The 60948-nt window shown below is 44.4% G+C and overlaps 2 protein-coding genes across 3 annotated transcripts; both read left to right on the top strand.

Moving 5' to 3' along the window:
• Positions 1-29413: 29413 nt before the first annotated feature.
• On the top strand, positions 29414-32434 carry LOC136504274 (F-box/LRR-repeat protein 3-like). 2 transcript variants are annotated; one of them, XM_066499140.1, is made up of 7 exons: positions 29414-30292; positions 30715-30843; positions 31097-31201; positions 31290-31683; positions 31766-31859; positions 31972-32207; positions 32298-32434. In XM_066499140.1, the coding sequence occupies exons 1-6, from the start codon at positions 29543-29545 to the stop codon at positions 32159-32161; spliced, it is 1662 nt and encodes a 553-aa protein (XP_066355237.1). In that variant the 5' UTR covers positions 29414-29542; the 3' UTR covers positions 32162-32207; positions 32298-32434. The 2 variants fall into 2 exon arrangements, with proteins under 2 accessions (XP_066355237.1, XP_066355236.1); XM_066499139.1 differs by having other exon boundaries at positions 29416-30292; positions 31766-31895.
• A 1530-nt stretch (positions 32435-33964) lies between these two features.
• Positions 33965-37939, top strand: LOC136504277 (probable protein phosphatase 2C 73). Its single transcript, XM_066499142.1, has 5 exons — positions 33965-34870; positions 35470-36012; positions 36255-36372; positions 36468-36691; positions 37199-37939. Exons 1-5 carry the CDS (start codon positions 34694-34696, stop codon positions 37643-37645), a joined length of 1509 nt encoding a protein of 502 aa, XP_066355239.1. The 5' UTR covers positions 33965-34693; the 3' UTR covers positions 37646-37939.
• The last annotated feature ends 23009 nt before the right edge of the window (positions 37940-60948 follow it).

Raw genomic sequence — 60948 nt, forward strand, 5'->3', positions numbered from 1 at the left:
ATATAAGTATCATCTCTCCTGGAGAACTATTTGCAGAAAGAATTGTCTTTTGGGCCTTGTCGTTGGAGAAGACCAAGAATATGTATTGAACCCTTTGCCTATAGCGCTACCCAAAGAACGAATGTGTCTTATATTTTGGGTCGTGGTTGTGGAAGACAGTCTCACACTCTCACCAGCGGCAGGCGTGTGTGTGTCTATATATAAGTGCAGCCGGCAACCTGCAGGCAGCCATTCCATGTACACACATTGCATTGGTAAGTCGTAGCCACCAGATCCATATGCATGGCAATGGCATGCGTCCTGTTTGTTTGGGTTTATAAACCGTATTTTTTTAGCTAACGAACTTTCATACCAAATCAGCCACCAGTACTTTCAGCCATGATTTATCAGCCAAACAGACCCAAGCGAACAGAGTCATGGTCCCTGCTGCAGCATTTGCATGTCTAGCTCCTACGGTAAGATGGAGACTGCAATCACCTGAGGTACAGCAACAGGTTTGCATTGGGCAGGATATAAAGCAAATATACTGTTCTTCTATATATTTGTCATGCATCATCTTTACTAGTTTTGCTGGGTAATGTATTGGATTACACTAATGAGCTGAATAAACAAATAAATACCCGTTCAATTTGATTTTTTTTACTAACACATGGTTTCCTTGTATTTAGAATTGAACAGGGTATTTAATTTTTGTGCTGCTCCAAAGTGTAATCAGACACATCACCCACTTAAACTAAAGATAGATGATGCTTGACAAATATTGAACATTATATTTGCTTTATCCTGCCCAATAACCATAGTGGTGTTTCCATCTGACAAGCTTGGTTGATATGATGTTACCTTCAGGTGATCATAGTCTGCATCTTAATGTAACATGGTTCTATTGTAGCGACCATATTTATGAGCTATTGGTACGTGTGATGCTGGCAAAAAAAAAAAAATCATGTTCATTGGCACCACACTGCTGCTACAGTGCTGCGTATAGAAGAATTGGAAAAAATAACGAGCAAAATACTGAAATTGGGTTGTGAATTTGTGACCCGGGCAGTTATCTAAATTAGGTAAGGGGTTTTACATGGTGTCAGGTGGAGTATACATTGTGTTCCTAATCTGATCAGCTATTGGAAGATAAATATTTATACCGAATCATGAATGACTGATGTGGCTTTCAAATTATGTTGGAGTCGTTTTATAAATGATACAACTTCTGACAACAATTAAGCATTGGTGTCATGGACATTTGTCAGGTGGAAGTGGAACACAACATGGAAGATGAAAATATCAAGATACCCAAGATGAGGGTTGAATTGCGCTAAGTAAAACTTCTCGCAGAAAATGAACCTATCGCTTAGCCTATTTCGTAGAAATTAACGCTGTGGATGATCAAGCTAATCCGGCGGAAGTCCCCCATGTTGGAATATGATCCGAATTATAACGTGAGTCTTACGGGAACGCCTGGAGGGCCCGCGGTTTGGGTTATGTTTATTAGCAGATTTGTTTCCGTATTTGACTGCAGTCAGTCCATCCTATAAATACATCTTGTAAGCCACATGGGAAGAGTAGAGACGACTCATTGTATTCCCTGCATTCTGTAAACTCTCCTCATATAGTGAAGATCGTCGGTTGGCGCCCGTGGTTTTTTTCCCGCAAGGGTTTTCCACGTAAAATCTGTGTCTCGTGTTCGATCTTTATTTATATTATTTCATAACAAGTGGTATCAGAGCCAGACACGAGATTGAAAAAAACTAGGGTTTTAATTCCCTGTTCATCCTGCGGCCGTCGTCGCGTCGTCTCGGAATCCATCCGCGATTTGCTTCCCTCCCATCAGTCGGCGACTCACGCGTCCAAGCCGGAGTTCTGGGTTCTGGATCAGAGTCCGACTCCTCGTGAAATTTCCATCCAAAAGGCTACTGCTGTCCGCTGCGTACAAGAACAAAAGGCAGTCCTGATCTGATCTGTTGGTGTGTGGACGTGTCGCCGAGTTGCCGAGGAGGTGCCGATCTGTAGGTCTGCTACTTCTATTCGCGAGCGTGTGCGCTGTTGTTCCCAGGTATAGAGGATTGGTGCTGTTCCGAAGATCAAATCAGAGCACGAGGATCAAGGTAATCAAAATCAGATTTGGTTGCTGTTGGCCGGTTGTTTCTCTTGAAGTGAAAAAGTTGGTGTTTTCTGCTACGTGCACAAGTGAATCGAACCAGGAGTTTTTCTTTGGCAGTTCTTTGCTATTTGTACACAGCTAGTGTACCAGGCTGCAGGTTATTGCTAGGGTTACACCTAAATTTCTACAGATTATTATTCTTCTGGTTATTCTTTTTTTTCCACCATGTCTTCAATCAAGTATGATATTCCTCAACTGGATCGCGACACAAGGTTCGCTCTATGGCAAGTCAAAATGCGGGCTTGTTCTTACGCAGGCTGAAGTTGATGATGCTCTTGATAAATTCGGTAACAAAGATTCAAAGTCTTGGACCGATGAGGAAAAAAGAAAAGATCAGTAAGGCCTTGACTCAAATTCAGCTTCATCTTTCAAATAATATTTTGCAAGATTGTTTGCAGGAGAACACTGCAGCTGCTTTATGGCTCAAATTAGAGTCAGTTTGCATGTCTAAGGATTTGACAAGCAAGATGCATTTGAAGATGAAGTTATATACGCACAAGTTGCAAGAGGGTGGTTCAGTGATTAACCATCTTTCGGTCTTCAAGGAGATCGTTTCTGATCTACAGTCTATGGAGGTAGATTATGATGATGAGGATTTGGCTCTCATTCTTTTGTGCTCTTTGCCTAGTTCATTTTCAAACTTCAGAGATACTTTATTATATAGTCATGATACACTAACTCTTGATGAGGTTTCTGAGGCGTTGCTATGCCAAAGAAAAGATGAAATTGATGGTTTCTTCTGAAGGTTCTGCTTCTAAAGGAGAAGCGTTGTCTGTTCGTGGGAGGACAGATAATAAATCAAACAATGGCAATAGAGGCAAAAGTTCTCATCGTTACAAAGGCCGATCTAAATCTCGAAGCAAGCAGGGAGATAAATTCTGCAAGTATTGCAAGAAGGATAATCACTTTATAGATGAGTGTTATAAATTGAAGAATAAAGAGAAGAGAACTGGCACATATAGAGAGAAAAATAAACCCAGTGATGAAGGTAATGCTTCTGTTGCTGCTTCTAGGGCTGATTATTCTGATGGTGATTCGCTTGTTGCTTTTGCTGGATGTGCAAATAGTGATGATGAATGGATTCTTGATTCCGCTGCTTCTTTTCATATATGCATTAATAGAGATTGGTTTGTCACCTATGATTCTCTCCAAGGTGGAGGTTCTGTTAGATTAGGGTGATGACACTCCACTTGATATTGTTGGCATTGGAATCTATTCAAATTAAGATGCATGATGGCATTGTCAGAACTTTGGCTGACGTTAGGCATATTCCAAGCATGAGCAAGAATCTTATTTCTCTCAGTACTCTTGATGCTAAAGGGTACAAGTACTCTGGTGGAGATGGAGTTTTAAAGGTGTCCAAAGGTTCTCTTATTGTTATGAAAGGTGAATTGAAATCTCCAAATTTGTACCAGTCTTCGTGGTACTACAATTACAGGTGATGCAGCTGTAATTTCTAATTCATCATCTAATTTTGATGCTACTAATCTTTGGCATATGCGTCTTGGACATATGAGTGAGCAAGGCTTGCATGAATTGTGCAAGAGAGGACTTCTTGATGAACATAGCATCAGTAAGTTGAAGTTTTGTGAGCATTGTGTGTTTGGCAAACACAAGAGGGTGTCGTTTAATACCTCTACTCATAGAAGTAAAGGTATTCTTGATTATGTGCATTCTGATTTATAGGGGACCATCTCGCCAGCCTTCTATTGGTGGTTCACGTTATATGTTGACAATCATTGATGATTATTCTCGTAAGGTATGGCCTTATTTCTTGAAGCATAAATCAGAAGCATTTTCAGCATTTAAAGAGTGGAAGGTTATGATTGAAAATCAAACTGAAAAGAAGGTTAAAAAAGCTTCGCACTGATAATGGGATGGAATTCTGTTCTAATGAATTTAATGCATATTGCAAGTCTCATGGCATTGTTAGGCACTACACTATTCCTTATACGCCTCAACAGAATGGTGTAGCTGAGCGTATGAATAGAACTATCATCTCCAAGGCCCGTTGCATGTTGTCTAATTCGGGCTTGAATAGGCTGTTTTTGGGCTGAAGCTGCCTCCACTGCTTGTTATCTTATTAATCGTTCACCCTGCATTCCACTTGATAAGAAAACTCCAATTGAGGTATGGTCTGGTTTTCCAGCTAATTATTCGCAATTGAGAGTTTTTGGTTGTACTGCTTATGCTCACGTTGATAATGGTAAATTGGAGCCTAGAACTGTTAAATGCATTTTTCTTGGTTATCAATCTGGTGTTAAAGGTTATAAATTGTGGAATCCCCAGACTCAGAAGGTTGTGCTTAGCAGGAATGTTATCTTTAATGAAACTGTTATGTTTGTTGACAATCCTTCTGTTGATGCTCCTATTGAGGGAGAAAAAATAAGTGTGTAGGTGGAGCACTTAATTAATTCACCAGATATTGATAATGTTGCTATCCAAGATGCACCTATTGCTGAAATTTCTCCAATTGTTGATGATTCTTCTATTGTTGAGCATTCTTCTCCAGTTGTGCAGTCTCCACAACGTTCTATTGCTGCTAGTAGAGCAAGAAGGCAGCCTAAACCAATTAAAAGGTATATTGAAGAATGCAATGTTGCTTATGCTATGAGTGTTGCAGAAGAGATTGAAGGTAATTTAGAACCTTCTAATTATTCTGAGGCTATTACTTCATGCTGATTACAACAATTGGATGACCGCTATGCAAGATGAGATGGAGTCACTTGAAAAGAATGGTACTTGGGATTTAGTGAAATTGCCCAAAAATAAAAGGCATGTCCGTTGCAAATGGATTTTCAAAGAAAGGAGGGTATTTCTCCAAGTGAGCCAGCAAGGTATAAAGCAAGGTTGGTTGCTAAAGGCTACAGCCAGATTCCAGGTATTGATTATAATGATGTCTTTTCCCCAGTTGTTAAGCATAGTTCTATTCGTACTTTGCTTAGTATTGTTGCCATGCATGATTATGAACTTGAGCAACTAGATGTTAAAACTGCATTCTTACATGGGGAGTTGGAAGAAGACATTTATATGAACCAACCTGAAGGTTTTGTTATTCCTGGAAAAGAAAACCTTGTTTGTAGACTAAAGAAGTCTCTTTATGGTTTGAAGCAATCTCCTAGGCAATGGTACAAGAGGTTTGACTCATTTATGCTCTCTCATGGTTTTAAGCGGTCTGATTATGATAGCCTGTGTTTATTTGAAGATTGTTAATGGCTCAGCTATTTATTTGCTTCTTTATGTTGATGATATGTTGATTGCTGCAAAAGATAAATCAGAAATAGCTAAATTGAAGGCACAATTGAGTAAAGAATTTGAGATGAAGGACTTAGGTGCAGCTAAGAAAATTCTTGGTATGGAAATTATTAGAGATAGAAAATCTAATAAATTATACCTCAGTCAGCGAGGTTATATTGAAAAGGTTCTTCGTCAGTTTCAACATGTATAATGCAAAACCAGTGAGTACTCCATTAGCTGCACATTTCAGGTTATCATCAGATCTATGTCACAGTCAGATGATGAAATTGAGTACATGTCTAGAGTTCCATATTCCAGTGCAGTTGGTTCTCTTATGTATGCCATGGTTTGTTCTCGTCCTGATTTATCTCATGCATTGAGTGTTGTTAGTAGATTCATGGTTAATCCTGGTAAGGAGCATTGGAGGGTTGTTCAGTGGATCTTTAGATATTTGCGAGGTACTTCTAATGCTTGTTTGCAATTTGGGAAATCTAGAGATGGACTTGTTGGTTATGTTGATTCTGATTATGCTGGTGATTTGGATAAGAGGAGGTCTCTCACGGGTTATGTTTTCACCATTGGTGGTTGTGCTGTTAGTTGGAAAGCAAGTTTGCAGTCTACTGTTGCTCTATCTACGACAGAAGCTGAATATATGGCTATTTCTGAAGCTTGTAAAGAAGCTATTTGGTTGAGAGGTTTATACTCTGAACTTTGCGGGGTTACTTCTTGCACTACTATACATTGTGATAGCCAGAGTGCTATTTGTCTGTCTAAAGATCAGATGTTTCATGAAAGGACCAAGCACATTAATGTGAGGTATCATTTTATTCGAGGTGTCATTGCTGAAGGTGACATTAAGGTATGCAAGATAAGTACTCATAATAATCCCGCTGATATGTTGACAAAGCCAGTTCCTGGAGCTAAGTTTGAGCTGTGCTCAGGCTTAGTTGGTATTACAGTTTAAGTCCTAGTGATTTTTGGCGTCGGTGATTATTTATTATTGAAGTGAGTTGATTGATGATACTTCATTCGCTACAAGATGGAATTCGTCTCAAGGTGGAGTTTGTTGGAATATGATCCGAATTATAACGTGAGTCTTACAGGGGACGCCTGGAGGGCCCGCGGTTTGGGTTATGTTTATTAGCAGATTTGTTTCCGTATTTGACTGCAGTCAGTCCATCCTATAAATACATCTTGTAAGCCGCATGGGAAGAGTAGAGACGACTCATTGTATTCCCTGCGTTCTGTAAACTCTCCTCATATAGTGAAGATCGTCGGTTGACGCCCGTGGTTTTTTTCCCGCAAGGGTTTTCCACGTAAAATCTGTGTCTCGTGTTCGATCTTTATTTACATTATTTCCTAACACCCCATGTGCTTGGCATCAAGTTTCTTTGGCGCAAGGATGATGTTGGCCCTAGTGTTCTGCGCAAACAAATTTTTTTTGCCCTAGTGTAGAATGGGACTCCATTGATGAATCGAATAGCCCTGTGATGGTTATTTGACTCTGTATGTTGAGTTGCTCTTTTGATTTCAGCTATTCACTAAATTAAAGCAGCTTGTCAAGATCACGAGTTGGCTAGAACGAACTTACAACCTACTGAACAGTGCGATAAAATTCAGGATAAATGGAAACACGGATGAATAATCCATTCATCAGTTTTTGGCCTGACACAACAGTGCTGCTAGCTGCTTGTGTTTGGGACCAATCGATCACAAAACTGTGAATGACCATCTATACCAAGTAAACATATATACATTGGGATAATTATTTATTTTAATAGCTTATAAGCATGGCAAAATGTTTAATTAACAAACCACATAGCAATAACATAACACCGACAATTCACTTTAAATTATATTAATACTCCATAATAATCAATTTCATAAGTTGTTATTTTAAATAACTTTATATATTTTAATTGAAACGTTATGTCATATCCATATTGGTAATTTATTTTTAGCACTCTATGATATATAAAACAATACTATACACATATAATTCTATGATATAACAATTCAACAAGTTTGGTGCTAAGGTGCAATCTGAGTTTCAACTTAATTAACATGCGAAAACAATACTACTAGGACATAAACTATTTTTAATAAAAATTAAATTTTGAATAAAAGATAAAAAAAAACTAGAGTTTCTACTTAACACGTGGAAAAAATTGTACAACTTGATTAAAGGTTGAAAGCTAAACTCTAATTCATGGAGTCACAGAAAGGGATTCAACAAGATTTTATATATCTTAAGATTAGATTTCAACTAAATACATATCACGCTAAAAAAATAAATACCAAAGATGCTAACTGGAGGTCCTTAATGAAGCTTCCACTTTAATCCTCGCGAGACACAATAGGAAAACAAAAATCCTAGAAATTCTCATAAAAATCTAAAACATTTCACCATCAACTCAGTATAATCTAATCACCATTGATAATAATAGGTAGTGGATCTATTATATTTTCTAAATAATTACCCACCTCCACTATTGCGTGAAACAACATATTATAACTCATGAATCTATATTTAAACTACCCACATATACCATTAAGAAACATGATCTAACGCAGATCTCAATTTACGTCTAATTGCCCACGTACTCCTAATATAATAGATAATTTATGTAACCCAATTTTCATCTTATTGTTAAAAATTAATTTTTTCTCTCAAATCTACATATAAAATATAATCCCCATATTAGTTCTTTTTAAATAACCATAGAGCACGTATTTTTGTGAATTACCCACTTCTGTCCGTGTTACTATATTAATATTTGACTAAGTAATTAAGCATACACGTTGTGTCGGCATACATGAGCAATGAATATATATGTTATGTTTCATAAAAAATATTGTTTCCTTAACAACTCATATACTAATGATACTAACAAATTTTGTAAAACCATATTGTTAATGGAAAAAGTCTACTTAACCCCCCCCACCTATCATACTTGGTCTACTTCACCCCCTAACTATGAAACCGTCTGTTTTACCCTCTGAACTATCTAAAACCGTCTGTTTTACTCCCTGGGCGGCTTTTCAGCGGCGGGTTTGCTACAGTAACAGCGGGGTTGCTACAGTAACATTGTTTTGCTATGCTTTTCCAATTAATCTAAAGCTACAAAAAAAATTTGTACTAAAGCATACCGTATTATATATTCACTGTGTAGATCTACTCATGTGGAGTCCAATAAAATTAGATTTTTTATTTTATGATTTTTCTATGATTTACTATGATTTTTCAAAAATTCACCGAAAATAAAAAAAGGGAAATCAAAACCACGGATACTGTAGCGACCATCGTTACTGTAGCAACCCGCTGTTACTGTACCAAAACTGCCGCTGAAAAACCGCCCAGGGGGTAAAACAAACGGTTTCATAGTTGGGGGGTGAAGTAGACCAAGTATGATAGGTGGGGGGTTAAGTAGACTTTTTCCTATTATTAATCATCACATAATTTATATAGGTTGTTACTTTAGATATATTTATATATTTTAAATTAACGTTTGACATGTTTATATTGATATTATAATTATAACAACACATATAATTTCTTGATAGGAAATTTGAATCATCTTCAGAATTGTGCGAGACTACTGGTGGCTATACTTTTTTGAACCTTTAACATTGCTTTAGAGTAAAAATTCGATCATTATAAGGCTTAAGATTTAAAATCCTCTTGATGTTAGCACTGCTACCCCCATCCAAGATCTCATTTCAAGCTCTAACACTTATCTTAAGTGATATGATGCAAGTTTTGAATAATTGCGTATGCTATTGTAGTATTTAAGAATGTACTCTACGACTTAAAATCCTTATTTTAAAACAGTGCAAAACGAGGGTCAGTAAAAGATACAATAAGCACAAGAGTTTTAACTTGAGGAAAAAATCTGTAGGAGTCAATAAAAATAAAATTTGAAAAAAAAATAGATTCATGACTTCATAAAATATGTGACGCAACAATGGCCACCAGAGTTAATGGCAAGGTTTCAAACTAGCTTGTTATTAAAATACACAGAGGCGCCGTGCAAAATAAAAATATGAATATGGATGAAAATATATAAGTCAGTCCCTTGCAAAAAAGTAATAAGTTTTTTATAGTCTACCAAGTATGTATTGTGTCTATTTTGTAGGAAATAAACTAAAAAAATATGCAATTTAATATAAGTAACTTTTTATTTGTCAAATGTATTAAATAGTATATCTTTTATAATTCTATCTCGTGCGAGAGCACGGGTTGATGGACTAGTACCTAATAATCCAAAGCAACAGGAAGCTCTTCAGTCACAAGTAACCGTGTTGCCATCTTAGCTAAGTCAAGAGAGTTTTAGCCTTAACAGAACAATAATCAGGGAATAATTTTTCCCTCAACAAAAGAGTTGAGCCTTGGTGTCATGTTGATTTGTCAGGTGGAGCGCTACAAGGAAGGGAGGGTGTGGTTGGGTGACTACGGGGTTGAAGTTGATTGGCAGGAGATGCTACTGCTCAGCAATTGTTCTCTGACTGTAACTGCCTACAACTAGGGATGAAAACGGTATGGATATTTTCCGACCGTATTCGAAACCGAATCCGTTTAGAGGGGTTGAGATCTGTCCGTATCCGAGTCCGGATATCAACCATCCGATACCGTATCCGTATCCGAATACTCAAATCGCATATTTATGATGTCGATATCCAATCGTATCCTATCCGACATAGTTGACACTATCCGTATTCGAATCTGAATCCGGACAAAAATATAAAAACAAATGTAATATTGGTGATATCCGTCTATATCATGGCGAGATATTGTTACTTCTGACAACCAAGTGAGTAGGAAACTGATGTTAGGCAAAAACATAGTACATAGAAGGCTCTTGCGTAGCCTGAACTGACAGCAGTAGACATGATGGAGGTCTTCGTCCTCTTGGTTTGTGAATCTCGGAGAACTGTAAAACATTGAGCTGTTTGTGTTGACTGGGTCGATGATGCAGCAACACCGGATGTGACAGAGTTGGTACTGAACTGGTGTAGAACGGCACTCGATTGATGAATATCCAGTAGCACTGTGATGGTTATTTGACTCTGCGTGTTGTGATTAAGTGCTTTGCTCTTTTGATGCCAGGCTTCCAGCTATTTACTAAAGCAGCTTGTCATGATTCCTACTAGATAATGTAGGGTAAGTGGAAATACACATAAATCATGGACGCTACATATCGAATACCCATCCACACTCTGAAAACACACCTTCTTCAGTAAGCTGATGAAATTGCAAAGGCGTCTTCGGTTTCAGACTGACCCAACCACGCACCAAACGTGTCTCGATCAGTCCGATCTTTGTCACCTGTCAGCCGATCTTCACGTACGCTGCCCGGCAGTTACAATGCAAGAACACGTCTCGTGCGTGTGCATCTGCTGCTTACATTGCGGATGGAAGAAGCCGTTTGCCGGCCCCGTAAGGCCATCACCCACTCCCACTCCCACTCTCACCTGCAGCAGCCGGCAGGCATGCATCTGTGTGTGTATATATATGCAGTGCAATCGGCAACCTGCAGGCAGCCATTCCATGGACACATTGCATTGGTAACTCGTAGCCACCAGATCGATATACATGGCATGGTCTGGTACCTGCTGCAGCATTTGCGTGCCTAGCTCCTATGGTAAGATGGAGACTTCAATCACTTGAAGGTAACCTCAATTCATCAACCCAAGCTTGTCAATAGAAACATCACTACAGTTAGGCAACAGGTTCGCATCGGGCAGGATGATATAAAGCAAATATACACAGTTCTTCTATATATTTGTCAGGCATCATCTTTATTAGTTTTACTGGCGGGCAAACTATTTGTTTACACCTATCGGCTGAATAACCAAATAAATATGCTGTTCAATTCGAAAAACAATGTAAACATATGTTAGTGACCGAAAGGGAATGACACGAATAAATGCCTAGAAAAGTTATGTGAGGTAACTTGCTTCAAAGGGCACAACTTTACCTAAAAATAATTAGGCAAAACATCAAAGCATCAGCAAGTAGTTAAATTTCTAACTTATTAATATTACAAGTTCTTATTAATATTACAAGTTCTAAAATAAGTGGGCAGGGAAACTAACTCTAGAACTGAATCTATAGTAGTATGGTGCTATTGTAGATATATTATAACAATTCGCGCCAAGAGGACAATCTTTGCTCGCCGCCACCGGTAGTGTCCCAAGTTCCTAGGGTCATGTACATTCCTCGTGTACCTGGTTGAGAAGAACATAACCAAGAAAACTAGCTGATTGACTGTTTGCTGAGGCCAACTATACAAAGGAATGAAAATATTGTCTTGGTAATGCTCTTCTTCACTATGTATATGAGGAATGTACATGGCTGTAGAAACTTAGGGCACTCACCACCGGAAACAACAGATTTGTCGAGTGATGGCCGGCAGATATTGTCCTCTTGGCGGACTTTGTTATAATATCAACAATGGCATCATCCTACTAGATCCAACTATAGGGCCAGTTCCCTGCCGACCTATCTTAAAACTTGTAATAATAATAATTAGAAATTCCATCACTTGCTGATGCTCTCATATGTTTTTGTCTAAATTATTTTCACATAAAGTTGCACCCATTGGAGCATATTACCTCACATAACTTTTTCAGACATTTATTCTTGTCCTTCTCTTTCAATTACTAACACATGGTTTCCTTGTATTTCGACTTGAACAGGGTATTTAAACTAAAGATGATGCTTGACACATATTGAACAATATATTTGCTTTTATCCTGCCCATTGCAACATGTTGTCTAACCATAGTGATGTTTCCATCTGACAAACTTGGTTGACATGAAGTTACCTTCAGTTGATCATAGTCTGCATCTTAATGTACTGTGGTTCTATTGTAGCAACCATATTTATGAGTTTCTGGTACGTGTGCTGCTGGAAAAAAAAACATGTTCATTGGCATGCACCACACTGCTGCTGGTACCTCATTCCACTAATATCACTAATGCCCAAGGTAATTGCATAGAAGAATTAGAAAAAGTAACAAGCGAAATACTAAAATTGGGTTGTGAATTTGTGACCCGGGCAGTTATCTAAATTAGGCAAGGGGTTTTACATGGTGACAAGACTAACTGGAGTATACATTGTGTTCCTAATCTGATCAGCTATTGGAATTTATACCGAATCATGCATGACGACTGATGTGTCTGCAAATTATATTGAGTCGTTTTATAAATGACACAACTTCTGACAACAGTTAAGCATTGGCGTCATGGAGATTTGTTAGGTGGAATGTAACAAGGAAGGTGAAAGGATAAGATGCTAACTACAAATTATTGTGGAAAATAAACCTATCGCTTAGCCCATTTCGTGGAAATTAACGCTGTGGGATGAAGCTAATCTGGCGGCGGAAGTCCCCCATGTGCTTGGCAAAGTTTCTTAGGCACGAGCGAGGATGATGTCGTTAGCCCTAGTGTAGAGTGGACTCCATTGATGAATCCAGTAGCCCTGTGATGGTTATCTGACTCTGTATGTTGAGTTTTGCTCTTTTGTTGGTTTGAGCTATTTACCAAAGCAGCTTGTCAAGATCACGAGTTCGCTAGAGCGAACTCACAACCTACTAAACAGTGCGATAAAATTCAGGATAAAACGGTAACACGGATGAATAATCCATTCAGTTTTCAGCCTGACACAGCAGTACTGCTGGCTGCTTTGTGTTTGGGACCAGTCACAACTCCATTCAATAATGATCACACCACCAAGTCAAGCAACAGGTTGCACGCACGTACACGGTACACCAGACCATCTTTGTCAGCCAACCTTAACGTACGCTCGGAGCAGTTATTACAACTCATCACTAGAGCACGTCTGGTGTGTGTATGCATCTGCCGCCTTGGAGGAGCCGTTTGCATTGCTTCCCCCCCCCCCCCCCCCCCCCCCCCCCACCCCCCACACACCCACCCACTCCCACCTGCGCATACTATGGCCTTATTTAAATTCAAGGTGTAAAATTTTGGAGTGTCACATGGGGTATTCGAATATAGATAAAAAAACAAATTACATAATCCGTGAGACGAATTTATTAAGAATAATTAATCCGTCATTAGCACATGTGTTACTGTAGCACCACATTGCCAAATCGTGGACTAATTAGGTTTAAAATATTCGTCTCACAAATTAGTCACAAACTGTGTAATTAGTTATTTTTTAGTCTATAATAATCCATGCATGTGTCCAAATATTTGATGGGACAGAGAGTAAGCTTTTATATATATATATATATATATATATATATATATATATATATATATATATATATATATATATATATATATATATATATATATATATATATATACACACACACACACATCAGAGTACCGTATCAATGCAAACCCATTTGATTCTTCATCCTCCTCACACGTACATACATTACATGCATGCACGAGAGGAAAGGGATGGTGGCCGGTGGGGCAATGGATGCAGTGAGGACTCATTCTTCGGTAATTAAGCACGCCCAACCGGCCCTATGGTACTATGCTACATCTACACGGTTCTCTTCTTTCTACTAATATCCTCGCATGGTGGTATGTGAAAAGCAAGGCAACATTTTTCAAGAGATCGACAACTAACACCTTAGTAGGGCAACTGCGTTTGTGTTGCAGCAACTGAGGTGTTGTCGCTCAAACAATGTACATTGCTTTCACGTAACACTGCACCCATGCTAGGTTGTTAGCGAGAAGGAAGAGCACCCATTGATGTAGCCTATTACCTCTGGGCTTCGGTGCTATCTATTATTGTAGCTGTTAAATAACGTACGACTTGGACCGCCAGTCTCTTGGTGAATAATTATGATATCCATATAGCTCTATGCATTATTTATCCTATTAAACTAATAGATTCCATGAGTTTTTGGTGTGCTAACTTGTTTCGCATGGAAATTCTCAAGATGTACATGAAGTTATATTAAAGCACTACTGGATTCAGGTTCTTTGCCGAGTGCCTGAGGCACTCGGTAAAGGCCAAATTGCACTCGGCAAATAATTGATTGGCAAAGCCCTCTTTGCCGAGAGCCCCGGGGGCACTCGGCAAAGAAAAGCGACCGTCACGGCGCCGGCCCCGTTGACGGTCGCTTTGCCGAGTGCCAACCCTGCAGGCACTCGGCAAAGATTTTTTATTTTTTTTAAAAAAATCTTTGCCGAGTGCCCTCTATCCGGCCCTCGACAAAGATGTTTTATTTTTTTTCTAAAAATTCTTTGCCGAGTGCCTCCTTACCGGCGCTCGGCAAAGTTTGAATTTTTTTTTAAAAAAAAATCTTTGCCGAGTGCCCTCTGGTCGACACTCGGCAAAGTTTGATTTTTTTAAAAAAAAAATTCTTTGCCGAGTGCCATGGTCATGGCACTCGGCAAAGCTAGAAAAATGATTTTCCGAGTGCCCATTTTTCCCGCTTTGCCGAGTGCTGTGACCATGGCACTCGACAACGGGGTCCCTTTTTTCCCACAGGTTTTTTTTCAAATGGAGTTCTTAGTGAGGCGCGCACGTGTAGGTTGCGAAGGGTGATCCTCATGACTAGGTTTTGAATTGTATTTATGCCTCTTCTATTATGAGCATCTACCAGGTCATGTAGTACCAGCCATAACCTAGTAGCTGAGGGGCTACAATTGGGAGTTCATATGGTATATGGACCAAGTCTACCATAGAAGAAGCTCAACTAGTGCTAGTGTAATGGCATGTAAAGCCCACCATACCAAGGGGCCACTTGTAAGCATCCATTGCCTATATATAGTGCCCAACTGCATAAGGACAAGGGACTTTCACCTTATCACTATTCATTTGCTTGTCTCAAAACCCTAATGTGTCCCCTCACCACCACCGAATCTCTCCTCTCTCCTCTCTCCCTTAGTCTGTTTCGAACCCTAGTTCCAACAATGTCTTTTCTAGAAATTCATGTCACTTCGCTACATTCTTCCTTGCATGCATGTAAACTAATACCCCTCGCTTCATTTTTATTTGACTAGATTTGTTGTGCTCCACCATATGCATGTTAATTGCAATTTTAGTTCATGCTAAAATAATGTTTTGGTACAACTATAGAAAATATTTATGTCATCGTTTGTTTGAATCATTGATAGCGATGCTAGAATCTTGATAAGCAAGTTCGAGAGATGATTATAGAGTATCTCATTTAATATCATTCTCCAGATATAGAAAAACACACCAGCAAACTATTAAAAATTTTGAAGTTCTTAGAAAATCTCATTTTACAAGGAATATTTGTAGTCCTGCGTCAGCTATAAAATATTAAAATATGCTCTCATGATATCATGTTCAAATATCTATACAAATGTAGAAAGAGCTTTTTTAGTTGAAAAGCCAGCAATGCAAATATCCTTATCTCCTGAATGACAACTCGATCTGTTTGAAAAATAGTTTAGTGATATTACAAAAAATATTATCTTGTTAGTGCAGGTTATGTTATTCATGAGTTGAAGACTTTGCCTGTAACAAATGATAAGGTATTGAAAGATATGAAGGATAGACTATATGAAATATAATTGGTAATGCTTTATTACATCAAGTGAAAAATGTTCTTAAAAGGAATATGGCAATCTCAAAAAAGGCGGCTACTCTATCTTCAAACTAAGATTAGTTTGGTTGATTGAACATTGAGATGTCATGGCTTAATGGGGTTGTAAAAACAGGTAGATGTTTGTGAACTTCTATTGGGATATGCTCCTGTGTTCGCAGAATTGGAAAGACAAATCTCCGACCAGAACAAAAGAGTTGCGGTTCTTTCAAAAGAACATCCTGCACTGAATACATTGGTCAAGATCTAGAAAGACATTGGGTTACTGTGTCTTGTATCCAAGAATCTAAGGACTCTTCTGAGAGAGAAGGTCACATATGCAACCAGGTTTTGTCTTACCGAAGAACGCTTAAAAGGACAAAGTTCAAAGTAGGTAGTTTTTATTGTAAAATATAATTCTCTATAGTAAAATGCATGATGCAAATTGTTAGAAGTTTCAGCTCCGGCAATCAAGATCAACATATATATCACAGTGTTATCCTAATGCTAAGCGGTAAACAGTAGGTCATCTGCCATTTAGCCATTATTCGGGCAAAACAGGTGTTTAAATGGGCAAAACGACCGTTTAAACGGTCAAAACAACCAATTAAACAAAAATGGTGTACCACTGTGTAGCATTTTAAACAGTATTTAAACGGGCTAAATAGCCTTTTAGATGAATAGTGCGCATAAGGAATCAAAAGGGTAGCACACTGGACACAAATTTATACTAGTTCAAGTACGTGGTTGTCTAGTTTGGAGTAGATCTCTTATCTCGTATGTTCGAGTTTAGAATGGGCTGCTGATGACTAGTTGCCTAGGATTGCTATGCAACGTAGGAGATATCTATCAGGGGCTCCACGCCACTCATTATATAGAATAGGGAGTGGTGTTATAAATAGAGTCCCGATTGGTTTATTTATGGGTTTCCTAGTTCGTTACAAGAAAATCTACAAGATATCGTTGGTTTCTAAGTACACCTTGCCATGCCTTGTCCACCAAGTAGATGAGGTACTCTACCCGAGTTAGTCTTCTTGTGTAGCCTGCTTGGTGTACCCTGTCCCATTTGGGTTGTTGTCCATGCGGTGAGGTACCCTGGATACATATCACTGATAGTAGCCCCTGAGCCTTCATGCAATTCGTAGAATCAGGCAGAGGGGTTAGTCTCGATTGATGTTTGAATATGAGAACACTTTGCATTGGAATGCTCTCTTGTTGTTGTAGTTGACTAGGGCCACATAGTGGACCCGGTGGGTCTAGCCCCCAAGCCTCCAAGCGATTTGATGAATTGGTCGGAGGATGATCTTGAAGTTGCTATCTTTTTCTAACCCTAAGCATGCATCGAGCATACCTAGTGACAATTCAAGTGAAGCCTGATCATGGCATGTTCGAATAGTCATGGTCGAGGACATTGTCGATGGCGATGCGATTGGCTCGAGGGAGTTCACCAGTGGCATGCTCGAGCGGTCACAGTCGACGACATAGTTGAAAATAGTGTGACCATTGTGGGAGCCTGATGGCGGCGTGCTTGAGTGCTCATAGTCGATGACAATGTGATTGGCTCGAGATAGCCTATCGAAGGTGTACTCTAGTGGTCGAGGTCAACAACAAGGTGGATGATGGCATGGTTAGCTCGAGATATCTTGTCGAAGGCATACTCGAGTGGTCATTGCCAACGACGTAGTTGGAGGCAGCGTGACCGACTTGAGGTAGCCCATCGAGGGTGTACTCAAACGGTCGTTGCTGAAGACATAGTCAAAGGCTGCGTGGCCGACCTAAGGTAGCCCATCGAGGGCATACTCGAACGGTCATTGTCAATGATGTAGTCGGAGGTAGCATGACCGACTTGAAGTAGCCCATCGAGGGCATAATAAAATGGCTATTCCCAACAACATAGTCGGAGGTGATGTGACCGACATTAGGTAGCCCATCAAGGGTGTACTCGAATGGTTGTTGTCGATGACGTAGTCAGAGGCGATGTGTTCGGCTTGAGGTAGCCCGTCAAGGGCGTATTCAAACAGTCATCGTTGATGACATAATTAGAGGTGGTGTGATCAGCTTGAGGTAGCCTATCAAGGGCGAACTCGAATGGTCATTACTAATGACATTGTCGAGGGTGGCATGACCAGCTTGAGGTAGATTGTGGAGGGCATACTCGAATGGTCGTTGCTGATGATGTATGCAAAGGCAGTGTGACCAACTTGAAAGGGCATACTCGAATGGTTGTTGTTATTGTACACCTTTCGAATATAACGAAAGTTATCAATAAATAATTTATTTTAATGGAATACTTACTTGTAGTGTATTCGACTCGATTCGAGTATCGAGTCTATTCTCTACTTAATCCAAGCGTTTTTTGCGCATTTTTTTAGTACCCAGACCAGGTGGGTCTCTTATCAGATGGGTGTAGCCATAAGAAGACAGATGGACTGCCCTGTGCATTCAAACCTTCCACTTGTATCTTTTAGACTGCCAAATGCTTCGGTTGAAGAGTTAGACCATTTAGGCCTTTGTTCGAGTGGTTCTCCACATGGGATCCCACCAAGTGAGTAGTCGACATCTTGCCTCATGGAGTAACGTCTTCTACTCTTTGAGCTATGAACGGGATGAATGAGTGGCGCTCCAAAATCCAAGCTTGGGTACGACATAAACCCCTAGTCAATTGCCGAGCACCGTACTTGTGCAAATCAATCGACTGCTTTCTGAGTTCCCTGGAGAGCATGCTCACAGGATCGACTTAGAAGCCCGCTCTCCTGTAGAGGTCTTTTCTGGGTATGTCGAGTACCGCAGTTTTAGAGTTGATGTCAACCACCTCAGTATACTCCCCTCGCTCTATATGTCGATCAGGCCAGTTGAAGTAGTCCAATCATTTGAACCGACCGAAAGCATCTAATCGGTGATGATGCGGGAAGGTGGTGAACCATCGAGGTCCACACCAAGCGCTCGATATAGGTGGTGTCAAAGAACTCAAGTGGTCGAGGTCGACGACGGTGTGACCGGCTCGAGATAGCCTATTGAAGGCGAACTCGAGTAGGCGAACTCGAGCGGTTGAAGTTGATGATGTAACTTGTTGAAGGCGGCATAACCGACTTAAGGTAGTAGGCGGCGTGATCAGCTTGAGGTAGCCCATCGAGGGAATACTCGAATGGTCATTGCCGATGTGACATTGTCGAGGGCAGCGTGACCAGCTTGAGGTAGCCCGTTCATAGCCGATGATGTTGTCGAGGATGGCGTGATCAACTTGAGGTAGCCCATTGAGGGCGTACTCGAATGGTCTTAGCCGGTTCAACTTGTCGATGTACATCCTAAAACATGAGGGCGAGATCGGTGAGTACTTATTCGGTAGTCCAAATAAAATTAGCATGAAATAAGGCATGTGCTAATTTTTTTTCTTTATGAGTTGTTCGTTGTATTATGCACTTTGCCGTCTAGACTATAGTTGTCGTTCATAGGGAGTTAGCCATTGATGGCGTTAGCCTATAGCATTGGGTTCGCCGCGTAGGTCGTTGTTGTGAACAAAGCTCATTATGCAGAACATGTGTCACAAAAGTATTTAAAGCAGCTCTTAAGGGTGTACAAAAAGAACTATTCCATCTCTCAAATCAAACATGAAGATAAAACCATCATATTTCTAGAATTGTTCATAGATACACGTCATATCCGACCTTAGAGCATAGAGTACCCAATATTTTCTTTCCTTTCCAAAAATAAAATGTTTTCCAACTCTTAAAAAAGTATTGAAAGAAATAAATAAGATCATCTCTAAGAGTTTCTAATAATTTACTCCCAAAACATAAAAATGTGGGTCCCGCACGCAATTTTTCACCGAATTTCTTTTGTTTCCGCGCGAAATCGGTTTCCGCGCGTCCGAGTCGCACATCCGTCGCCGCCACCTTTCCCAGTCCCAGGCCGCCGCTGCCGGCACCCCTAGTCGCTGCTGCCTCTCCCAGGCCAGCACCCCTGGTCGCTGCTGCTCGTGCTCGCCGCGCCGACCGCCGGGATGCTGCTCGCGCAGGCCGGGGTGATGTACGTGTAGGGCGCCGACGCCGGATGCCGTGGGACGCGGCCGCTAGGGACGTCGCGGACGCGGCTGCCTCCATGTGGTGCCGATGCCGGGGACGCTGATGCAGTGGGGCACGACGCCGGAGACGCCGCAGCCGCCGTCGCCGCCGAGCCAGGCGCGGGAGCCATTTGAGCCATCGAAACGCGAGAGCCATTCGAGGATAGGAGGCAGCGACAAGGAACGAGAGGTCGTCAAAGAAACTGCGGCTAGCGGTGCCGGGGTCTGCGTCAACGCCGCAGCTGCTGCAGCAGGGCTCCTACACGCGGTCCATGTCGCACGCGTGCGACGAGCTCAGCAGCTTCCGCTCCGGCGGCCTGCCGTGGATGTGCGTCGACCACTCGGACGCCGCTAGCCCCGCGGTCTCCTGGCTCGTCTTCGTCGCGCTCGGCGTGGTCGTCCCTGCCGCCGCGAGGGGCGCGGTTGGCCGAGCAGCCGGGAGGGGCACCGCCGGGGCGTGGGGTGCTGGTAGGGCGCCGCCGCTAGGGGTGAAAGCCGCTGGAAGGACGTCGAGCTTTGGCACGAATGAATCCGATCGCGGCAAACTCACGGGCGAAGGAGGAAACCGCGCAGGAAACCACGATACACGCCACTTTGGAGTCCGCGCAACTTTATGCCCAAGAGGAGGTTTTTTCTCCGAGTGATAAAAGATTGGAAGGTGGATTTAGAAGTTGTTTGAGATGAATTTTGTTTATTCTTTCAAAAAAATCTTAAATTAGAAAGGAATACTAGGTACTCTTGAAAATGCTCTTAGTCTCCCACTAAAATGACCCTAAGTACATAGATGCTGAAATTAAAACCTATGGTCGGTGATATTCGGGAGGAGCACATGAGAGCCCTTTTTCTGTAGAAAGGTAAGAGCGTCTCCCGTAGCTCCTCTATAGCATTGCTCATCCCATAAATCTATCATATTGGGGGAGATAACTCCTTTCTCTTGCTCCAGCAGTTTCCAAATAGCTCTCTTCTTTTAGTGTGATCACAAAAAAAACTCTCCATCTCCCCTCAAATAAAGGAATTGCTGGTCATCATCGTTGTCACGAGCGTGCGATAGTAGGTAGGCGGCGCTTGGACGCCATGGCCAGGATCAGAGGAGCAGCTTTTAGGTAGTGGCCATGGCAGAATTGGATCTGAGCTTGCACTCGCTCAAGCTCGGTGGAGGTGGTTGGTGGCTGATGAAAGGAAGGTGGCCGTGCAAGAGGAGAGAAGGAGACGAAGAAGGGAAGGGGGGGCATGGATGAGGGCAGAGGAGACGAGAAGAGGCACCATGGCCGAGCGCCCGCTCGATATGTCCCACGCGGGAGGGGGGGGGGGGGGGGGGGGAGGAAGGGGGAGGAGACGATGGTAGAGAGAAGAAAGAAAAAATTATGATCCGACATATGGGATCTGCTGCAGCATCTCCTTCCATAATCTCAAAAGATGGTATAGGTGACCACCAATGCCATCTTATTAAAGATATTTTTGGTGAGCTAATTCATTCACTTGTGACGAGAGGGGAGAGAACAAATGGGCAATATGTATATGCAAGGAGACAAAAGGACAGGGCCGGTCTGGGTGGTGCGGCGCCGGACAGTGAGTACACCAGACTGGTGCCGGTGCGGTGGAGCCTCCCCGGGATGCCCATGCACGACGACGGGCCGACGAGACGAGAAGACGCCTTCCTGAGGAAGGACTCTCTCTTGTCTTGTTGAAATCGATCGATGGATTCAGTTCATTCGTTGGGGTCACTGTCCGTCCGCCTCGACTGTTAGCTCCTTCCTCCATTTTAAATTAAAAGTCGGTTTAATTTTTTTCATCTATTTTATTATATATTTAGATATATTATTTATCTGAATTCATAACAAAATAAATATATTAAAAAAATTAAAACAACTTATAATTTGGAACGGACGAAGCAGTTAGCTGATGTCGATGGCCATGACGTTGACGAGGACTAGTAGGAGCGAGGTTCGATCGGCAAGGGAACGAAACAACACCGCACATGAAGTGAACAAGTTGCCTGCTTGCTTGTCATCGTCGTTATCTGATGATAAGTCACACCGGTAGAGAACATATCTTTGATCCTCGGTTAAAATGAACTCTAGTCTCGGTATTTTTTACGCCCGAGACTAGAGAGACCTTTAGTCTCGGTTGGTGACTCCAACCGAGACTAAAGGTCCCTGCCCAACGGCTACTGCGCCAGACAGAGGTGGCAGGGACCTTTAGTCCCGGTTGAAACCATCAACCGGGACTAAAGGTAGACTTTTACTTCTGGTGGTGTCTCCAACCGGGAGTAAAGGTCTACTCCCGAGCCGTGGCTGCGCCGGGGGTTGGAAAGTTACCTTTAGTCCCGGTTGAAGCCACCAACCGGGACTAAAGGTCCCCCTTTATATCTCGGCCGTCTCCTTCTTCCTCCCCGAGCCCGAGCTCAGCACATTTTCAAGCTCACTGCACTAGTGTTCTTGCTTCCTCCCTCCATTGTTCCTCCATCCATTCTTCGATTTCTTCGATTCCTCCGTCGATTCTTCAGTTATAAAGGTTATCAATCTCATACTCTCATTTTTCATCATTGGCTTATCTCATATTGTTCACTATATATATATATATATTCTTTTTATGGTGTTTTTTTTATTTGTAAACAATTTGAGCTCAAAATAACTTATAGTTTGCATATTTGGATGAAGAAAGGTTAAAGTAGGTATTTAAAATTAGTATTCACTTTTTATTTCTAGCATACATAGCACACTTCATTGTTTAGAGATATAGATAATTTTATAGTTTTTTAATTTTATTTGTGTATAAAATGAGAAATTTATAGTGTATTAAAAAATGAGTATAGAGAGTATATGGCAACTGCTTCCGGGTCCTCGGCCTCTCATGGGTTTTCAAAGCGACTTAGGCCGGGCCTCCCTCTCATTCCATGCGGCAAGTGTCGTGATGAGACGAAGATTGTGATGGAGTACCGAGTGAAGAAGTAGGGTTCCAACAATGATCGTATCTTCTACAAATGTCCGGATCGCAATATGAGTTATTTTATCGTATTTTATGATTATGGTTAGTTTATACCTATTTTCATGATGGTTGTGATTAAAGTTCTAAATTTTTATTTTAATTTCAGTGGAATGGCAGTGGACGATGTTCAGGCTTCTACTGGGAGGAAGAGAATGTTGAACTCATGTAAAAATATCTTTCACAACAGGTAGATACGGCGGCTAATGAGGCAGTGATCCGACCGAAGAAGCCCAAAGATGTTGCACAATCAGGGGATCTGTCTATTTTAGTTGAGATTGGTCGCGAAATCCTTGTGCTCTTGAAATGTATTTTAGCTTTAGTTCTTTTAGTGGTAGTTGGGATTGTCTACGTTGTAGCGATGCTTTCATAAATTTGTACCTTTTGTGGTGGCACGCATGTTGTATAAATAATTAATTATGATCTAGGTTTTAATATGGTATTTATGTCATGTAATGCAGATGAGTCGGCATTGGATGTACAATGCTGATCGCCGCTCCCAAGAGTTCATTGACGGCGTGCATTCTTTGTTACGTGCGGCCGAGGCAAACAAACGCGACGGTTTCATGTGCTGCCCATATGCCATATGTAAGAATACGGTGGAATATCCTTGCTCAAGGACTCTTTATTCATACTTGTTCAAGTCGGGTTTCATGCCAAACTATATTTGTTGGACGAAGCACGGAGAAACCGGCGTTGTAATGGAAGAAGGTGAAGAAGAACAATGGGACGGCAATGATATTATTCCCGATGGTGCGTGCTTCAATGATACTGCAATGGGAGAAGCTGAAGAAGAGGTAGTCGCAGAAGATGAGCCTGCTGATGATCTTTGTCAGGTCATTTGTGATGCACAAAGAGAATGTGAAAGTGAAAAGGAGAAGATCAAGTTCGAGCGGATGCTAGAAGATCACAAAAAATTGTTGTACCCAACTTGTGATGCATGACAGAAAAAGTTGGGAACCACACTAGAATTGCTGCAATGGAAGGCAAAGAATGGTGTATCTAACAAGGGATTTGGAGAGTTACTAAAAATTCAAAAGAAGATGCTTCCGAAGGACAATGAATTGTCCGCCACTATCTACGAAGCAAAACAAGTTGTCTGTCCTATAGGGCTAGAAATCGAGAAGATACATGCATGTCCTAATGACTGCATCCTGTACCGTGGCAAAGAGTACGAGAAATTGGATGCATGTCCGGTATACCATGCATCGTGGTATAAGATCAGGCGAGATGACCCTGGTGATGTTGAGGGCGAATGTCCACGGAAGAAAATCCCTGCCAAGGTTATGTGGTATGCTCCTATAATATCACGCTTGAAACGTCTGTTCAGAAACAAAGAACATGCAAAATTATTGCGATGGCACAAAGAAGACCGTAAGGTAGACAATATGTTGAGACACCTTGCTGATGGGTCCTAGTGGAGAGCAATCGACAGAGAATTCCCGGAGTTTGCAAATGACGCAAGAAACTTAAGGTTTGCTTTAAGTACAGATGGTATCAATCCTTTTGGAGAACAGAACAGTAGTCATAGCACTTGGCCTGTTACTCTAAGTATCTACAACCTTCCTCCTTGGTTATGCATAAAGCGGAAGTTCATTATGATGCCTGTGCTCATCCAAGATCCAAAGCAACTTGGCAATGACATCGATGTGTACCTGAGACCATTTATTGACGAACTTCTCATTTTGTGGAATAAAGAAGGTGTACGTGTGTGGGATGAGTACAAACAGGAACACTTTGATCTGCGAGCATTGTTATTCGTAACAATCAATGATTGGCCTGCTCTAAATAATCTTTCAGGACAGTCAAACAAGAGATATAATGCATGCACACACTGCTTCGGTGATATTAGAGGTGTATTCTTGAAAAAATGTTGAAAGGTCATGTACCTTGGCCACCGTCGATTTCTTCCTGCAAATCACCTCGTAAGAAAGAAAGGCAAGCATTTTAAAGGGAAGGCAGACCACCTGACCAAGCCTCGCAACCGAACCGGTGAGGATGTACTCGATATGGTCAATGATGTGAAAGTTGTCTTTGGAAAATGACATGGCAGCCAACCTGTTCCGAACGACGCTAACGGTCATGCACCCATGTGGAAGAAGAAGTCCATATTTTGGGACCTACCCTATTGGCAAGTTCTAAAGGTCCATAGCTCGATCTACGTGATGCACCTGACGAAGAATCTTTGTGTGAACCTGCTAAGCTTCATGGGTGTGTATGGAAAGCCTAAGGACACATTTGAAGCACGACAGGACCTGCGTTGTTTGAGAGAAAGAGACAACCTACATCTAGAGAAGACAGATGATGGACGCCATTACTTACATCTTGTCAGTTATACTCTAAGCAAAGAGGAGAAGAAAATCATGTATGAATGCATAAACAACATCAAGGTACCATCTGGATTCTCCTCGAATATAAATGATATTATAAATATGCCAGAGAAGAAATTTTGTAACTTAAAGTCCCATGTCTATCACGTTCTCATGACGCAATTACTTCCAGTTGCATTAAGAGGAATTCTACCTCCAAATGTACGTCTAGCCACCGTGAAGCTATGTGCATTCCTCAATGCAATTTCTCATAAGGCAATTGATCCAATTAATCTAGGTAAACTACAGAATGATGTGGTAAGAGAAAACTGATCCAGCATGTGCACTGTTCGCTTAGCTGACGTGTTGACTGATTTATTGTAATAGAAAAATATTATTAATTAACTTAAAAAAAATACGTCGTATAAGTCAAGCCAACAGGACGATGGACTGCGGTGGGCGAGGTGGGCACGCACCAGACACCAGGTCCAAACATGGAAGGGATGGATGGATGGCGGAGGATGCTCGTCCTCGTGCACCAAGTATGATAGCCTGACGACGAAGGGGGTGTTTGGTTCCAGGGATTAATTTTCAGTTCCTATCACATCAAATGTTTGGACACTAATTTGGAGTATTAAATATATTCTAATTACAAAACTAATTATACAGATGAAGACTAATTTGCGAGACGAATCTATCAAGCCTAATTAATCCATCATTAGCGCATATTTACTGTAGCACCACATTGTCAAATTATGCACTAATTAGGCTTAATAGATTCGTCTCGTAAATTAGTCTCTACCTGTGTAATTAGTTTTATAATTAAAATATATTTAATACTCCAAATTAGTGTCAAACATCCGATATGACAGGGAACTAAAAATTAGTCCCTAAAACTAAACAACAACAACAACAACCCCCCCCCCCCCGAAGAAGAGGTGAGTACTGGACAGGACAGCTTTATTTTTATTTGGACAGTGGAACGGAACTGGTCCAGGTCCACCCCGTGCGTCCCTCCGTCCTTTTTATGTACGGCAGTACGGCACCCACAACGACGAAGAGGTGATCAGGCTGATGCGGTTCTGAAATGATTACTTCTAGGTTTATTTGTTTGCGGATCTGAATCAATGATCCTCCAATACTTAAATAATTTTTTCCATTCCAAATTATGAGTCATCTTGGCTTTTATAGATACATACATAATTTTTATCATGTGTCTAGGTATAATGTATCTAGTTGTATAACAAAAACTACGTATCTTGAAAAGCCAAAACACCATAACAATTTGGAATTAAAGGAGTACAAAAAAGTAAAATTGTTATTTTTTATTTGCTTCTTTCGCCCACCATCTTTTTTATGAGTATCAATACTTGTGTTAGGTTCATATATATACACCATACATCTCCTTATCATTCTTTTAGTTCATGATATTAAGTCTAATATGAAAAAGAGTGAAATAGACAGCCTAAATTGATAAGGTGAAAAGAAGGATAAATCGCCATGATTTAGGTAATTAGGTATGTGCATGAGAAAGTTTTTTTGGTAGACGCTCAACCCAATAGAATAGCTCAGAGGTCACATAGGTGTTGTCCATCTTTATGGAAGTGGAATCATCTCTAGTTAGGTCTCCAATTGACAAATACCTAACATTCTCTTCATGTGTCCACATCTTCAGCAATTAAGTGTCCCAACTCTAAATATACCGGTATGACTTGTTACACACTGAGATACCGATATTTTTGTTCCTCATGTATGAACAACTTTTTTTTGAAATCAAGTGCAACATATCACCAATAATATTTACTTCACACAATTCATTGGGGCTTATTTTTATAGTATACAACAAAATGATCATTAAAGATAGGGCTACATCAAAACTTAGTTGTATTGGATTTATAGTCCATTTATGTTTTTTGGAGTCTATTAGAATTGTTGAAAATAGTCGTAAAAGTACAGAATGGACAACATATCATTTTGTTTTTTCAAGAAGAAAGTATATTATGGCCCAAGTACCATAAGAAAGCTCAATAGCCCATGTATCAATTAATAAAAGAAAGAAAATGAACTATCTATGCACGCGTCCCCTCCACCACCCCTCTTACATAAAACATCGGCTTTGTCCAGCAAGATGCAGGTGATGCAAGAAGCGAATACCGATCCAAGGTCACCACTCGTTACCGACTGCCGGACATCATCGGTCGCCAACATTACAAGGCGTTTTTACTTTTTAATACATTTTTTACTATGTATTTACACATAGTATTTATCTAAGTGTATATTAAAAGTTATATACCAAAAAAACTAAAAAAACGTCTTATAATTTTAAACGGAGGAAGTACTTGCTAACCTAATTGTCAGGCAATTTTTTTAACCAGTTTGTAAATGAAATTTAACGAATTGCATGTGAATTTTTCGATGCCGCATTATATCCTATATACAAAAACAAGAAAAAAAATCTTAGGTTCCCAACTGAACATGACGGCAATATTTATTATATCCGCAACTCTGCCACATGTTTTATAGTACCACTCGGGTTATTTTTCTCTTTTCTTGGCATGTTTTGTGAGAACGGTTCAAAGTGATGGCTGTTTGCAACTGTCGTCCATGTGCTTTTCAATACCCTCCTGGTGTTAGTTAATCGTGGGCGCTAATGGTATCCGTACAGTGCATAGAAATGGGGCCCACACAAAGACGACGCAAGGGAATGCGTTGTCGCTGACAGAACGGAACAGGACGGAAAAGAAAAGAAAAGCCGTCCCCAGGGAGCACGGGACCAGTCAGCAACTACTCGTCCGTCGCGAGAGGCCAAAGTGGGGGAGCGGGGCCACACGTCTGTGTCACGGGCCGGCGAAGCGTCCGGTACGCTTCGCTTCGACATGACGTACCCGTCCGTACCACCAGGCTGTACGATCTGCAGTCCTTGGCGTCCTCGCCTCCCTCCCCACCCAACCTTCCCTTTTCCCCGTTCTGCCTCCGCCGAGTACGGCCACAGATTTTACCGTCGTATTCCCCAGTACGACACGCTCCAGGGGTAGCCTCGTCATTTTTCTCCTACACGTCTCACCGCGTCTGGATATGTACTCCTTGCTATTAGAGGCTTTTTAATCGCGCGTTATTATAAAAGCTTGTAATTATTTATACACATCTCCCAGATTTCAGTCGCCTGAAATCATGCAGGCATTTCAGGCAAAGTTTGGGGAGAGGATTGCCGTTGCCGTTTTCCATTGCCGGCAACCTTAGAGGAAAGTCACTGGGTAGCAGGCTGGCCAGGCAGAGGAGGCCGGCGTGGGCGGAGGTTGGCCGGCGGTAGGTGGGGGCGAGCACAAGCAGTTGATCTGCTAAGCGAGTCAAGCGATGTTGTTGCTGAAGACGGGAAGAAGAAGAAAGGGTGAAGACCACAGGATCGCGATCAAACGAACAGAAAACGTCGCCTGACTTTTGGAATTAAATCAGGCACCTGTTTATTAGCAACTCCCTTATTTATAAGTCATTAAAAAAGTTGAATTTTTGCCACTACTCTGAATTCTTTTGCCTTTCACGTCACTTCTGTCAGATTTAGTTCTAACGGTGTCAAACTACGGGTGTGAAAAATAAAAAATACCCTCAGATTTAAATATGTAATTAATTTTTTAACATCTTAATGATCTCAAATGAAAAAACTAAAAACTAGAAAGTTGTAGATTTCGTTGAGATCTGCAATATTTTTATAAAAATTATCTTCATTTGATTCCGTAAAAAAAATATGATTTTTAAGACATTAATAATATCAAATTATTTTTTTACAGAGTTAAATGAAGATAATTTTTATACAAAAATTGTACTTATTGTTGAGATCTACAGCTTTCTAGTTTTGAGTTTTTTCATTTGAGGTCATTAAAATGTCTAAAAAATTAATTACATATTCAGACATGAGAATATTTTAGACTTTTCACGACCACGGTTTCCCACTGTTAGAGCCAAATCTAATGAAAGTGGCGCAGAGGATAAAAAAAAAGTTCACGGCCATGACGCCCGTGACAACTAACTTTTTTTTAATGATTTATTGATAATTACTCACTTTTATAATGACACCGGTAAAAGCCTCTCGTTATTATTCTTGACTTCTTGTTGCCCACATCCATCGCCGTCCGCTTGCCCATTTGCTTGACTCCCTGCAACCACCGCCGGATCAAGAAGCCACCGAGACCGCCGCCGCCGTCCGCCGTCCGTGTCAAGAAGCCACCAAGACCATCCCACCCCTCCCTCCTTCCCCATGGCCGCGGCGGCATCCCACCAGCAGCAGCACCGGCACCCCAAGCGCCGCCGCCTCGCCCTCTCCCTCTCCCTCTCCCTCTCCCTCTCCCTCTCCTTCTCCCCATCCCCCGCCCCCGCCGCCGCGCCGCCGCTCGACACGCTAGCCGACGAGCTGCTCTTCCTGGTCCTGGACCGCGTGGCCCAGGCCGACCCGCGGGCGCTCAAGTCCTTCGCTTTGGCCTCCCGCGCCTGCCACGCCGCGGAGTCCCGGCACCGCCGGACGCTCCGCCCGCTCCGCGCGGACCTCCTGCCCGCCGCGCTGGCGCGGTACCCGTGCGCCACCCACCTCGATCTCTCCCTCTGCGCGCGCGTCCCCGACGCCGCCCTCGCCTCCGCCCTCGTCTCCGGACCCTCCTCCTGCCCGTCCGCGCTCCGCGCCGTCGACCTCTCCCGCTCCCGCGGGTTCGGCGCCGCGGGCGTGGCCGCGCTCGCCCCGTCGTGCCCGGGCCTCGCCGACCTCGACCTCTCCAATGGGGTCGACCTCGGGGACGCCGCCGCGGCCGAGGTCGCGCGGGCGAAGGGCCTACGGAGGCTCTCGCTGGCAAGGTGGAAACCGCTCACCGACATGGGCGTCGGGTGCGTCGCCGTCGGGTGCGCGGAGCTGAGGGAGCTATCGCTCAAGTGGTGCCTTGGGGTCTCGGATCTGGGGATCCAGCTCCTAGCCCTCAAGTGCCGGAAGCTCACCAGACTGGATCTCTCCTACACCATGGTGAGCGCTGAGAGTTTCTCTGTTTGTTTCTTGACAAAAGGCGACGGATGATTCTGTCTTTTGTTTCCGTCTTGTATGTTTCTTGATTTGATTTCTTTAATTCACCGGAGAGAAATGGGTTTCAGTTATTTCCTTTGCTAGAAATCTACCTTCATCAGTTACTAGTACATCATTTGCTCAATCTAATTTATTCAGTTAGTGCTTAGGGCATTGGACCACTTCAGTGTATAGGTAGTATAGTATTCTCGATCTGCAGGCGTTCTTATCTATAAACATGGCAAATCATCTTTGCAACAATGGATCAGCAGAGCGGTACTAGTAGCCGACTAGTTTCTCTTGCAGCTTTGTGCCTAGTGCCTACCGGCCCACTTATCATATTGTGCTGGAGTAATAATAAAATGGAAACGTATCTTGTGTTGCAGATCACAAAGGATAGTTTTCCTGCCATCACGAAGCTACCCAATCTTCAACAGTTGACACTGGTGGGGTGTATTGGAATTGATGATGATGCTCTTGGTAGTCTTGACAAAGAATGCAGTAAATCACTACAGGTGAGGTGCTCATGGTAATTTGCCATTTTTATTGACTTGCTTGTTACTAGCAATCACACATCAGCTTCGTTTCAAACACTATAGTGGTATTATTTCGCTTGATCTTACACTGTTAGGTTCTGAACTCTGCAGATGCCTTGTCTGAACTAGTCACTGGTACTAAAATATGTATTTTTGATAATTAAAAAAAACAGTGTTCATAGTAGCACAAAGCTCTGCTTATTACTGAACTCACATGCTTGCACCATTGCAGGTGCTTGATATGTCTCAGTGTCAGAATATCACTGACGTGGGAGTTTCATCCATGCTGAAGTCGGTACCCAATCTATTGGAACTGGATCTTTCATACTGCTGTCCTGTAAGTAGCTAATCATCTACTCGTATTATTGTATCACCTGGGCGTAACTTGAGCCCTCACAGCTTAATTTACATTCTTCATGTATCAGGTTACACCTTCTATGGTGAGAAGCTTACAAAAGATTCCTAAACTGCGGACCCTGAAGCTGGAAGGCTGCAAATTCATGACTGATGGACTAAAAGCTATTGGAACCTCTTGTGTTTCTTTAAGGGAGTTAAGCTTGAGCAAGTGCTCTGGAGTGACGGATACAGAACTGTCTTTTGCCGTGTCAAGGCTAAAGAACCTGCTGAAGCTGGACATTACTTGTTGTCGCAATATCACTGATGTTTCACTAGCGGCCCTAACTAGTTCATTCACTTCCCTCATCTCTCTGAGGATGGAGTCTTGTAGCCGTGTTTCCAGTGGAGCACTCCAACTGATCGGGAAGCACTGTTCTCACTTGGAAGAGTTGGACCTTACTGACAGTGATTTGGATGACGAAGGTACTTAATACTGAAATGGGTACTGAATTATCCTTTGCCAAATGGGACATAGAGTTGACTGAATGTTTTTGTTTTTGTGCAGGATTGAAAGCTCTTGCTAGATGCAGCGAACTTTTGGGTCTAAAAATTGGCATTTGCTTGAAGATAAGCGATGAAGGTCTTACTCACATTGGAAGGTCTTGCCCAAAACTCCGCGACATTGATCTGTACAGGTCATTATTAGAAATGCCTTGTGGTTTTCCTTGTTTGGTTCTTTGCCAGTAAACTAACTTATATTTTCTGTTTCAGGTGTGGAGGCCTTAGCGATGATGGAATTATTCAAATTGCGCAGGGTTGTCCGATGCTAGAGTCTATCAATCTATCCTACTGTACAGAAATAACAGATCGTTCACTGATTTCACTCTCAAAATGCGCAAAGCTGAATACTCTGGAGATTCGTGGCTGCCCCAGGGTTTCATCCATTGGGCTCTCAAAATGATGTTGGAATGCTTTACCTTTCCCAGTTCTCTCATAGCCTCCGTCAGGTATTATCCTTTTATCCTGAACTGTAGCTGGAATCTGATGGTACCAGTATGTTCCACAATTGTACTAATACCATCTACGTCTCATCGCAGATAAACTTGTCGTATTGTTCAGTCACCGATATTGGGCTTCTTTCCCTTTCTAGCATATCCGGTTTGCAGAACATGACCATCGTCCATTTAGCGGGTATAACGCCCAATGGCTTGACGGCTACTCTTATGGTTTGTGGTTGTTTGACAAAAGTGAAGCTTCATGAAGCATTGAAATCCATGATGCCTGCTCATATGATAAAAAATGTTGAGGCACGCGGCTGTGTTTTCCAGTGGATCGATAAACCATTCAAGGTATTCTACTACCCTGGTGGCTTTACACAGCGTTAAACCCTTGTGCTCACCAACTCATTTAGGTGTCTTGCCTGATTTGCTACTTGAAAACACTACATACTATTTGCTTCAGAACAGTTGTGGTTCTATTAAGTATGTTTGTGCTGTGCAATGATTTTTTTTAAAAAAAAATTCAATATTTTGTCTATGCTTCAAAACGCACAAATCATGATCTTATGGATGGTGTTTAAAAAAAATGCCTAAGAGCATAGCACAGTTGTCTTATATCTGTTGACTGTTGAGTGGATTTGTTCTTACTAGAATTACAACCCTGCAAAAGTCAAAAGTGTCTAATAACAGGTGTGGCCTTGTGCAGGTTGAGATGGAACCTTGTGATGTATGGAAGCAACAGTAACAGGATGTGCTTGTACGGTGAGAAGACCTCAAGTGTAGCAATCGCCGGAGGCAGGGCATGCTTCTTGTGGATGGATGGGTTTGTTGACTGGCATCCAGAAGTGATGTTTGAAGAACGAGCTCAAAATTTTGTACTATAATCGGTGCGGTACCGCTGAGGTGTATATGGCCCAGTTTAGATCCGAATTTTTTTACAAAATGCAACTGTAGCGCTTTTCGTTGTTATTTGGCAATTAGTGTCCGATCATAGTCTAATTAGGTTTAAAAGATTTGTCTCGTGGATTTCGTCTAAACTGTGTAATTAGTTTTATTTTTTATTTATATTTAATGCTTCATGCATGCGTCCAAAGATTCGATGTGACGGGGAATCTTGAAAAATTTAGCGTTTTGGAGGGGAACTAAACAGGCCCTATCTTATGTTGTATACTAGATGTCTAGATGAGTAGATCCAGTCCCAGTTTCAGTCCCAATCCCACCTTTGTTTGGTGAGGTGAACATGCTTGGGGAGTACATTACTACATTTCTGTGGAGCAGAGTCAGGAAGTTGCTGTATAGAATATTAACATGGAAGAGATGGTTTTGGTTGATATGAAAATGGATTTTAGAATTTAGCGCCATAGATATGGGATATCTCTATTCGTTTGACCTTATTCAGAACTACTTTTTAGTTATAGAACTGTTTTTCTCTCATAACATTTCAACATAAGTATCAGCATAAGCCAAATTTCAGCATCAGCCAACAGGATGGTCTGTGTTTGTTTGGCTGTTGCATTTATGTTTGTGACTAGCTGGAATGAAGTGGCTTGCATTGCATCTGTGTCCTGTTTGGGATGCAAGAACAGAACGAAGGATACTGGTGATATCTGCCTGTTTATAGTGCTTGAATGAAGTGGCTTGCCAGTTGCGTACGCCATATCACGATCTGGTGCAGGTATCGTATCCTCTCTCAAACAAAGGAGGAGACGATAGTAGACGAAAGTTTGAGGGTGCTGGAGTTTGGTCAAGTCCGATGTGAGTCAGTGTTGGACGGGCGTCGGACGGGACCATTGAAGAGAGCGAGGCAGCTAGCGTTGAGGCAGGTGGCCATGGCCACGGGCAGCTAGCTAGTAGCATTGAAGCCGCTGGCAGGAGCGAGAGCGAGGCGACATGGGCGGCGGCGCGGCGCAGGCATCACGTTGGCGCCGGACACATAGGTAGTTGCCATTGCTGTTGCCAACCACGGGCAGCTGGCCGATGCTCCCGTCCGTGATCCCTTGCTTCACCCCTTGTCCCTTGATGAGTAAAAAATGCATGGCATCTCCATCTCCATCTCCATCTGCTGCTGCCGGGTTGCGTCGCCCCTCCGCCATGGCTCGCCGTTGCGTCCAGGGCAGAGCGCAGCTGCTGCTACCTGCTGCTGCATTGCTCGAGCCCTTTTCCTTCTCCTGAAGGCTGAAGCTGGAACAGGCTGAAGCTTCAATTCTTCACATGCGTGACGGATTCCTGTATACAGAAATTAATAGAATGGTCCGTCCTCATACGCTGCCCTACCCTACCCTACCGCTAGCGGTGCTGTCATTAATGCCCCTCACCACACCTACGAACCAACCAATGAACCTAGGGACATAAATTTAACCCACCGTTCCTGCTGCTCCTGCTCCAGTGCTCCTCCTGCTCCTGCTCCTGCTTGGCAATCCAAGAAGAGGAGAGGAGAGGGGAGGGCAGGGCAGGACGGAGCTCACGCGGCGCAAGCAAGCAAAGCATAAGCAGCAATGGGGATCTGCTGCAGCAAGGCGGCAGCAGGGGAGCTGGACGACGACGAGGGCTTGGGCTTCCCATGGATGCACGACGACCTGTTCCACAGCCACCTGTGGGCCAGCGCCGGCGTCTCCGTGCACACCAAGCAGGGATGGAAGGGCGCCAACCAGGACGCCATGACCGTCTCCCAGGTGCATGACCTCACACTCCCTCCACTCTGTCTCTTCTCTGCTTTCACCTTGGATTGGTTGCAGCGCCTCTGCCTACTAGTTCGTTCGGGGCACTTGACAGCTCCTTGCACAGTTGATTTTGTCAAACCAGGAAGAACGATAGCAATTAAGAAAAATGAAAATATCTGAGATATTGTGTGTGTGTTTTCGCAATATGCATGCTGTCCACGATGTTATTGCAACTTGCAATGCGAGTTGTATTTACCAACTTAGTTTGAGCAAAGTGCACTGGATCTATCTACTATAGCTGCTAAGAATTGAATCCGTTCAACCTGAGATGTTAGTAGAAAGAAAAAACTAGCAACCTGAAATTATGTACTTCCCCATCCTTATTGCCCACACCACCAGTGTCCTGAGAGCTTGCATTGTACATGAACCTGCCTGGGCCGCAACATTTAAAACTATGTTGGCACATCCGCAACATTCAAAACTATGTTGGCACATCCATATCTTTGTACCTTATTATTAGCATCTCCAATGCAAGTACATCGTTTTTTTTCCTCATTCACACAAGCGATTTGCTTGATCTTGATGTGTGGCAATTGTATCAAGATGCTTAGGACTTTGCTGGCCACAAAGGCCACATCTTCTGCGGAGTGTTTGACGGCCATGGCCCTCTTGGCCGGGAAGTCGCTCGCCATGTCCGCGACACCCTTCCAGTGAAACTAGCCTCTGCTTTGAAACCGAAAACTGGAGATGAAGATTCATCAAGCGATACTTTGAAGCTTAAACCTCAAGAAGATGATTCAAACAGTAATTCGAAGCTCAAACCTGAAGAAGACGATTCAAGCAGTAATTTGAAGCTCAAACCTGAAGAAGATGAATCAAGCAGTAATTTGAAGCTCAAACCTGAAGAAGATGACTCAAGCAATAGTTTGAAGCTCAGAACTGAAGAAGATCCCTCAAGCAACACGGATTTGGATTCCTTTGACAAGTCAGATAGCAGCTCGTCCAGTGATGATACGAGCGATGAGAGCCAGCTGTTGTCCACTTGGAAGAACATATTCGTGAAGACATTTGAGCAGGTGGATGAGGAGCTGAGGCAACATTCAGAAATTGACTGCATTTGTAGCGGCACAACTGCAGTCGCTGCTGTTAGACAGGTACTAATTCTGAACTGTAACTACTAGCTGAACTGGAAATCTTGTTTCGGTGATTTGGATTCCTTGGCAAGTCAGATAGTGGCTCAGTGTTTTACTTGTACTGTAACTACTAGCTGTATTGGAAATCATGTTTCAGTTGTTGTAGATACAAATACTGAAAACTACACCTTAAAGGCTACTTCAACATATGTAAAGCATACATATCACTTATTCTGTTGCCCAATTTTCCTTCATATGCACAGGGTAATCACTTGATCGTTGCCAATTTGGGAGATTCGCGCGCTGTCCTTTGCACCCGGGACAGCAAGGACCGTCTGATCCCAGTCCAGCTGACCACTGACTTGAAACCAGATCTTCCAAGTGAGTATCAAAACTTATCAGTTCATGGTTATCGGCGCATGCACGAATAAATACACATCTTGACTGCATTTTGCATTCCTGTGTGCATGCAACAGGCGAGCTCGCAAGGATTCTGAACTGCAACGGAAGAGTGTTCGCCATGGACGATGAGCCAGACGTGCCTAGGATGTGGCTGCCGGATCAGGATGCGCCGGGCCTTGCCATGGCAAGGGCATTCGGGGACTTCTGCCTGAAGAACCATGGCCTTATCTGCACACCTGAAGTCTACTGCAGGAAACTGTCTGAGAAAGATGAGTTCCTGGTACTTGCTACTGACGGGGTAATAAAAAAATGTGATCATTTATTTGATTGGCAGTTTCATATTCCTGTCACTTTCAGTCCAGGTTTCTTTAATCAGAAAGGCTTGCATGCAGTTCTATTCCGAATGATCTGGGTGCAGAATATAGCATAAATCCCTTTCAGATAAGACCCACAAAAGAAACTGTTAACCGAAACCATACATGCATATTGCTGTCATCTATTTATTATTGCCAATGGATGGTTGCTTTCTAATAGGCTTAGAGCTTAATTTATTTAAACAGTCTCCCATACTTTTGACGCTTTTTGTGAGCTTTTCTACATCAGCCGGTGGCTAAAACGATGTAATAATGAATGGTTGAGTGCAAAACTCTTGCAGAGGCCGGAATAAAATTCCTTTATCTAAAAAATGATAGTTGTAGCTGATAATTATTTGTTTTCAAATCAAAATAGACAAAATTCTCAGATGATATGGTTTTACGGTAGCATGAGAGGTCTGAATATCTTTTGCTGCCGAAACCTGTTGCAGATTTGGGACGTGTTGTCGAACAAGGAGGTGGTCAAGCTGGTGTCATCTGCCAGCGACCCATCCAAGGCGGCGAGGCAGCTGATCGACCGGGCGGTACGAGCGTGGCGGCGCAAGTACCCGACGTCCATGGTGGACGACTGCGCCGTCGTGTGCCTCTACCTGAACCGGCGGTCCTCTCCTGGTCCTGACGAGAACCTCGGAGTCCCAGGCACAGGAGGGGACGTGAAGCCGCCGGCCGTGCCGTTCACGGGCAGCAGCTTCCGCAGGGCTCTGAGTAACGGCGGCGGCGGCGAGGCGTCGTCGGAGGAGGGGACGGCGGTGTGGAGGGCGCTGGAGAGGGTGGCGCGGGCCAACTCCGTGATCAGGCTGCCGCGCATGGGGCGCGTGCTGAGCTGGCGGAGGCGGTCGAGCTCGCTGGACGAAGACGACGGCGAGGAGCGGGATTGATCATCAGTCCCTGGCCAAATTGAAGGGAGGCCATCGTTTTCATGGGCGGTACACGTAAATTAAATCCATCCGTGCATGGTCATGGACCGATGGACGGACGCGAGGCAGCCAAACTGAAAAAGAATTCTAGGATTTGATTGGCGTAATGGCCTGTCGCATTCAGGTTGTTGAAACGGATGAGGTGACATGGACAGGAGTAGCATTTCATCGTTCCCTGGCTGAATCTGAATGGTTGCTCGTCCTGCTCGCATGTGACTTCAGGCCGATATATTACTGCTACTTAACATTGCGTGACTGGTTGCGTGAACCGTGAAGGGTTTACCGTTTGTGTTTGCTGTAACTGTAATTTGTTGGTGAGATTAATTTCTGACACCATATGAACAAGCAATTAAGTTGTTAATTTTTAGAAAAAAAAGCGTTAAGATTTTTGGTATCAAATTAGTACCATTGCATCTACCATATAATATATATTCATTTTATATCATAGATGTTGTTAATATTTTTTATAAAGCTAGTCAAACTTGTACGGATTCTAGGAATCGATGTATTCGGGGACGGAAGGAGTATTTGTTAGATGGCAATTAAGTTGAGCTGTTGTGTTTTATTGAATGCAGGCCCATGCTGCATCTGAATGCTGAAGCACTGCTGCTCACGTGGCAATGGATTGCCGTTTCAAACCTCATCTACAATACAATGCAGCTGCTTTTAAGGTCACCGTGCACTGTACTCTGTAGCACAAGTAACAGATTTCTTTCACTAAGGTTTATTATGTTTACATAATAGAAATAGCTCTGGCTGGCTTGAGTCCTCTCTAAGAAGTAAGAACATAAATCAAATTAACCACAATTATTACAGACTCTGGACTCTGCCAAATTTTCATCGTAAGAAAAGAAAACCACAATGTTTGTTGATAAGTTATTCAATACATTGATCTCAAGAAAAACACACAAGGGAGCAGAACAAAGACATGAGTACATGGACAAAGAGTTGACCTTCCGCGCTGGCACCCATAGCTTTGGTTTGTATGCTAACTCTGCAGCTGCTGCTGCTGCGGAACCAAGGTGTTCCTAGCTGTTTCCACAAGCGCCTCAAGCGTCACATAACCTTCATTCTCATCAGCACCGCCAGTCATAAGCACATACCTTTCGAGGTCAACCATGGCCTCCACGGCAGTACTCCATGTAATAACCGGGGCTGATGGCGGTGTATCCACGTAACCAGCTTAGTCGCGGACTTCATGATCGCCAGGCAGAGTTCATCCTTGCTCTTACAGTCGTTTGTTATCTCAATGATCCTCTTCAGCTTCTCTGCAAAAATATTGTTCCCCATTAATGGAAGCCCTGTGACCGCATAAGCAAAAGCCTCTGCTGTCGCAAGCTTCTCGCGTATCTGCACTGCGAGGCCTAAGGACGACACGAGAAGCTTGCTGCTACTCATGTCAAGCTGGGTAATGTTTGTAGTTTCAGTCACTATCGCTTCAAGTACCTGCAACAGTAAAGGTGGACATGAATGAATCTTTGCATATATAGTAGCTTGCACCTTGGTTCGTATTTATACAGTGCAATAAATATATTCTGTAGAAATATATATTGTGTACAATGAGCTGGTCACTGCGCTGAGGCTATTCCTATCCTGACCTTCTCTGCACCTGGCACAAATCTGTGCCAACATTTCTGCAGCCACCGTCCTGTACTCCTTACTGTATGCGGCATCAGCACTCATGATTGTGACCAGCTGCTGAATGTCTGGAAATTCGTCTCCACGGGCGATCAGTGCTTTCCCTGCCTCAGTCCTCAGTGGGTTGTCCTGAGAATCAAGGAGTAGGCGTCGCAGCTCGACAGTAAACTGAAGCATTCTTGGTGCATCCAAAGTTAGCCTCGAGAGAATCTCGACAGCGTGCATTCTCATGTCTTGGTCGTCACTGTTGCTCAAGATCCAAAGTATGTTTTCAGCTGTCCTGCCATGTTTTGTTGTTAACTCATGGCATAATTTCCTACTGCACTCACCTGTCCCTCTTGTAAGCTTGGCCACCGCATCTAAGGATTCCCTGACTATCTCAACTGCCGCTGCATCATTCTTGATGACCATATGTAGTCCATGTTAAGTTGATCTCCACCAAGTTGGTCCAATGGTCATTTTGAGCCTTTGATCCGCGCTCTGATCGGGGACGTCCAACCCAATCATGGTTGGTGGGCTCCCGTCGCGCAGCGCTATAAAGAGGGAGGGGGGCACTAGGTACGAGGTTTACCACAACCGCCAACTCCTCACCGATATCCTAACCCTAGTCCGATCCAGAGGGCAGCGCTGACAGCGACGGGAAGCGCCACTGCCAGCGCCACCGCCCTCACCACTAGATCTACGCTGCCGGGACGAGACCTCAGCACCTTCACCGGAGCCACCCCGGGGTCGACCTCACCACCAACTCCATGGCTTCATCCGCCTCCAAGCAGGACGGTCAGCCCCTTCTACCCCTCTTCCCCTCTCTTCTTTCTCTATAGTTCATGTACTAGGATAATCTACTTGTTTATGCCATGATTAGTGAAGTTTTTACCCGCTAGATCCGCTCCTAATGATCCTATATTTCTACAGTCCATTGCTCACTGGCGCTATGATCTTATCCACAAGATACATGGTGTTGTACATCTCTGTGCAATTCTCCGGATCCATGGCAAGCTTCTGGGCTGGGATGCGTGGGAGGGGGAGCCGAGGACGGACTGGTTGGGGAGACGGGGATTGGCGGACGCGACTGCTGCGGTGCTTCCTGGTGCTTCGTTTCTTGAGGTTTGATTTTGGTTTTATGGTTCGGTTTGCGTAGAAAACAGAAGCCGAAGCTAAGCACTGAATTTGTGAAACTCAAAAACCGAACCCGTAACTGAAAACCAAATAAACCGATAATTTGGTTCGGTTCGGTTTGCGGTTTGTGGTGTAAAAGTGCCCAGCCTGAGTGAGGAATTGTTGCGTCATTCTTGATAGCCACATGTAGTCCATTGCTGACGGCGCTATGATGTTGGGCACAAGATCCATGGTGTTGTACATCTCTGTGCAGTTCTCCGGGTCTGAGGTAAGCTCGCCACCTATCACCTTCACTAGGGCCGATTAGTGGTCGGACATTCCCTATCCAGGGCGTTTCCCGCTCGTGCTAGACACCATCATCCAGAAGGTGTGGTTCTGGAAGGTCCTCATTGACGGTGGAAGCGCCCTCAACATACTTTTTACCGAAGCCCTGACTAAGTCAGGCCTGTCCAAGGAAGACCTCACTCCCGTCGACTCTCCTTTCTTGGGGATTGTACCCGGCAGAGCGTCTCAGCCTTTGGGCGAGATTGCATTGCCTGTCCAGTTCGGCACCATTGACAATTTCTGTACTGAGTACATTAACTTCCTGGTGGCCGATTTTGACACCGCGTACCATGCCATCCTCGGTTGACCAGCTCTAGCCAAGTTCATGGCTGCACCATATTATGCTTACTTGGTCATGAAGATGCCAGCGCCCCAAGGAGTCCTGAGCCTGCAAGCCAACATCGTTGTTGCCTATGCATGCGAGAGAGAGAGAGAGAGAGAGAGAGAGAGAGAGAGAGAGAGAGAGAGAGAGAGAGAGAGAGAGTCTTGCGCTTGCCGAGGCGCTCGATCTCTCTACATGCATGGAGAGCTGTCACGCTGAGTCCAAGAAGGTACCCGTAGAGGAGTAGGAGATTCCGACGTTGGAAACACCCCGAGCAGCCACAAAAGGCCAAGGAGACCAAGGAGGTCGACCTTGATACTGGCAACAAGAACAAGACCGCCATGATCGGGGCCAACGTTGACCCCAAATAGGAAAGCACGCTCGTCAGCTTCCTACGCGCCAACGCAGACATGTTTGCATGGAAACCAGCAGACATGCCTAGGGTGCCCCGGGAGTTGATTGAGCACTCCTTAAATGTCTCACCGATCGCCAAGCCGATCAAATAGAAGCTCCGACAATTTGCGCAGGACAAGAAGGAGGCTATTAGGGTAGAAATAACACAGCTCTTAGCAGCCGATTTTATTAAAGAGGTGTATCATCCTAAGTGGCTGGCCAATCTAGTCCTTGTACAAAAGAAGAATAAAGATGGAGGATGTGTATCGACTACACCAATCTCAACAAACACTGCCCTAAGGACCCCTTCGGCCTACCTCGTATAGACGAGGTCATCGATTCCACCACCGGTTGTGAACTCCTGTGTTTCTTAGATTACTACTCTGGTTATCATTAGATCTCCTTAAAGGAGGAAGACTAGATTAAGACTTCCTTCATCACGCCCTTCGGTGCTTATTGTTACACCACCATGTCCTTTGGACTTAAAAACACCGGTGCCACCTACCAAAGGGCCATCCAGCGTTGCCTCACCAAGCAGATTGGGCGCAACGTCGAGGCCTATGTCGATGATATAGTGGCTAAGTCTAAGACAACAAATGACCTCATCGCTGACCTCGACAAAACATTCACCAACCTATGGAAATACCAATGGAAACTGAATCCCACTAAGTGCATCTTTGGTGTCCCATTTTGTATCCTCTTCGGGTACATTGTTAGTTACCGTGGCATCGAAGCTAATCCCAAAAAAGTATCGACAGTCACCAACATGAAGTAGCTGACCTGTGTCAAGGATGTCTAGAAGTTAACAGGGTGTATGGCGACTTTAAGTCGTTTCATATCTCCCTTTCTTCAAGTTGCTTAAAGCCAAGGAGCGTTTCACCTGGACACCTGAGGCCAAACAAACTTTCGCCGAGCTCAAGCTTTTCCTGACGATCCGATCATGATAGCGCCATAATCCGGTGAGACATTACTAGTCTATATTGCGGCAACCACCTGTGTCGTTAGCACGGCTATTGTCGTTGAACGAGAGGAGGCTGGACATGCATACAAGGTTCAGCGCCCAGTCTACTTCATTAGGCATGTCTTGAACGAGTCTAAGACTCGGTATCCATAGGTCCAGAAGCTATTGTATGCAGTCTTGATTATGTCCTAGAAGCTCCGCTACTACTTCGAGACATACAACATGGCCGTGGTTACCAAGTACCCGCTGGGAGATATTCTTCGCAATAAGGAAGCCAATGGCCGCATCATCAAATGGGCCGTAGAGCTCAACACGTACTCCATCGAGTTCAGGAGCCGATAGACTATAAAGTCACAGGTGCTTACTGACTTCATCGTCGAGTGGACAGAGATGCAAGAACCCATCCCGGCTGATCGTCCTGAGCACTGGACGATGTACTTCGATGGAGCACTCAACATCGATGGTGTCGGGGCAGGTGTGTTATTCATTACTCCATCCGGGGATGAGCTCTGCTACGTCCTGTTGATCCACTTCCCTACCTCCAACAATGCCACTGAGTATGAGGTGGCGCTTCATGGTCGCCGCATCGTCGTATCCCTCCAACAATTCCGCGCTAGTTATTAACCAGGTCAATAAGGATTGGTCCTGCACTAGTGAGAAGATGGACACTTATTGTGCCAAAATTAGGAAGCTTGAAGGTAAATTCTACGGTCTTGAGTTCCATCATGTTGTTCATGATGAGAACGAGCCAGCCGACCGACTATCTAAGATAAGGTCAACCAGAGCTCAAGTTCCAGCCGGAGTCTTCGTCTAGGATCTCAGAACACCATCGATCAAGCAGGGGCAAGAAGTTGAGGAAGCGCCCCCAGCCGAGCAGTTAGTCCTGGAGGTTCCTGTGCCCAACAGCGATTGGAGAGAGCAATTCATCAAGTTCCTCACTACTACAGAGGTGCCGACCGACAAGATTGAGATGGAGCACCTTATTTGTCGCAGCAGGCACTATGTCTTGGTTTATGGAAAACTGATGCAAAAGAATGTGAAAGAGGAGTTATTGCAGAAGTGCATCTCTGAGGAAGAAGGTGAGAAGTTGCTTCTTGAGATACACGTCGGATCATGTGGCAACCATGCAGCCTCTAGGAATTTGGTTGGCAAGTCTTTCCGAGCATGTTTCTACTGGCCCTCTACCGTTGCAGATGCAGAAGCACTAGTTTGACGGTGTGAAGGGTGCTAATTTTTCACCAAGTAGATCCATGTTCCAGGACATGCCCTACAGACGATCCTAGCCTCCTGGCCATTTGCATGCTGGGGACTGGATATGACTGGACTCTTCAAGCCAACTCCAGGAGGATTCAAATATATTTATGTCGCCATTGATATGTTTTCTAAGTGGATTGAGTACAAGCCTCTCGTCACGGCTACAGCGAAGAAAGCAGCAGAGCTATTTGAAGACATAATTCATAGGTTTGGTCTGCTGAACAACAACATCACTGACTTGGGATCTACGTTCTTAGGCAGCGCTTTCTAGGATTTTTATGAAGACCGGTGCGTCTCCATCAAGTATGTCTCGGTTGCCCACCGTAGAGCAAACGGCCAGGTCGAACGGGCCAACGGCATGATATTAGATGCCCTCAAGAAGAGACTCTACGAGAAGGAAGAGAAGCATCCTGGCAGATGGCTCAAGGAGTTGCCGGCTATGGTCTGGGGGCTGTGGACTCAGCCCAGTCGCAACACTGGTGTCTCGCCTTACTTCCTTGTGTATGGCTCGATGGCCATGCTACCTGCACATGTCGGCTACCGAGCACTTAGGGTGGAGAATTTCAATGAAGACAAGTCTGAGCAGCACAGACTAGAAGATGTTTATCGTCTAGAAGAAGAGCGCCTGATTACGTGTGTTCGGATGGCTAAATATTTGGAAGGGCTACAAAGGTACTACAATCGCAACATTCAGGAGCGATCCTTTGCGGTCGGTGATCTCGTACTCTGCAAGAAGCAGAAGACTAACGGGGTGCACAAGCTTTCATCACCTTGGGAGGGACCCTATATTGTCAAGGCAGTAACACGACCTAGGTCATATAGGCTATGTGACACAGACGGAATGGATATCCCAAACTCCTAGCACATCGAGCACCTGAGGCGTTTCTATCCTTGAAACGTTACAAATAAAGATATGTACCCTTTTATATATGAGCATTTAATACAATTTTCTTCTCGATGTTTTCCATTTATTCTTTGTGTTTAACATCTTTAAGATGCTTCATTTGTTCATCATCGAATTGCCGACCAGACACTTTCTCATTTGTGTCATCTAGAAGCGGCCTTGTTCCCGATTTCGTGCCCAAACATGCATGGGCAGTAGCACTCTGCATCATGGGCGACAGTGGCTCCTCGATGATGCCTATATTCTTAAGTGTCCGCGAGAGATTATCACTCCACGCCGTAAGATATGGGATAGTTGGGGCTGGTGACACAATAAAGGACCAACTGGCCGGGCTCCGTTCATATTTTAATATGATTACTTTACACAAAACATAATGTTTACATGTCATTGCTCGGCAACCTATGGGATAGCAAATTTAATTTGTTACCTCCAATTAAATTGGAGAAGTGTAATTTAATTCACAACATGACTAATTTAATTCGCCTTGGATATGCCTGAATTCAATTTGGCAATAGCAAATTTAATTTGTTACATCCAATTAAATTGGAGAAGTGTGATTTAATTCACAACATGGCTAATTTATTTTGCCTTATCCAATTTAATTGGATATGCCTGAATTCAATTCGACAATAGCAAATTTAATTTGTTACCTTCAATATGAGTCATCAGCGACTCCCTGCGTGGTCGGGTCGTTAGTTAAGCTGGGGATTCGTCCAACCTGCTGCGTTCTCATTCGCGCTGTCCAGAAGCTCCCCTATTTTTGATCTAGCACCTAAACTCGTGTATGGGTAGTAGCGCTTTGCGTCATGGGCGGTCGGCAGCGGTTCCTCAATGATGCCTGTATTCTTAAGTGTGTACGAGAATCAGCGGTCTGCACCATAGGATATGGGATAGCTTTGGCTGGTGGCACAATAAAGAACCAACTGTTAAGGAACTAATCATATTTTAAATATGACAACTTTGAACAAACATAATGGTCGCCGGCCAGTTTGATCGCTGATTCCGTCGCCTCTTCTCCAAGCACCTCGATCTGCGCTTCGGTCGTCCCCCGGGCGAAACCCCCGTCGATCACGTCCAGCTCTACCGAGGGGTAGAGTGATCGGACCACCGCCAGGCCATGCCCTGCGGCAGAGCAGGCGACGTCGCGGGTGTACTCCTTGAAGCGTGTTAAGGCCATTTTGCACCTCTCCACGATCGTGTCGGCCCGGGGAAACCTGTCACCACAAGTATATGCCTGGGGTTCTGGCTCGGGGGTTGATGTAGTCCAGTACATGTTTTATTCCCGTGACTATGGCATCGATCCTGTCCTGTTTGGCCTTCAGCCGTGCCTGGAGGTCTCGGAACTGCGCTTGGGAGTTAGTGCAGATCACTGCACACATCAAAGTGACGTGTTAAACATGCTCAACGTACCGGAAGATGAACTATTATCACGAGAACATGCAGATCACTGCTCCTCGGCGATCTTTCTCTCCGCCGCACGCGCTTCATCCCTCTCCTTCTCCAGTTGTGCCGTTGACTCGCGCAACAGGAAGAGCTCTGTCTCCAACTCTGCATCAACAGGGATTACATTAATGCATAATATAGGGGCAAAAAGCAAGGCATTATGCCATGAGGCCCTGCTCGGTCAGTGACCAGTTCTCGGACTCCAGCTCCGACATACGCGACTGCAGTTTCTCCTTGTCGCCATGAGCCCCGGCTAAGCTCTTTTCGAGCGCTTCCACGACTCTCGCAGCCTCTTGTTCTCGGTGAGGGCTGGGGCTGCCCGCTCCAGAAGGCGAGCGCGGTGCTCGGATGTTTTCATTAGCTCCTGCAGCAACATTAATTAAGGATTGACTTCACGACGACAACAGGCAACAGCATAGCTTGGTTTACCTGTATCTGGCTTGATGCCGATGCGAGGGTGGCCTGAAGTTCCTTCATCTGCTTGCTGGCTTCCTCCTCTTCCACGACCTCCAGCATGTCTCATTGGAGTAGAAATGTTTTTGCAGCCCGAGGAGGGGCTTCCCAAGGACGCAGCGGCTCTCGGTCCATTTCTTCGATTCCCTCGGGGATCTCCCTCGAGGGACCTTGCCTCTCGCTGCGCCGTGGTCCGATCGGAGCGCTGATGGTCACCTCCGACGAAGATGCTTGGGGACTCACCAACGGCTCTATGCTAGTGGTAGGGCCGTGCGCCTCACCCTCATTCACCGGCTTCTTCAACACCGCGGCCAGCTGCATCTTCAGATGCCCTCGGTGCCTCCTCTGACTGGTTTCCGCCGACATCTCCGGTGCCAACGTCTGGAGTGGACTGCTTCGCCTCACGCCGCGGTTCTCCAGCGCCGACTGGTCGTAAATTTTTGGTTGATGCCTCGTTGTGCCAAGATGGTTGTTCGTCAATAATTTCAATATTAACAGTGATCGGCATGGACTAAGAATGCTATACTTACCTGTTTGATCACCTAACTAAGGTTTTGAAGCGATGCGGTCTGCCCGAGCTCCCTTGCCCAGCGGTCGCTGCTGCGGTCCTTGAGAAGCTCGGAGGTGGTCGGAGCATTTCCTCCTCGTCTTCATCATCAGAATCCGCCGTCACCCACATACCTCCGGCCACTGGGGCGTGTGGCGGGCTCCCTGATCTTCACCTCGCCTTGCTTGCGGGGAGGCGTAGCGGCTACTTTTCTCTTCTTCTTGTCCGTCTCTTTGTGCATCGGCAGCTTCCCGCCCCTTGTCAGGTAGCGCTTGGGAACGACCTCCTCTTCCTCTCTGTCCAACTCGGATGAATCATCGTCATCCGGCGTCGGACTCGCTGGTTGCCGGTCCCTGGTCGGCCATGCATCAACAGCGGTCGGCCAGGTGCCATCTGGTATGCTGGCGAAGAACGTCGCTAGGTCCTGCGACTAAACATCCAAGATATGATGAAAACATTACAAATGGCGAAGTAGTACTGGCTAAGCTGGCCGGATCGCGGGTTTGTGAGGCTGTACCACTACGAAAAATACTCCGTCCATTATAAATTATAAATCATTCCATCTTTCTTGGAGAGTCAAACCATCTCAAGTTTAACTAAATTTATATAATAAAATAATAACATTCACGATACCAACTAAGTATCATTAGATTCTTCATTAATTATATTTTCATAGTATACCTATTTAATGTCATGAATCTTTGTAATTCTCTTTATCATTTTGGTCAAAATCAACATATAAATATAACACAAACACACATGCTATTATGGAATATAATTCGGTAACTATCGAGTACATTATATATACATATTTCTAAAAGTAAGCATAACACAATGTGCCATCATGTTGAGCAAGTAAACATGAATACTTTAGGATAAATATTTATTTTAATAGTTTATGAAATGTGGAAAAATGTTTCCTTAACAAATCACATATCAACTAAAGTGGCAATTTACTTGAAATTCTACTAATACTCTATGACAATATTTTTATTGTTAATTTTGACTGAAACATTATGTTCCATCAATATTGGTAATTTGATTTTGAGCATTATGCTTTTATAAAACAATATAACACACATATTATTATTTGCTATAACAAAAATCAAAATCTTGAGTACCGTGACGCAAACTAAAACAGTTGTTTATGTCATTATAGTAATTAAGTGTGTGGATAGGACCTAGATACAAATAAAATTTGAATAAAAGATAGTCTTGTCATATGAGTTGTGGTCCGACTAATGATCAACATTTCACGCATAGTGAATCAGAGGGGTAGCATATGTGACAAGGATTTATACTGCTTCAGGTGTAGAGTATACTACGTCAAATGCAGAACAACTTCCTTATGCGCTGTGCACTGGAAGAGCAGATGCTGATGATGCATGGATGTATGGCTATGAGCTAGAATCTGTTGATCAGGGGAGCCCTAGGCCTCCTTATATAGTCTAGAGGTAGGGTTTACATCGGGAAACCATGACCGGATCGGGTTGTTTCTTAGTTTGTTATAAGGAGTAGGGGTCGAATCGAGATGGGTCTTTATAGATCGATTGGCTTCTAAGTATATTTAGTTGATGCCTTGTCCGCGAAGTCGCTGAGGTACCCCATCTAGGTTGGGCCTTCCAAGTGGGCTGCTTGGCCCACACCCCATTCTGGTTGGGCGTTTTCTTCGCGATTAGGGTACCCGGAGCCCATAGTAACGACAACACTAAACACTAGAGTTTTAACTTAACATATATATAGATAAAAAGTTATAACAACTAATATGATCAAAAGTTGAAAGGTAAAATATAATGTAGGTTGATGGTGTCAGAGAAATGAGTGCAACAAGAGCTTATATAAACTAAGCTTAGGTTTCAAATAAATACATGTCACACTAGACTAGAAAAAATGATAAATTCTAGAAACACTAACAAGGGGTCCTTCATGGAACCTCAATCTTAATTCTGACAAGATGTGTTGTAAAAAAGATAAATCCTAAAAATTCTCATAAAAATCATAAGGATCTGACCATTAATTGGATAGACTCTACACAAAATCGATAATAATAGCCATAGAATCTATTCTCTATTTTTTAAATAACTACCGACCTCTACAAGTTTGAAAGACAACATAAACTATCCCATAAATTTGTATCTAAATTACCTACCTATGTCATTATGCGACATAATCTATAGTAACAGTAAATTTGCATCTAATTATCCACTGGCCATTATGATAGATAATCTGTGGGACCCATTAAATTTGCATCACATTACCTACCACTTCTGCAATTAAAAAACATAAATATACCCTCAAATATACCTCTAAATTACCAACCTTACAATTACAAAAAATGGTTAAATGCACAATAAGTCATATCACCATGCAGATCAAGTACAGATGCATGAATGAGCGATAAATATATATTTTATGTTCCAGCAATTATGAAAAATATTTCGTAAACAACTCGTATATGAATGATACTAACAAATTATTTACAATTATATTGATATCTATGACATATAATTTATATAAACTGATGGTGGTGCGAGAGCACGGGTTGATGGATTGGTATCTCCAGTGCTCAATAATTAATTATACTAGCACCAGTAGTAGGCATTAAGATGTCGTCGGTAGCATCAAACTTTCGCATGATCTATGTTCATATATTTCATATTTATATTTGTACCTGTTGCGGCATATGCCCTTGTTTCATAAAGAAAATATCTTGCAGATGCCAAAAAACTCACCGAGCAGCTCCTCGAGTGGATGAACAATGTTGCAAATCTACCGGATCCTATTGGCATGGCAGATAAATCAGGAAATACTCCGCTCCACCTTCTGGCATCATCAGTGGGAGGCGCATCTATCGCAGAGCTGTTACCCTCTCCTGGCACGAGCAGGGACGAGTCGGCTAGTAGAACAAAGACGTCCTGGTTATTGACGTGTGCAAATTATTTTAAGCAGTGTTGTTGTCTCAAAAATGTGCCAACTAACACTGAAACAAACAAGGGGCCAACTAACACTGAAACAAACAAGGGCAGCCCTTGTGACACCAAGAGCTCTTACTGTTGTGCCGACGACAGTTCCACGACGACGAATCGCACCCAAGCCAGCAGCAGCATGCCTCCTCCTCCTTGTACTGCCCTGAAGAAGGACTCCAACAACGGTTGGTTTCCCATACATGTTGCAGCAGCAAATGCAAGGCTTGACGTCATCCGAAAACTGCTGACGGCATGCAGTCACGCAACGATTCTGGACAGAGTTTTCTTCATCTTGCTATCGAGAAGAAAATGCTCAACGTAGTGGATTATGTATGTGGTGAACAAAGCTTGGCGGGAATCCTGAACATGAGAGATCGGGATGGAAATACAGCTCTCCATCTGGCTGTGAAGAGTGGGAATCAGTTCATGTTCTGCAGCTTAATGAGCAGCAACGATGTCGGTTTGAGTTTCGCAAACAAGGAGGGGCGCACACCTCTAGACCTCGCCATCTTGAGCATTGAATCTGGACGTGTGTGTGTGTATGTAATACGTCCACACCGTCCTTAATAAGTAATTTCGATCTTAATTACCTTTTCTATCTGTATCTAGTATCTACTGGTCTAGTATATTTATTACAATATATAAATAATAAGATTCGATCTTTAATTTAAACTAGCCACTACTGCCCGCGCTTCGCTGCGGGTGATGTGCTTGGTATAGGAAAATTTTTAAGAAATATGGCTCATATGTCTAATATGTTTTCTCATCGTGTTGGTACGGAAGGTTGGTCTCAGTATTGTAAACGAACATAGAGGCTGGTTGTCATTACATGGTGCTTATTCTAGGCCAGCAAATCAATGACATGTTAGTGGAAAGAAGTATTTGATGGAGCTGGGCTCAAGCAACTAACACACTTAGATTTAAAGTACAACATTGGATATGATTACATTATAGGTGAAAATAGCAAAAACTACAACACAAGTACTTCTCCTAACGCGAGGATTTACAAAAAAGTGAATTATGATACACTCCCCTTAGGCAAAACTACAACACACATCCAACAACTACGAACGATAATAACGATAAGAGTACAATACAGGAGGACAGCGACGAAAAGCACTACTACTACGGGTACAGCATCCCAAGGCAACTAATCTACCTTGAAACCACACATCTTTATTCCTGTGCTCGACGGATTCTTCTACCGCCCTGGCTATGGATCTGCATCTTCTCGTGGCAATGGCTGAGTGAGAGGAACCAAGGGTTCTGCTTCTAACACTTCCGAAGGTGGAGGTGCTGACGGTTCTACATCACCGGTTCTCCTTCTTTCATGCGGGTGGATAGGGATCCCCTCCAAGATCGGGGCATCCTGCCTTTCATCAACCAGCGTCCTCCGCTTGGCCCTAGTGAACAGATAGGCCTTACCCAGCTGATGAACATGCCGATCTTCGGCCTCCTTCAGAGCTTCTGACATGGCAGTCTCCCGGCTCTCAGCAGCTGCAGCACTGGCATACGCTTCGGCGAGCTGCACCTGGAGCATCCGAGTGAAGATCTCGGCTTCTTCAGCGCGCCGAAAGCACGCCCTCAGCTCCAAGGTTTGCCGGTCATACTGCTCATCCAGAGCAAGCAGGTGCGTGGTCAAGTGCACTACGGTAGGACTATCTTCCTGCGCATCCCGCCCTTGCAAAGCCTCCATGCGAGCCCTCCATGCCCGTCGATTCCTATCCAAGGGTGGAAAGAACCTCATGGGGGTACGGGCAACGGGCTCTTCATAGAGCTGGCAAAGGTATCGCAAGGCTTTGCGGGCCACAACCTGGTAGGTGTCGGTGAAACTAAACCCGGTTGCGGTCACACTCCAGGCTTCGGTGATGTCGGGGAACTCTTCACTCTTCCCAATGTAGACGGTAACCTCACACCGATCGGTGCCATGCTTCTCATACTCACGGCCCTCATACTCGGGACGATCTTTGACTCCGAGCTTTTGCAGGGTGGCATGCAGGATTCTAGGAAAACCCTCAACGTTCAGGCAGTAACTACTAACCCAGGCTCCTTCCATTTCTGGCGGTGGCTACAAAGAAGGGCTGAGCAAAAAGCTTGTTCAAAGGGAAAACCTAAGCGAGCTACCAATGGCTAAGCCAGGCTCTGCTTATAAAGGCGGAGCAGTCTATGGTCCTGGCGCAGTTCACCAGGGTTCCTGCGCGGGATCACTACGAACGAATTGACCAAATTCCGCGCGTTTGAGACGAGTGACGTGCGGTGCCACTATTGAGTAGTACGACTGCAGGGCAAGGGTCTGACAAGAGCACAGAAAAGGGGTATGAGAAGACGTGGTTCACTACTGACGTGACTCACGGGTGAACGCGGAGCACAAAGCCACAGTGCAGACCTAACTCTGTAACAAGCATGAGTAGGCCATGCACACTACGACACGCGTGACACCTATGGATGGCGTATCTGCCAACAATACGGCACAATAATGCACAAACAGGCTATGCATTAATGCACGTCCTATGCGTTCGAGGTGAGCGATGTCTGAGGCCATTAATGACTAATACGGCTGCAAGCCAAGGTTCCGACAAGAGCCCAAAAAAGAGTGCGGGGAGACTTGGGTCATGGTAGGCATAACCGCAGGCGACGCAAAGCACAAAGCCACAAGGAACGAGTGCCTCTGCAAGTATGGATGCAGACGCAATTATGGTAGCTGTAGTAATGGCAACCAACCCAAACCACCGACCATCTCGGGAGCAACGTGCACACAACCCAAGCCGTGTCTTAGATGCATGGATGCATGTGTAAGTACAAATGGCCCTGCATGGTCGGTGAATCGTTTTTATCTGATGGTAAGGAGGAGAGGCATTAAATGTGTCCGCCTGCCTGATTTGTTTTTATCTGATGGTAACATGAAGAAGAGGCATCAAATGTGTTCACCTGCTGTCGACCCACCCTGCGTAGGTGAAGATGTCTAGTGCTTTCAAACTTACTTAGTGAATTTCTGGATACCTTAGGGAATGGCTTCGAACACTGCTCGTTTCGTGCGCGTAAATATCCTGCCGCTTTCCTTTTATTGGTCTCCGCATTAGACTAAATAGTGGACTGCGCTAGGACCAATAACCACTCCACCATTACAAAAGGCCAGTGGTGCTCAAAGGAAAAGCTAAGTAAGCTAAAGTGCGCCGAGTGATGGTACCAATGGCTAAGCGAGGCTCTGCCAATTCTGCTGGTGCTATGGTAAACTATATTCGGCAGATCTAAGTGGCTCCAGTATCACCAAAAAACAAATGGTGCTGATTCGGTACGTAGCCAAAGGTTTCAGGGGCACGCAGCCCAGCCGTACAAACAAAATGGTGCTTATTCAGCAAGCTAAGTGGCACCAGTATCACCACAAATCACACTCATTGCCCACGTAACCAAATCAACACCCTCTCCTTGCAAACCCTAGCTTATCCCCTGGCTAGAGCCCCCCACCGAGTAGGCGAGCACATCTATGATCTATCTAAGATGACTGTTGCACGTTAAGAAGCGGATCGTTCATCATAACATTAATAGCCATTGCTGCCCGCGCTTCACTGCGGGTCATGTGCTTGGTATAGGAAAAATCTTGAGAAAAATGGGAAAATATGGGAAGGAAAGGTAACCTGGCTTTTTTTCATTACAATGTTGTAAACGAACATAGATGTTGGTTGTCATTACATGGTTCCTATTCTAGGCCAGCAAATCAATGACATGTTAGTGGAAAGAGGTATTTGATGGAGTTGGGCTCAAGCAAATAACACACTTAGATTCAAAGCACAACATTGGCTAGTATTACATTATAGGTGGAAAGAGCAAAAACTACAACACAAGTACGTCTCCTAACGCGAGGGTTTACAAAAGGGTGAATTAGGATCCACTCCCCTTAGGCGATACGACAACACATTTCGTAAATCTAGAATTACACGAAAGATTACACGACGTCGAACACTAAATTACACCTAGATTTAAAGTTACATGGTTAAGAGCAACCTAGTACAACCAAGGCTTACTCCAGAAGTCGGGATAGACAAGGGCAATGCAGAAACAACAAGATAATGATTATCCAAAACATGGCATATGACCAACAGATCCAAAAACAGGAGACTGAGAAGTCAAACATCATGAACCCTAAGACCAAACTAACCAACGGTAGACTTGAACTTCTTCGAAAACTAGATCCCTTCTTCTCAGATTACACCATCGCCTCTGTCAGACGAACCTAGATCCACAATGATGACTGGATCCCGTAGCTCTGCTTCGGATTCGAGAGAGATGGCGATGAAGAAGAAGAGCAAGGACCAAGGGCATCTTATAGTGGCGAACGGAGATGGGGCACAGCGCACCAGAAGTGGAGACGGCATGGATGGGATACACTGCCGGTTCACGTTGTGGGGATAAAGTCGACCATGGCGCACTCCCCGCGTAAGCGAGCGGAGGGGGAATAAAGGAGAGGAGAGAGGGTTCGCTCGACGAGGGAGGCGTGCGGGCGGCCATGTCCCCAAAAGAAGAAAGAAGGGAGGGGGGTCCAGTACGGGGATGAGGGCGAGGATCAAGAGCGGACCGGAGGCCGGGAAAAGGAGGAGCGCACAGCGCACAAGGACGGTGAGTGCGGCACGATGTCGCAAACATGCGATGATAGGGTGCTAATGGGCCCGACACCGACGGCGTCCACGGGGCACGCGGTGACAACGACTCGACCTGCGTAGCGTGGCCGAGCTGGGCATAGTTCTTGGGACTTGACATCCACTCAGGCTTTTCTAAGTACTCCCTACTACCCAAGGCTAACTTTTTCTAGGTGTTCTTCTTTCCTTCCCTTCCTTGTCCACAATATGCGTCAAACTTTGTATGAAGTGAGATCGCAACATACATGCTTCCTCCGAAACCACCTCGTCTTGTTTACTTTGAGAGAAAACTATTGCATCAACCCGTTGTGGATTTCCCGTTCAAGCACCCGAATATTTGTATCAAAAGTGGTATGGCGGTGTAACTTGGTAAAGGCACTTGGTCAATAACCTCGATACCAGCGCGTGCCGAGCAGCGTCACCATGTGGCAGCTATTCCACAGGGGCCCTCGGTTTCGTCGCGGCACCATAAGCTATTAATCTGTTGCTTCTCTTAATCCAAGTCTGATCTTGTTGCTTCTCTTAATCTGTTCCATCTTATTCCAAGTCCTTTTGAATTAGATTCTTGTTCCATCTTATTCTAAGTCAGATCTTGTTGCTTCTCTTAATCTGTTCTAATGAATCTTATTATCCATATGTTAAGCTTCCAAAAGATCTTGCTTAGCTTGAATCAGAACTTTGAATTCTATGGTTCATTTTTATGCATTTTGAAATGTTTTACTTTTCAAAAGGAAGCCTTTCAATCAAAACCGAACAAATTTTTGTTTTCAGCTCCTTTCGAATTAGCTTTCAAAATATATTTTATGTTTAGAACTCAAGAAAATATTTCAACCATGTTTCCCAACAAGGGCCAAGGACTTCAAATCCAACAACGGATTTGATTTAAAGAGATGCAAGTGTTCTGCTGGGACATCCATAATTAGTCGATACAATGTCCTATGTTATCCAATCCCGGCTGGTCTACTCGCATCCGAATGGCAATTTCTCTTGTAACCCACTTAACATCACCCTCAAAAACCCTAAGCACGTCTAACAAGACCTAAGGTAGATGGACGCAATAACACAGCAAAATAAATAAAATGCATATTCCGAACATCCTTATGCTGGTACAACATATAGGCACTTACTCTCCCATTCTCGACACATCGTTCACCTTTCCTATGATCGGACTACCTCAACAACTACGGACGAAATACAATGGAAATATTACAATACCGGTGGACAACGACGAAAGACACTACTAAGTATGGGTACATCATCCCAAGGCAACTAATCTACTTTGGACCACGCATCTTCATTCCCGGGCTCGGTGGATTCTTCTACCGCCCTGGCTATGGATCTGCCTCCTCTCTTTGCAATGGCTGAGTGAGAGGAATCAAGGGTTCTACTTCTAACACTTCCGAGGGTGGAGGTGCTGGCGGTACTGCAACACTGGTTCTCCTTCTTTCTGGCGGGTGGATAGGGATCCCCTCCACGATCAAGGGATCCTACCGTTCAACAGCCAGCGTCCTCCGCTTGGCCCTAGTGACAAGGTAGGCCTCTCCCAACTGATAGGCATGTTGATCTTCAGCCTCCTTCAGAGCTTCCGACATGGCAGTCTCCCGACTCTCAGCAGCTGCCGCACTGGCATGCGCTTCGGCAAGTTGCACCTGGAGCATCCTGGAGAAGATCTCAGCTTCCTTGGCTCGCCGAAGGCACTTCCTTAGCTTTGAGGCTTCCCGGTCATACTGCTCATCCAGAGCAAGCAGATACGTGGTCAAGTGCACCACGGTAGGACTATCTTCTTACGCATCCCGCCCTTGCAAAGCCTCCATGCGAGCCCTCCATGCCCGTCGATTCTTTTCTAAAGGTGGAAAGAACCTCATGGGGGTATGGGCAATGGGCTCTTCATAGACCTGACAAAGGTACCGCAAGGCTTTGCGGGCCACAACCTGGTAGGTGTTGATGAAGCTAAACCCGGTTGCGGTCACATTCCAGGCTTCAGTGATGTCGGGTAACTCTTCACTCTTCCCAATGTAGACGGTAACTTCACACCGCTCAGTGCCATACTTTACATACTCACGACCCTCATATTCGGGATGATCTTTGACTCTGACCTTTTGCAGGGTGGCATACAGGATCTTGGGAAAACCCTCAGTGTTCAGGCAGTAACTACTAACCCAGGCTCCTGCCATCGCTGGCGGTGGTTGTAAGGAAGGACTGAGCGAAAAGCTAGCTCAAAAGGAAAAGCTAGGCGAGCTAAAGTGCACCGGGTGATGGTACCAACAGCTAAGCCAGACCCTGCTTATAAAGGCAGAGTGGTCAATAGTCCTATCGTGGTACACCAAGGTTCCAGCACGAGATCACTATAAATGAATCGACCGATTTTTTCGCGCTTTCGAGGCGAGCGATGTTCGAGGCCATTAATGACTAATACGGCTGCAAGACAAGGTTCCGACAAGAGCCTAGAAAAAGAGTATGGGGAGACACGGGTCACGGCATGCGTGAACCACAGGCGACGCGAAGCACAAAGCCACAATTTAGCATTAACTTTAGAACAGGAATGAGTCAGTCGTGCACCATACGACACGCGCGACACCTATGGATGACGTATCTGCAAGCAATACGGGCACTACAATGCATAAATAGTATATGCATGAATGCACGTCCTATACATTCTTCTACTGTTGCCAACATATAGAGCAACCGTTCTTAGATTTTTGGCATACCGATCTCTCCGTGTAGCTAGTCGATACTATCGGACTATGCTCAGGGTCAGTATACCTGTAGAGAATTTGATTAAGCCTACCTAAGTCAGCAGAGTGCCATCTATCCTGGATACATAACCATAGTAATAGGGCTACTTATATAACTTCACATGCAGCGTCCTAACTTTTTGGAAAAGAATTTGTTGTTAAGTTTTAGTTTAGAAATAGGTTCTGAAGCTGTATTTCCTCATTTATGCCGATGGTGCTGCTGGTAGTGTTGGGAACACGAGCGGTGCAAGGAAGGCAGCGGATCTTCGGCTATAGTCCGCAGCGATCGCCCTGATGTTTGCCATGGTGAGGTGGACATGGAGGTGCTAAGGGATGATGGGACGTTGCACGACTAGGAAGTTGAACCTGCACTGGGTAGGGAGCCATACTAATGTCGACCAACCCCAACCACCGACCACCTCGGGAGCAACATGCACGCAACCCAAGCCGTCTCTTAGATACATGGATGCATGTGTAAGTACAAATGTTCCTGCATGGTCGGGGAATCGTTTTTATCTGATGGTAAGGAGGAAAGGCATTAAATGTGTCCACCTGCCCAACTTGTTTTTATGTGATGGTAGCATGGAGAGGAGGCATTAAATGTGTCCACCTGCTTTCGACCCACCCTGCGTAGGTGAAGATGTCCAGTGCTTTCAAATTTACTAAGCGAATTTCTGGATAGCTTAGGGAGGCACTCGCCATGTTGTTTTATATACTTTGCACATTCAGCCTATTGCACTCCTTGTATAAATTCTCCGGGGATCACCATTTATTGCTTCATCTTTACCGTGTTTTTTTTTTTGCCGGGTCTTTACCGTGCTTTTAGCGGACTATAAAACTTTATTCGTGGATAATTTTGAGTGTTAACACCTAAGTACTCTCTCCATCCTAAAATGAATATAATTCTCACTTTTCAATATGTTAGATAATTTTAAATTTAATCAATAAGATAGATGGTGTGGTTTTAAAGACGCGGCCAGACATAGCATGATGTGAACCTCAGGAATTCCCTTCTACTTTGTCAGGACCATATAAAATCTTACAGACACGGTTTATGCTTCCAAGACGTTGAAAAAGTTAGTTCAAATTTGGTCAACTCCATTCTTTTTAAGTTGATACTTCGCTACCTGCGGCCGGGGAGGAGCTGTGATACCGGTGCTCAGGTGCTCGCCATTAATGGTGTCGTGTGGCGCCATGGCTGCACAGGGAGATGGGACGACGCTGTAGCTGGGCGGCGCGACATGTAGCGGGGGGGGGGGGGTGGATGCTCGGCATGCATGGCCGGTAGCTCGTAGCGTGATGGTTGGCACGCATGCGAGCACGAACCGCGTGCATGCTGCTGAGGCCTTTGCTTGTGCCTGCGTGCTAACTTTGCATGGTGCATGCAAATGGAGGGTGACTAGTTAGCGCGGAGAGGAGAGAGAGGAGGGAAGGAGCGGAGCTGCTGCCATCTGCAATTTACTCGAGAGAGAGAGAAAGAGGAAGGAGCACCATTCTACATGAGGAGGACCACGGTGGAGCCTAGCTCTGCAAAGCAAACAAGGCTCAGCAGTATGCATGCGTGCCGTCCACTAGTTAGGCACCGACCATGTCCAGAATCCACCGTTCTCTGCTACGCGTCACCGTCCATTTGCATGCCGCCTACAATAAGAGGAAACCGTACTTCATTTAATGTATGCAATTGCTTCATCTATGTACTGCGGAATGCACGATTGTGACGCGCCTCATCTGAGTCGTGGAATCTCGATCTAATGCACCAAATAAAAAGAACTGACATGGACATCCTAGAAGGCCGTCGGTTCTTCGCTGCGGGTGATGTGCTTGGTATAGGAAAAATCTTGGGAAATATGACTCATATGTGTAATATGTTTCCTCATCGTGCTGCTACGAAAGGTTGGTCTATTTGGTACATTAAATGGGAAAATATGGGAACAAAAGGTAACCTGGCTTTTTTCATTACAATGTTGTAAACGAACATAGAGGTTGGTTGTCATTACATGGTGCATATTCTATGCCAGCAAATCAATGACATGTTAGTGGAAAGAAGTATTTGATGGAGTTGGGCTCAAGCAACTAACACACTTAGATTCAAAGCACAACATTGGCTAGGATTACATTATAGGTGGAAAGAGCGAAAACTACAACACAAGTACGTCTCCTAACACAAGGGTTTACAAAAGAGCGAATTAGGATCCACTCCCCTTAGGCGAAACTACAACATATTCCGTAAATCTGAAATTACACGAAAGATTACACGACGTCGAACACTAAATTACACCGGGATTTAAAGTTACATGGTTAAGAGCAACCTAGGACAACGAAGGCTTACTCCAGAAGTCGGGATAGGCGAGGGCAATGGAGAAACAACAAGATAATGATTATCCAAAACATGGCGTATGACCAATAGATCCAAAAACAGGAGACTGAGAAGTAAAACATCGTGAACCCTAAGACCAAACTAACCAACGGTAGATTTGAACTTCTTCGAAAACCAGACCCCTTCTTCTCAGATTACACCATCGCCTCTGTCAGACGAACCACTGGATCTCGTACCTCTGCTTTGGATTCGAGAGGGATGGGGATGAAGAAGAAGAGCAAGGACCAAGGGCATCTTATAGCGGTGAACGGAGATGGGGCGCAGCACAATGGAAGTGGAGACGGCATGGACGGAATACACTGTAGGTTCACGCTGTGGGGATAAAGTCGGCCATGGCGCGCTCCCTGCGTAAGCGAACGGAGGTGGGGAATAAAGGAGAGCAGAGGGTTCGCTCGACGAGGGAGGCGTGCGGGCGGCCATGTCCCCAAAAGGAGAAAGAAGGGGGGTCTGGTACGGAGACGAGGGCAAGGATCAAGAGCGGACCAGAGGCTAGGAAAAGGAGCTGCGCACAGTGCACGAGGACGGCGAGTGTGGAAAAGTTATTATTCGAGTAGTCTGGACTGATCGAAACGCCTAAATTGACGCAATGTCCCAATCCCAGTGTCCGGTTTGACCGCGCTACGCACGCATCGACACCTGTGGACGCTGTCGATACCGGGACCCACCTGCGTTCAGCTCTCGTTTGGCTATGCCGCACTCGCCTTGTTCACTCGCACAGTTCCTTTTCTCTCCTTTTCCCGCACCCTGTTGGCTCTCGACTCTCGCCCTCGCCCCGTACCGGACCCCTCCTTTTTCTTCTTTTGGTTCCTCCCTCCATTCAAGCTCGCGCAGGGAGCGCACCATGGCCGACGCTCTCCCCACCTCGTTACCCGCCAGTGTTTCTCTTCCACGCCGCCTCCACTTCCCGATTGCTTGGGTGCGGCCGATTTAGCTACATTTACTCCACACCCATGCAACCAGCAAAGCGCACAGCAGGCCGCATGCAAATTAAAGCCACGCGCACGGCCAGTGGCCACTCACCCGCGCTCCTTTTCCTACACACTGGTGCCGTCCTCTCAGCGGCATGCCGCTGTCTCTTTTGCACCGCCACCCACCGCACGTCGCACCACCGCCCCACGACACCGCTCGTGATGTCACCTCCATTGGCCCGATGTTGCCGCTGTTGTCCCCCACAAACCTGATTCCCTCTGCCCTTAA

This window comes from Miscanthus floridulus, chromosome 14, assembly GCF_019320115.1.
Source record: "Miscanthus floridulus cultivar M001 chromosome 14, ASM1932011v1, whole genome shotgun sequence".
In the NCBI taxonomy this organism is placed as follows: domain Eukaryota; kingdom Viridiplantae; phylum Streptophyta; class Magnoliopsida; order Poales; family Poaceae; genus Miscanthus; species Miscanthus floridulus.

Coding starts and splice junctions, on each gene's coding strand:
- LOC136504274 (XM_066499139.1), top strand. CDS start 29,543: ATGGCCGCGGCGGCATCCCACCAGCAGCAGCACCGGCACCCCAAGCGC. Junction 30,293..30,714: donor TGGATCTCTCCTACACCATG/GTGAGCGCTGAG, acceptor CTTGTGTTGCAG/ATCACAAAGGATAGTTTTCC. Junction 31,202..31,289: donor ATCTTTCATACTGCTGTCCT/GTAAGTAGCTAA, acceptor TTCATGTATCAG/GTTACACCTTCTATGGTGAG.
- LOC136504277 (XM_066499142.1), top strand. CDS start 34,694: ATGGGGATCTGCTGCAGCAAGGCGGCAGCAGGGGAGCTGGACGACGAC. Junction 36,373..36,467: donor CTTGAAACCAGATCTTCCAA/GTGAGTATCAAA, acceptor TGCATGCAACAG/GCGAGCTCGCAAGGATTCTG. Junction 36,692..37,198: donor TGGTACTTGCTACTGACGGG/GTAATAAAAAAA, acceptor AACCTGTTGCAG/ATTTGGGACGTGTTGTCGAA.